At 38.5% G+C, this 70699-nt stretch overlaps 2 pseudogenes; one reads left to right on the top strand and one right to left on the bottom strand.

Annotated features, from left to right (window-relative positions):
- Positions 1 to 26058: 26058 nt before the first annotated feature.
- LOC118888905 lies at positions 26059 to 26710 on the bottom strand (annotated as a pseudogene).
- A 36153-nt stretch (positions 26711 to 62863) lies between these two features.
- On the top strand, positions 62864 to 63979 carry LOC118888273 (annotated as a pseudogene).
- The last annotated feature ends 6720 nt before the right edge of the window (positions 63980 to 70699 follow it).

Genomic DNA, 70699 nt, shown 5'->3' with positions numbered 1-70699 from the left:
TATTGCTATGCTTTATGTCAGAGTGTTCTGTCTATGTTTTCTTCTAGAAGTTTTACAGGTTTTATCTTACATTTAGGTCTTTAATCCATTTTGAGTTTATTTTTGTATATGGTGTAAGAAAATATTCTAATTTAATTCTTGTACGTGTAGCTGCTCAGTTTTCCCAGCACCACTTATTGAAGAGACTGTCTTTTCTCCATTGTATATTCTTGCCTCCTTTGTTGTAGATTAATTGACCATAAGTGTGTGTGTTTATTTCTGGGCTCTTTATTCTGTTTCATTGATCTATGTGCCTGTTTTTGTGCAAGTGATATACTGTTTTGATTACTGTAGCTTTGTGGTATAGTCTGAAGTCAGGGAGCATGATTCCTTCAGCTCTTTTCTTTCTCAAAATTGTTTTGGCTATTCTGGATCTTTTGTGTTTCCGTACAAATTTTAAAATTATTTGTTCTAGTTCTATGAAAAATGCCCTTGGTATTTTGATAAGGATTACATTGAATCTCTAGATTGCCTTGTGTAATATGGTCATTTTAACAATATTAATTTTTCCAATCCATGAACATGATATACCTTTCCATCTGTTTGCATCATCTTCAATTTATTTTATTAGTGTCTTATAGTTTTCTGAGTACAGGTCTTTTACCTCCTTAGGTAGTTTTATCCCAAGGTATTTTATTCTTTTTGATGTGATGGTAAATGGTATTGTTTTCTTAACTTCTCTTTCTGATGGTATGTTGTTACTGTATAGAAATGCAACAGATTTCTGTATATTAATTTTGTACCCTGTAACTTTACCAAATTCATTGATAAGCTCTAGTAGTTTTCTAGTGGCATTTTTAGGATTTTCTATGTATAGTATCATGTCATCTACAAACAGTGACAGTTTTACTCCTTCTTTTCCAATTTGGATTCCTTTTATTTCCTTCTCTTTTCTGATTGCTGTGGCTAGGACTTCCAATACTATGTTGAATAAAAGTGGCAAGAGTGGGCATCCTTGTCTTGTTCCTGATCTTAGAGCAAATGCTTTCAACTTTTTACCATTGAGTATAATGTTAGCTGTGGGCTTGTCACATATGGCCTTTGTTATGTTGAGGTGTGTTCCCTCTATGTCCACTTTCTGGAGAGTTTTTATCATAAATGGATGTTGAATTCTGTCAAAAGCTTTTTCTGCATCTATTAAGATAATCATACGATTTAAATTCTTCCTTTCATTAATGTGATGTATTATGTCGATCGATTTGCAGATGTTGAAACATTCTTGCACCCCTGGAATAAATCTCATTTGATCATGGTATATGATTCTTTTAATGTATTGTTGTATTCAGTTTGCTAATATATTGTTGAGGATTATTGCATCTATATTCATCAGAGATATTGGCCCATAATTCTCTTTTTTGTGTTGTCCTTATCTGGTTTTGGTATCAGGGTAATGTTAGCCTCATAAAATGATTTAGAAAACATTCCCTTCTCTTGAATATTTTGGAAGAGTTTGAGAAGGATAAGTATTAAATCTTCTTTTTATGTTTGGTAGAATTCACCTGTGAGACTGTCTGGTCCTGAACTTTTGTTTCTTGGGAGGTTTTTGGTTATTGTTTCAATCTCCTTAGTAATCCATCTATTTTGACTTTCTATTTCTTCATGAGTCAGTCCTGGAAGGTTGTATGAATTTACCCATTTCTTCTAGTTTGTCCATTTTTTCTGGCATATAGCTGTTCATGGTATTCTTTTATAATCTTTTTTTTTAAACATCTTTATTGGAGCATAATTGCTTTGCAATGGTGTGCTAGTTTCTGCTTTATAACAAAGTGAATCAGTTATACATATACATATATCCCCATATCTCTTCCCTCTTGCATCTCCCTCCCTCCCACCCTCCTTTATAATCTTTTGTGTGTCTGTGGCATTCACTGTACTTTCTCCTCTTTTGTCTCTGATTTTATTTATCTGAGCTTTCTCTCTTTTTTCTTTTGTGAATCTAGCTAAAGATTTGTCAATTTTGTTTATCTTTTCAAATAACCAGTTCTTTGATTGATCTTTTCTATTATCTTTTTAGTCCCTATTTCATTTATTTCCACTCTAATCTTTATTATTTCCTTCTTTTCACTAACTTTGTGCTTCATTTGTTCTTCTTCTTCTAGTTCCTTTAGGTGTAAGGTTAGATCATTTGGGGGGAGGGATTTTTCTTGTTTCTTGAGATAGGCCTATATTGCTATCCTTTTTAATACCACTTTTGTTGCATTGCATAGGTTTTGGTATGTTGTATATTCATCTTCATTTGTCTTTAGGTATTTTTTGACTTCTCTCTTGATTTCTTTGTTGACGCAATAGTTGTTCAGTAACATGTTGTTTAATTTCCACACATTTGTGATTTTTCCAGTTTTCCTCTTATAGTTGATTTATAGTTTCATACCACTGTAGTCAGAAACGATGCTTTATATGATTTCAATCTTGTTAAATTTGTTGAGACTTATTTTGTGGCCTAGCATGTGATCTATTCTGGAGAAGTTTCCATGTGCACTTGAGAAGAATGTGTATTCTGCTGCATTCAGAAGGAATGTTCTGTGTAAATATACTAACTAAATCTAGTATAATGTTTCATTTAAGGCCACTGTATCCTTGTTGAATTTCTATCTGGATGATCTATCCATTGATGTAAGTGGGGTGCTAAAGTCCCCTACTATTATTGAGTTGCTGTCAATTTCTCCCTATAGGTCTGTTAATAATTGTTTTATATATTTTGGTGTTCCTATCTTGGGTGCATATATATTAATAACTGCTATGTCTTCTTGGTGAATTGTCCCCTTTATCATTACATAATTTTTATCTTTGTCATTTGTTAACCTTTTTGGCTTGAAGTCTGTTTTGTCTGACATGAGTATGGTATACTTGCTTTCTTTTGGTTGCCATTTTCTTGGAGTATCATCTTCCATCCCTTCTCTTTGAGCCTATGATTGTTTTAGAGCTGAGATGAGTCTCCTGGAGGCAGCATAGAGTTGGGTTTTATTTTTTAATCCATCCAGTCACTCTGTGTCTTTGGACTGGTGAACTCAATCTATTTACATTTAGGGTGATTATTAATAAATGAGGACTTAGTATTGCCAATTTTTCTTTTGGTTTTTGGTTGCTCTCTATCTCCCTTGTTTCTTTTTCCTTGTTATTCTGTCTGTTATTTTAGTTTGGTGGTTTTCTATGATGTTTTTCTCAGTTTTTTTTTTAATGTTTCATGTCTCTTCTCTAGATTTATGTTTTGTGGTTATCATGAGGTTTGTATAAAATGTCTCATAGATAAAATTGTCCTTTTTCTGCTGATAGCATCTTATCTTCATTTGCCTATACAGGTCCTCTCCTTTTCCTCTTCCCCTTTTATGTTTTTATTGTCTCAAATTATTCCTTTTTATGTTGTGAGTTTGTTACAAAATTAAGATAGCTATAGTTATTTTTACTGCTTCTTTTTTCTTTAACTTTTATATTACAATTAAGTGTTTAACAACCAATTCTGATGTAGCGCTGCAATTTTCTGATTCTGTCACCTTACTCAAAGTTTTGTGTACTTTTGTCTTTTTGTTTCAGGTAGAAGAGCTCCTTTCAACATTTTCCTAAAGCAAGACTAGTGGTGATAAACTTCCTCAGCTTTTTTATCTTTGGGAAAGCCTTTATTTCTTCTTCAAATCTGAGGGATAACTTTGTTGGATAGAGTATTCTTGGCTGACAGCTTTTAATCTTTCCATATTTTGAGTATGTCATTCCACTCTCTTCTGGCCTATAGAGCTTCTGCTGAGAAATCTGTTGATACCCTAATGGGGGTTCCTTTGTAGGTTACTGTTTTTGTTCCATGGCTGCTTTTAGAATTCTTTCTTTGTCATTTACTTTTTTTCATTATTTAGTGTCCCAGAATTGTTTATTCTTTACACGAGAGAGAGAATATGTAATTGAGGAGCAAGAGTCTGGATTTGCTGTTGTTCCTGAATTATTTCTGGTTGGACATTCATCAGAAGAATAGCGTATTCTCTGAAAAATAAATAGGGATCAAAGCAACAAATAAAATAATCCTAGTTCAGGAAATTAGGAAGAAGTCAAATAGTGGCAGAGAAAGAAGCAGGGAGATAGAAGCAGAAACAAGAAAGAATTGCTTGTACACTCAAATGTACCAATGATGTTAAATGATCCATCCCAGTATTGAATCTTCATGTGACTTATTCCTGTGCAGGCTAGTTCATAGTTAGCATTATTAAGTATTACCTTTGTCATTTACTTTAGACAGTTTTAATATAGTGTATCTTGGAGAAGGTTTTTTGCACTGAAGTAAAGCTAAGGTGTTCTCTTAGCTTCATGGACTTATATATCCAGTTACTTCTGCAGGTTTGAGAAGTTCTCAACTATCATTTCTTTAAGTAAACTCTGCCTCCTTCTCCCTCTTTTCTCCTACTGGGATACCAATTATCTTTATGTTGCCTTTCATATGGAGTCAGATAGTTCTTTTAGAATTTCTTTATTTTTTTAGTCCTTAGTTCCCTCTCCTCTTCTATGTGTATCATTTCTAGATTTCTATTTTCAAGCTCACTATTTTTTTTTTCTTTTATATGGTCTATTCTATTTCCAGTGCTTTTCTAATACATTCTTCATCTCATTTATTCAGTCTTTCAGCTTCAGAATTTCTGTTTGGTTCTTTTTTAGAATTTCAGTCTCTTTGGTAAACTACTCCCGCTGTTCATTAATTTTACTCCTGAGCTCATTGAACTGCCTTTCTGAGTTTCTTCTAGTTCACTGAGTTTCTTCATGGTAGCTATTTTGAATTCTCTTTCAGATCACAATATTCCTTGACTTTAAGTTTGGTTTTTTGGAGAATTGACATTTTCTTTTTGTGACACCATGTTACCATGGCTTTTCATGATGTTCGACGAGTTGTTCTTCTTCTTATGAATTTGAAATAGCAAACTACTTTCTTCTTTAGGTGAAGCTTTTTTTTTTTTACCTAGTTCTAACAATTCAACAGGTTAGTAATTAGAAACCTTTCTTTAGTTTTTCAGTAGGTGGTGATATAACACAAGTTTTTGGTTTCCCTTACCTGAGCCTTTGGCTATATTTGAGAATCAGTATTTCCACCCTTCACAATGTCTGCTAGAGTTGTCTCCTGGTGCCTCCCTGTTGCTGTTTGTGCTTCTGGGGGCATTAGTGCCTTACTGCTTCCAGTGTTGTTGCTGTTGCCACCTGGAACACCAGGATGGTGGATGCCTCCACCACATCTAGAGTTGCCTGGGTCACAAGCATGATCACTGCCATGGGGGGAGGGGAATGGTGGGAGACATCCAGGGTCACAGGTGTATCTGCCACCTCTAGAGTTGTTGGGTTCATGGGTGCCACCCCTGTGGTCAAGGAGGCTGGAGTCAAGTTGGCCTCCATGGCTGGAGGGATGGGGTCACAGGACCCACTGCCGCTGCGACCTGGTTTCCTGCAGCTGTGTGTGCCACTGCAGCTGGGAGGCCAGACTCATGTGCACAGCCTCCTGTGCTACTACCAAGTGCTCTTGGGCTGCAGGTTCAGCTGTCACAGCCAGGGGCCCGGATCACAGGCACCACCTCCTCTGTTCCCCCAGTTCTGCCTCCTCCATGTGTTCCAGACCACCCACCTTTAGATGTACAGATGTGTGGAACTGTCCAGCATCCTGGTGTGTCAGGCAGAAGAATCTTTGCTGAGTTATGGGTGTTTTACTGGTTGTAGATTGAAGGGGCGGGACAACGGGAGCATCCGATGTCACTATGATCCTCACAAAATATTTTAATATGATTCTCCTTCTCTGAGTAAACCTACAAATATCACAATTTTTTTCTGACCCTGAAAGTCAATTAGTCAGGGAACCCAATCTGGTTACCATGTGTCTGGGAGGAGACTGGCAATAAGCCATCTCTCTGGCTTCCACATTTCTCATAGTGGTGACCTTTCAAGAAGTGTATCTCACCTGCTTGACTGATTTTTCACCTTTCCAGGATTGTGCTTTCGTCACAGGGAGGGAATGTAAAACTTGGGCACTACAGAGTTCCCTAAAGGGTTCTCACTGGTGTAGAAAGAACCTCAGGATTTTCAAAGACATCCTATGAATAAGCAAATACAGAGGTAACTGTGCATTTTCATCAGGGACTTCAGATTTGTAAGTTTCAAGGAAGCTGGTGGAAATGCGACAAGTGCTTTATTTCCTTGCTAATTTTCTGTTACCAAAGCCCCAATCCATTGAAAACATTAAGGTGAATATTAAGCAAAGTTTAGGGATCACTTGTGTGTTAGTGATTTGACTTAAAGTTATTTCATAACCAATACTCACAATTGGCCCAAAGTAACACTAGATACAGTACCAGGACTTTTCCCCATAACCATCATACAGTGGGGGCTCAAGATCCTTGTACATAGAGCCTGGCATTAAGCCCATGGCAGAGATGACATGATTGCAAGGAATAAATCTTTTTCAAGCTAACTTAAAGAAAATGGTCATCTCCAAGTCGTTGGTCAGAAAGCACACAGCCATGCTTTAGACAGGACTGGGGATAGGAGGTGAAAACCCTATAGGAGCTGAGAGAGCTGCTTTCTTTGCATCTGGCTAATTCTCTCTCCATGTCTGAACCTACTTTCTCTGTTGCACTTACATAGAAGCCAAATTTGTTTGTCCCAATCATGGCTTTTCACAGTTTCCCCCATTTGAGCACACAACAACGACTGAATTCAATCCCCATGTTCTAAATACAAATCCTCAGGAAAAGAAACCTGGTTTTGTCAGCTTGAATCATGTACCGACCTTTGGCCCAATCACTGGTGACAAGGGAGGGGACAGACTGCTATGGTCCATTACCCACTCAGCAGGAGCTGGGAGAGATTTCAGAGAAGAGGCATGGGCCACCATGAAAATTGATTGGCAGGCCATGATTGTGCCTTCTCCTTGACTACCAGTCTCAACTTTACCTGGTACCCCCACCACAACTATAGGTTCTAGCCAAAATGAACTACTAGCAGCTGCTTTAGGGCACAGGGTTCTTTCTCAGATGCCCTTTGCTTCTGCTTCTGCCTGGAACGCTTCCCACTTTTCACCACCACCTCCAGCACTCCCCACCCACTTCCCTTCCCTCACTAACTCCATCTTTCAGGTGAATACTCTAGATGTGTCAGGCATCCTATGTGGTCCCATCTCAAACTACATTCATCCTACTTGTAGGAATTAGAGGTGCCTGTTTACCTGTCTGGCCACACAATATGTATAAGCTCCAAGAAAGCAGAGATGGAATCTTGTTCATTACTATATGTTCAGTGCTTGACAGAGTATTGGCAAGAGTAGGAAAAAGTGATACTAATTAAATGGGTGACTGGTCCAAGCTGTAAGACTCAGAGCATGCTGTCATTGAGAAAACTCCCTGTCCAAGTATCTTATGACTAAATGCTATAATCTTTTATTTTCTGAGTCATACACAATACCACTTCCTTTTTTGAGATTGTTTTTATATCTGTCAGATAATTTTAAGTCTTGAAGTTTTATAGGATTGTCTTCAGATGAGTTGAGTGTTTCACTATCACCATTTTGGTTGAAGTTCAGTTGGATTTATATATTAAAGTTTTAAAAGAAAATTCCTCTTACCCATATTTCATTTGCTTCAAAGACATTTATGATAACTTCAAGTGGTGGTGACCCCAGAATTATGATCCTGAAATACCTTTGGATCATTGGTGCAGGATTTTGCAAGCAGGGTTGTGCATAGGTTGGGGTTCTCTGGGCAGGTCAGTGTGCTTAAAGTCTTTTGGCTTTGAAACCCTTTAACTATAAAAATAAATAAAATGAACGTCAGTTTTATCTGTTCCCACTGAGTACTCAGACATAAAACCTTTCATTTTCTGAGAACCCTAAAGAGACAACTTGGGATTCACCTCAATCATGTGTCATTGGCTCCTAAGAGAGATAAAAATTAGGCAACCACACACCACGTTGAGGGAAGGGGATTCAGATGTCTTTGCCACCCTTTCCCTTGAGGTCTGGGAGTAGGGAGGGCCCTGCTTTGTGTTCCGGGGTCAGAATCCAGAGCCCCAGCAAGAGCTGAAACATGTAGCAGCCCTCTGAGCTTTCTGTCATCTAGCATTCACATTGCCTTGGCTTTGAAGCTAACAATGGAAAGCTAGAGTTAGATTTTTCAAACTGTGCCTTGTATAAATTTGCCTGGTGTCTGAAGGCTATTTTGAAAGTATATTTAGGCTTCTGGTACTCTGTGAAAGTACAGTTTTTAAAAATGTTGAGCTCGTTTGGTGAGTATAACTTCTGAAATAATTCACTTCTTTTCTCTTTTTAAGTAACAGCGTAATTTTAAACCAGTATCAATGCGTTTGTTCTAAAGTATATACTGTCTATAAGGGAAAGTAAGCTTTGATCATGTAGTTTCCTAGAGGAAGAAAACATACTTGTTTGACTTGACCCGCATGAACAAAGACAGAGGAACATTTTGTAACTTCTATGCTTATTACTTCATTTCTCTAACATTTGTTTAATTATTCATATTTTCGATATCTCTTCCTACCTATAACATTAACTACGAGTTACAAACTGTATGCATGTTTCTTCTGTAACATTAGAACAAAATCATGGAAAATATTTTCTGCTAATCTTCAGGTTCTCATAAATAGTTGCTCTGTAAATAATCATAAGAGGTGAGCTCAGGGTCTTCCTACTCTGTCATCTTCTATTTATTTTAAATGATAGGATCATGATCAAATGTTAACATTCCAGTGATACAATTTCTATAGTGCTCAATATACATGAGTTACTGCTCTAAGTACTTCACAAACATATTAACTCTTTTAATAGTACCACACAGAAACCCTGTGTGGTAGGTACTATTATTATCCACTTTTTACAGATGAGGAAACCAAGGTTTAGATAGGCCCAAGGACTCATAACTAGTGAGCCAGGTGGAGTCCAGATTCAAATCTAGGCTGTCTGACTCCAGAGGCTGTGTGTGCTCTTAACCACTTTGTTTTATATAGAAAGATATAGATTAGCAGTTCTCAAATAGAGGTGATTCTGCTCCCCACCAAAGGACATTTGGCAAGGTCTGGAGACATTTTGCATTGTCACAACTGAGAAAGAGGTCACAATGCACTGGCATCTAGTAGGTAGAGACCAAGGATGCTGCTGCTAAGCATCCTACAAAACGCAGGGCAGACTGCCACAGCCAGGAATTATCTGGAACAAACTTCAATAGTGCCAAGGTTGAGAAACCCTGATATGGATAGCTAGATGACAGATAGATAGGTGATGATAGATCAATGATAAATGAATGGATAGATAGATAGATGATAGGATTGAGGGCTATTGAAATTGATATAAAAGCTGGCCTCTTAAGATTCAATTTTTTAAAGTTAAAAAATAATTTAAATTAACACTAAAAATTCCCATTGCTTCTCGCAAGGGGAGGATAGGGTCCCAGTCAAGGTGATTAAGCGTGATTAAGAATGACTGCCCTTTGTGGAGTCACATGAATCATCTGGCTGTCACCATCCTGCTTGTTCCCTTTCTGGCTCTAAACTGCAGAGCCACGCAGTGGTGGAATTCTGCTCTTGGACCCTCACACTCTTGACTCTCTTCAGTCCTGATTCCAACCCACAGGTTCCTCAAACAGTAGCACAGAAAAAGATAGATCCATCTCTACTCCCCAAACCTTCCAGCAGTTTCAGACTCAAAACAGGAGCACACAATTGGACAAGTCATCTGTCCTGTTCCTGAAGAACTGTCACTGAGAGATGGGTCTCTTGTCAGGGGGAGGGGGAGGGAACAGCTTCAGTGAGCATGTTAATGCACCAGTGTGGGAGGCAGGCAGGGTACATGACTGAAATGCTCTGAAAGACACAGGATAAGAATCAGGAAAGGGTGATGGTAGTTAGAAAGCCATAGAGACCCAAGCTTTTGATAGACATCTAATTCTGGGGAACCCTGACTTTGGCATGTTAAGGCCTGAGGAGCATGCACGTCATCCTCCTGACTACTTCCAGACCTGGCCAGTGAAAAAGTGTCTGCTGATGGAAAAAGCTGGAGACCCTCTGACCAAGAATTGCAGAGAAAGGGATGGAGGTCCCCCTAACTCCTCATGCAAACTTTCTTACTACCTCCCAGAACTCTGCCTGGGCTAGGGCATCTGGAGTAGAAGATGGCTTTGCAAAGTTAAATGAGAGCTCATGATATCATTCTCCTGGGCTTCCCTTCCACTGGCTTAATTAAAAGGAAACCCTCAAATATCTCCTCCACAGGGATCAAACTCTGCATGTGTGGCAAGTATCTATTTGCTTCTTCTACTGGAGAAGAAAAAATATCTAATCTCTAATAGGGCACACTCTAGTAAAAATAATAGTTTTTCTCAAATTTAAGTAAATTTAACATTTAAGAAAGAAGGTCATCATTTTTCTGAGCTTTACATCCTCACCAACACATCACTGCCACTCCACCCTCAGGAAAAAAAATTATTCCTGTTTGATGGGGCCTTTGACTCACTAAAGGAGTTTCCTAAATTCATGTCAGAATTTGACATGAATTTCTACTAGTCAGTTGGGCAAATAAAAATGATTGGAATCTTCAACATACTTTTCTTTATTTATGCTGTTCCTTCAGACCTGGGAGGTCCTTGTTGCCTGCGTGTGTCAGATGCTGTGTGACCCCATAAGATTTGTTTGCTTCATCACCATCATTATATCACACAACTGACCCTTTCAGAATAACTCTCTACCATCAAGAATATTCTTACCTACAAAAGACCTGTATGCAGAAAACTATAAGACACTGATGAAAGAAATTTAAGATGATACAAACAGATGGAGAGATATACCATGTTCTTGGACTGGAAGAATCAACACTGTGAAAATGACTCTACTACCCAAAGTAATCTACAGATTCAATGCAATCCCTATCAAACTACCAATGGAATTTTTCACAGAACTAGAACAAAAAATTGCACAATTTGTATGGAAACACAAAAGACTCCGAATAGCCAAAGCAGTCTTGAGAAGGGAAACCGGAGCTGGAGGAATCAGGCTCCTTGACTTCAGACTATACTACAAAGCTACAGTAATCAAGACAATACGGTACTGGCACAAAAACAGAAATATAGATCAATGGAACAGGATAGAAACCCAGAGATAAACCCACACACCTATGGTCACCTTATCTTTGATAAAGGAGGCAAGAATATACCATGGAGAAAAGACAGCCTCTTCAATAAGTGGTGCTGGGAAAACTGGACAGCTACATGTGAAAGAATGAAATTAGAATACTCCCTAACACTGTATACAAAAATAAACTCAAAATGGATTAAAGACCTAAATGTAAGGCCAGACACTGTAAAACTCTTAGAGGAAAACATAGACAGAACACTCTATGACATACATCACAGCAAGACCCTTTTTGACCCACCTCCTAGAGAAATGGAAATAAAAACAAAAATAAACAAATGGGACCTAATGAAACTTAAAAGCTTTTGCACAGCAAAGGAAACCATAAACAAGACAAAAAGACAACCCTCAGAATGGGAGAAAATATTTGCAAATGAAGCAACTGACAAAGGATTACTTTCCAAAATATACAAGCAGCTCATGCAGCTCAATATCAAAAAAACAAACAACCCAATCCAAAAATGGGCAGAAGACCTAAATAGACATTCTCCAAAGAAGATATACAGATTGCCAACAAACACATGAAAGGATGCTCAACATCACTAATCATTAGAGAAATGAAATCAAAACTACAATGAGGTATCACCTCACACTGGTCAGAATGGCCATCATCGAAAAATCTACAAACAATAAATGCTGGAGAGGGTGTGGAGAAAAGGGAACCCTCTTGCACTGTTGGTGGGGATGTAAATGGACACAGCCACTATGGAGAACAGTATGGAGGGTCCTTAAAAAACTAAAAATAGAACTACCATACGACCCAGCAATCCCACTACTGGTATATACCCTGAGAAAACCATAATTCAAAAAGAGTCATGTACCACAATGTTCATTGCAGCACTATTTATAATGACCAGGACATGGAAGCAATCTAAGTGTCCATTGACAGATGAATGGATAAAGAAGATGTGGCACATATATACAATGGAATATTACTCAGCCATAAAAAAGAAACAAAATTGAGTTATTTGTAGTGAGCTGGATGGACCTAGAGACTGTCATACAGAGTGAAGTAAGTCAGAAAGAGAAAAACAAATACCATATGCTAACACATATATATGGTATATGGAATCTAAAAAAAAAAAAAAAAAAGGTCCTGAAGAACCTAGGGGCAGGACAGGAATAAAGATGCAGACCTACTAGAGAATGGACTTGAGGACACGGTGAAGGGAAAGGGTAAGCTGGGACGAAGTGAGAGAGTGACATGGACTTATATATACTACCAAATGTAAAATAGATAGCTAGTGAGAAGCAGCCGCATAGCACAGGGAGATCAGCTCAATGCTTTGTGACCACCTAGAGGGGTGGGATAGGGAGGGTGGGAGGGAGGCACAAGAGGGAGGAGATATGGCGATTTATGTATATGTATAGCTGATTCACTTTGTTATAAGGCAGAAACTAACACACCATTGACAGCAATTATACTCCAATAAAGATGTTAAAAGAAAGAAAAAGAATATTCTTACCTTTGACACTGGGTATGTTGTATACACAGTATTTTCTAGAGCCAATCCCCAGCCGAATTCCAATCATGCCACATTTTACAACCAGCACATGGTGGCTTGCAGTTCAAAGATTGCCTCTCTACTGGGTCTGCTCTTGAATCAGGGATCTTCTCCATCACTAACTAGACCATATGACAAGCTGTAGAGATTGTTCAATCACAGCATTGGTTCTTGCTCCCATACTAGGCTTTACCCATGGGGGCTCTTGCCACATGAAGTGCTTCACTGTCAAGGGAACATTTTGTTCCTTAAAGTTCTCAAAGAGAAGGATACTGGGGCACAAGCTCACATTTTCTAAGATATGATTACACTGATAAGGTTTTATATGCCCATGTTTATCCAAGCAATTTAACTGATATGCACTAGCACATTTTTTCCAGCAACATTTAAGTAATTAGCTAGTATTCTAGAAACAGTTCTTCGGCTAGTCTTTCAGAAAAGAACTGATTGCTAATTCTCTCTCTGACTTCTAACCACTGATCCATTTGTTCAAGGTCGTCAGCTGAATGAATGTGGAAAATGTTCCATTTGGAGAGGTCAAGGTTAAAACAGAATTCAGTCTCAGATTTACTTGGCTCTAGTGTAGAATTATGTGCTCCCATTTTTCTTAACTCCTGCCAGAAGAAGCAAAAAAAAATGATATTCTGCTTCATCTTAGCTATATTCAGAGGATTGGTGAATTAAGAATTTATCCCATGTAGCTGACACTAAGCAGAGAATCAGCCAGAACAATGCCTAGCACACAGTAGGTGCTTAATAAGTATATGATATTGAAACGACTTACTCAGTGACACCAAATTTGATGGCAGACATAACATCAGGATGCCCAGCCCCAGAGCGTGCCGTCTGCTGCTTAGGCACTCTGTTCTCACACATTGGTTTATTTTTACATGCACACATTTTACAAAAAAAAAAAATGTTTTCATCTATAATTTAAATATCCAGCCAACTGTGCATAATGTTTAATGACATCCTATTAACAAAGAAACACTTTTAGAAGAACCACAGGGAAGTAACAATTGCTGCTTTTCTCCCCAGCACCTGATACAAGGTTTCTTGACAAGGGACAAATTGCATGACAGCTCTTGCTCACTTCCGGGGCCCACAGACTGAGTTTCAGGAGGCAAGTATCTTTTGCTATAGCCTGATCCTCAAAACAATGGCTGGAATGGCTTTAAGTGTGGTGGAAACAAGGCATCAGCACGGGTGACATGAACTGACAGACCCTGCTCAGCCTAAAAGCATCTCTACCTCTGATTGGCTGCTCATCGCCTGAAGACTGCCTATCAGAAGCTTTTCCTTTGTGTTAAGCACTGTCCTCTCCTCTAGAACCGCTTTAAATTTGCCTTGAGATGGAAGAAGTGAGGATCAGTAATACCAAGCCATGAGGTGAATCAATCATCTCTACTAGCAACATGAAGCAGGAACAGCTTAAGAGCAATGGAAGTCTCTTGGAATAGGGAAAGACCTCTGAAGAAAGGGTTGGGGGAGTGAGAAGTGTGGAGGCTTTAGTGCTGTTTAAACCTGTTATGAATATTTTAGAAAGTTAAGATTGCAAATACAAGCTTTGTAGTGGATAGTCTTGGGTTTAGTTCCCACCTCCACCGCTTACTAGCTGTGTGGATATATGCAAGTCATTTAACATTTCCAACCATGTTTCCTCATCTATAAAATGGAGATATATAATAATACACCTGTATTCGTTTCCTGAGGCTGTCATAACAGATGACCACAAACTTGGTGGCTTAAAACAACGGAAATGTATTATCTCACAGTTCTGGAAGCCAGAAGTCCAAAATCAAAATGTCGGCAGAGTTGGTTACTTCTGGAGGCTCTGAGAGAGAATCCATTCCTTGCCTCACTCCTAGCTTCAGGTAGCTGCAGGCAAACCTTGATGTTCCCTGGCTTGGGGCTATATAACTCCAATCTCTGCTTCTGAACCAGACCTTCTGTCTGAAGGTCTCACACAGACCTTCTCTGTGTCTCAAAAACTCCCTCTCCTTCCTCTTATATGGAGACTAGTCATTGGATTTACGGCCCACCCTAATCCAGGATGATTTCATTTTGGGATCCTTAATTTAATTACATCTGCAAAGATCCTTTTTCCAAATAACATCACATTCGCCAGTATAGGGGGTTAGGACTTGGGCTGTCAATTTGGCAGGACACTATTCAACCATTACATTATCATATATGGTTATTGTCAAGAGTTAGTGAGTTAATATACTAAAGACCTTAGCATACTACCCAGGGACAGTAAGGACTCAATAAATGATCACTACGATTTCAAACACGTAAGTCCTCTTTACTTACAAGCTTACATAAGAACAAAGAAAGTCCTGCTCTATAGAAAAAGCATGATTACTATATTTTTAGTGTTTATGTGCCAACGCTTTGGTGTCTTTTCTCACAGTATTTGTTAGATGGACGCATATTTGCTGACTTTGTAGTTGGTTCTAAGATGCTTTACAAATATTAATTCTTTAACATCTGATAAGTGCAAAAACAGTGATAAAGTCAAAAGTGATAGTGAAGAGACTTGTAAAATTACTAGGAATGCTAAAATAGAGATTATATATAAAAAAGAAAGGTGAGACATCCAGACAAGATGATGTAGACATATCTCTCTCTGCTCCCTGCTAAACATGACTATGACCCCTAAAAACTCAAGAGACAATCAAAGAAAAACTCTGAAAGGTGGAAGATGGACCACAAGACTGGAGAAACACAACAGTGGCAGGGCATCTTTTGAACCACCACCCAACAGAAGAAAGCCAGGAAGGCCACCCAGACCTGGCATTATCTTAACCCCCAACCTATTAAGAGAAAGGGCAGCCCAGATAGGCTCACTCCTCCCCCAGATGGAACAGGAGTTCCACTGACATTATTATGTGCACCTGGCAGAACCAGCAAGGGGAATCAATTGGAAACCCTACTGACAATAAATTACTAGGGTAAGCACTCTCTATCCTTACCCTGTTGGAGACTCACCTCCCCCACCTAGAGACACCACACAAATATAGGGCTCTGGCAAAAGGGGTCAACAGCACGAGTGCCAGCTGGGGAAGCATTTTGCTTCCCCATTGGACCTGAGGCTCCCCTCCTACACCCAGAGACACTGTGTATGTGTGCGTGTGTGTCTGTGTGCAGATTGGTCGAAGAGAGGAGATTAACAAGTGGATCATGTCACAGTAATTGTGCATGTAGCCTGGGATGTGCTCTCCATCTTCCACAGGCAGGGGGGGAAACTGTGACAGGATGCACCCAGCCCAGGAAGCCTATTTGTCCTTGCAGGCCTAAGACTCTCCCTGCCCCCCACTCACAGACACTCAGAGGAACCCTCACGACAAGCACCCAACTAGGGAGGCACTCGTCATCCCCCACAGACAGGAGGAACCTGCTAAAACAAGCACCAGGAAACACCATTCAACCCTGAAGAAGGGAGACTCCCTTCCCCCACCTACAAGATCCAGACAGCCAGGCCTGAGCAAACTTCTTCAGCCCCCTCAAACAATACTGGCAAGGATCAGTGAGAGCCCCAGTGACATGATATAAACCAAGTGGACAAAAATAGGACCACAAAGGCTCTGAAAATTATATTGTCGTTGGAACCACAGTCCCCAAATTAGGCCAGGACCTGCATGCTAAACCTCAATAAAGTGAATGACTGTTAAAATTAAAAAGTTAGTGGGGACTAACTTTTTAGTCTCCTAGTGTAATAGCCAAAATTTCCAATATACAATTGACAATCACTCCTCATCAGGAACCAAGAAAATCACAACCTGAAGGGAAAAAAACATTTAATTGATGTCAATGCTGAGATGAGTCAGGTGTTGGAATTATCTGAGAAAGATTCAGTAAACAATTACAAATTATATTGAAACAAGTGAAAAATGATTTTTAAAAATCTCAGCAAAGAAACAGAAGTTATAAAAAACTAAATGGAAATTAAGAAGTGAAAATTATGAGAAATAAAAACTCACTGGATGGGCTCAATAGTACAGTAGAGATGAGAGAAGATATTGTAGAATCAGTGGACTTGAGGGCAGATCAATAGAATTTATTCAAATATTTTCAAAACATATATCTGACAAAGGACTTGTATCCAGAATAAATAAGGAACTCTCAAATGCAACAGTAAAGAAATAATCAATCCAATTAGAAAATGGGCAAAAGACATAAACAAGCATTTCGCCAAAGAAGATACCTAGATAAAAATAAACACATGAAAAGATATTCAATATCATTAGCCATTAGAGAAATGCAAATTAAAACCACAATGAGATATCACTACATACTTATCAGAAGAGCTAAAGTAAAAAATATTGGGTTTCCCTGGTGGCACAGTGGTTAAGAATCTGCCTGCCAATGCAGGGGACACGGGTTTCAGCCCTGGTCCGGGAAGATCCCCACGTGCCGCGGAACAGCTAAGCCCGTGTGCCACAATTACTGAAGCCTGCGTGCCTAGAGCCCGTGCTCCGCAACAAGAGAAGCCACTGCAATGATAAGCCTGCACACCAGAACGAAGAGTAACCCCCGCTCGCTGCAACAAAGACCCAATGCAGCCAAAAATAAATAAATAAATAAATAAATAAATAAATAAATAAATAAATAAATAAATTTTAAAAATAATAAAATAAAATAAAAATATTGATAACACCAAAATGCTGACAAGCATATGGAAAAACTGGATCACTCATACATTGTTGGTAGGAATGTAGAATGGTACAGTCATTCTGTAAGTTGATCTGGCAGTCTCTTAAACAAACTAAACATGAAATTACCATATGAACCAGTAATTGCACTCATAACATGAAAACTTAAAATTCACACAAAAACCTTACACAAATGTGATAGTCCAAAACTGGAAGATAACCCAAATGTCCTTCAACAGGTAAATGGTTAACCAAGTGGTAATATATTCATATCATTGAATACTACTCAGCAATAAAAAGAAACAGACTATTGATAAACATAACAACTTTGATGAATCTCTAGAGAATTATGCTAAGTGAAAAAAATAAGCCAATTCCAAATGGTTACATGTTGTATTATTCTATTTACGTAACATTTTGAAGAGATAAAATTTTAGAAATGGAGAACAAATTAGTGGTTGCCAGGGGGTCAGGTGAAGGGAGGTAAGGTGATGGATATAACTATAAAGGGACAACAGGATGGACTCCTGTGGTGATGAAAATGTTCTGTTCCTGGACTGTTTCAATGTCAGTATCCTGGCTTTGCTATTTTGCTACAGTTTTCAAGATACTACCATTGGGAGAAACTAGGTAAAGGGTACACAATTTCTTTCTGACTTGTTTCTTACAACTGCATGTAAATCTACGACTATCTCAAAATTAAAAGTTTAAATAAAAGGAGATGCAAGATGGTGACCATTGCACATGCAAATAGAATGAATCGTAGGAACATTTCTCCAAGGCAAAGAGCAAATCCTGTGACATAGTATGAAAAGTGCTTTGCTTGTGCACTCCACTGTAAACTACAGGAGAGGAGGAGACAAAATTGACCAAATATAGAAAGGTTTGCTCACAGGGAGCTGACCTGAATCACTGTGGGCACATGATGGCCTTGATGGTAATTAAAGCCAGGGTTCAGTTTTAGAACTTGGAGACTCACCTGAGGGAACTTTTGCCTCCGGCCTTAGGTGGTTCCGTAGAGTCAGGGCCTGTTCCAATCTGCACAATATAGAAGGGACTAGTGGCGGTAGTGTGAGTGTGGACATATGGATGCTAAGGATATCCATACATCTCTCGTGGAGCCCACCAAGAATGAGGTTACCAACCTCAGTGGGTGTTCCATATCAATGGAACATGGGGAAAAGCTGCCTGAGAGAATACATTCCAGCAGGTTAAGAAACAGGTGACCAGGGACTTCCCTGGTGGCGCAGTGGTTAAGAATCTGCCTGCCAATGCAGCGGACACGGGTTCGAGCCCTGGTCCAGGAGGATCCCACATGCCACAGAGCAACTAAGCCCATGTGCCACAACTACTGAGCCTGCACTCTAGAGCCCGCAAGCCACAACTACTGAGCCCGCGTGCCACAACTACTGAAGCCCACGTGCCCAGAGCCCGTGCTCCGCAACAAGAGAAGCCACCACAGTAAGAAGTCCACGCACTGCAATGAAGAGTAGCCCCCGTGCGCCACAACTAGAGAAAGCCGCGTGCAGCAACGAAGACCCAATGCAGCCAAAAATAAATAAATAAATAAATTGATTAATTTAAAAAAAATCAGGTGACCAAATTTATAGGTCGGAAGGACCATATCACAATCCAATTTGTGTAAATGCTTCCAGGAACTTCAAACATAAACGTATGTGGTTTACTCACTTTAGACCAACACACGATTGACCATAGGAACAGTCTTCCAAGTCCTTGCTCACTCATAAGGAGAGTAGTTTCTCTGCTTCATAAATTTAGAGACATGATCCCCTACAAGATTTGCTTCTAAATTGAAGCAAACCACAAACTGTCAATCTTTACAATCCTCAAATTCTCCAACTTTAGTTTAGCACTCAAGGGAGTCAGTTGGCTGTGGAGAGAGAAAGTGAGAGCCTTTCTGGGGGAAAAAAGGTCCCAAATTACAACAGAACTTTCCAGAATGAGAAACCATAGTTGGAACATGGTTTGGGCTCAATCCAGGCCTCTACTGATGTGGGGCTACAGAAACAGAACCCTGAATTCCTGACATAGTAACTACCTTTGCTCTCAAACCACCGGTGAGTGTTCTCCAACTCTGTGGCATAGTTATCCTAGACATCACTGAAAAAGGAGAAATCTACAAACATTTTTTTGGGCTGAAAAGAAAGGTTTTTGGCAATGGGAGATTTGGATCTGGGGAAAAAAAATGCATTGAACTTTTCTCTGTCATCTCACAGGAACTCTGAGGGGAACTTTGGAGTCCTGCTTGGTATTAGGAGATAAAAAGGGGACAAAAGTTTCTCCACCCTGAATCTGGTGGCGGAGGCCTCCTCAGTGCCAAATGACACAAAAGTTCTCTTCCTTGACTTTAAAAATATGCTCTCCCACTGAGATGAGATTCAATATGTGCAGTTAGGTAACATATTTCTTTTAGAAATTGTGGAAATGGCTGTGATGTCACTGATAATAACTGTGTAGGGCAATGTTTTCTAAAGACACTTTGAGGAAAAAGTGTCCAGTGTCAAATAAGTTTGTGAAATGCTGCATCATCTACTTTTTAAATAGCAAATTAAAGTCTGGGAGAGGTGCATTGTTAAGAATCCTGTGTAAATTTGTTTAACTTGGCTTGTCAAAAACTTATTTGATCACACAACCCTGTCAAGGTATACATTTCCAAAAGTTAAAAATCATGACTATCATACAAACATAGTATGCATGTCCAAAGTTTATTTTAACACGAAGATTTATTTAACTTGTTAAGGAGGGTATGTATTAATGCTAGCTCAAAGAAGGATCTGAGAGACTAGTATATACAGTCACTGAAAGAAAGAATGCTGAAATAAGATTGCTAAATTGCTGAAACATAAAACAGCTAAATGTCTTACAGGGGAACAAAACTATTGGAATTATATTTTTCACTGGACAGAAATTATTTGTATTTCTACTGGACAAAAATCACTGGCAACTTCTATAATTTAGCCTGTAACTTCACAGAATCTTTGCCTTAATCAATGGTAAATAGTAAGTCAAACAATGGTATGTTTCTCTAGAGCAATAATTCTCAAAGCGTGCTCCCCAGACCAGCAGCACCAGCATCACCTGGGATCCTGTTAGACATGCAATTTCTTGATACCCACTCAAGACCTACTGAATCAGAAACTCTGGGCTAGGACACAGCATTATGTGTTTTAACAAGCCTTCCAGGGCATTCTGATGCTTATGAAAGTTTGAGAACCACTGACCGAGGGAATCGATCTTCACGCAATATGAGTATATTGCCAATATTCCAGTATGACCTTGCAAAGATATGTAGTCATACTTTTGCCTATTTCTAAATTTTGGATAAATCTTCTTAGCTTATTTTTCAGCATCAGACTGGAAATGTGACTGTACAATGAATAAAAACCATCCAGAAGTTTAGAAAGAGGAAGACATTTGTTATTTTCTATTTCATCCTCCTTCAAATAACAGTTCAGGTCACACCTTCTCCAAGAAAACACTCTAACCGTTTTTAACCCTCTCCAATCTCTCTCCTCCTTTATCTTCTATAGACTCCTAATTTACACAGTTTAACCATTCGTTTAGCACAATGCTAATAGTTTTGTATGTGTTAATTTTATTCCCACATTGAAAACTGCATGAAGGCAGAAATTGTGACTTAGGCCCTCTTCTCAATCTGAACTTTGATGTAGTCACAGCATCATAGATTCTCAAGATTGGAATGTACTTTGAACATCAACTTGTCCAGCTAAGTATGCAATATTAGAATTCTCTTCTCATCTGTAGTAGGCAGAATTCTAAGATGCACCCCCCAGGTTCCCCCCACCCCAGTGTACACACTTTGCATATTCCCCAGGCAGTGAATATGATGAAGTTTACTCCCATAATTAGGTTATGTTATATGGCACAATTGACCTTAAGACAGGGGGATTATTCAGGTGGACTGACTTAATCACGTGAGCCCTTTAAAAGTGTAATAGTTTCCTCCGACTGGTCACAAGAGAGGAAGTCAGATACTCAACCACCAGAAAGATTCAACACGCTATTGTTGACTTGAAGATGGAAGGAGACACATGACAAGGAATGTGTGCAACCTCTAGAAGCTGAGAGCCAGCACTGGCTAACAGCCAACAAGGAAATGGAGACCTCAGTCCTACAACTACAAGGAACTGAATTCTAATAAGAATGAACTTTGGAGTGGCTTTTTCCCTAAGACCTCTAGATGAGAATTCAGCTTGACCAACACCTTGATATCAGTCTTGTGACACACTGAGCAGAGAGCCAGTCATGCTCTGCTAGACTTCTGACCTACGGAACTGTGAGCAAATAAATACATGTTATTTTAAGTTTCTAGCAATTTGTTATGCAGCTATAGAAAACTAATATATCATTTTTCCAAGAGTTAAGTTGGCTTCTTCTTGTATACTTGGGGCAAAAAGAAGCTTATGCTCCATACCCCAGGGTCACTTGCACCCTCTATTCTTGCAAGGCAACTCATTCTGATTTTAGACAGCTCTGACTTTTAGAGAGTGCTTGATCTTACTGAACATTCACTCATCAATATTCCCTTTACTCCTGTCTTAATCTGTTCAGGCTACTATAACAGAACACCATAGATAGAGTGGCTTATGAACAACACACATTTGTTTCTCATAGTTCTGGAGGCTGGGAAGTCCAAGATCAAGGTGCAGACAGATCCTGTGTCTGGTGAGAGCCCACTTCCTGGTTCATAGATGGTACCTTCTCCCTATGTTCTCACATTGTGGAAGGGATAAGGGAGCTCTGTGGAATCTCTTTTGTAAGGGCACTAATCCCACCCATGAGGGTGCTGCCCTCATGACCGAATCACCTACAAAAGGCTGCATCTCCTAATACCATTACACTGGGGGTTAGGATTTCAATATATGAATTTGAAGCAGACACAAACTTGCAGTCTATAGAAACCCCTTAGAGCCATACAATGCAAGTCTGAGATTGTTTCCATTTGCTTTCATTCTTCCTTGTGGCTGGTGCTGTCAGACAGTGATTTGAGCCACACAAAGGCCTGAGTAGAGGGTTCCATAGCACCCAGGGCTAACATGTAGACTCAGAGACCCCATCTAGCTTCTGAGCCAGTGTTCATTCAAATACACCACACTTTACATCAGAGAAATTTTTATCACTACACTGCCTCAGTATGGAGCATCAGGGTAAGCTAGGTTGTTTTAGAGAAAGTGTCAGCAAACTTTTTCTGTATAGTAAATAATTTTAGGCTTTGAGGGCCATGCAGTCTTTGTCACAACTACTCTGCCATTAGAGTAAAAAGAAGCCATAGACAATAAATGGGCACATTTGTGTTCCAATAAAACTTTATTTGTAAAACGTGCTTCCTGCTGGATTTGGCCTACAGGCTGTACTTAGCCACTCTACTGTAGTTTGGCTCTAGAGGGTTTCACACCAGCAATTAAATTTAAATGCCCAGGTTAGAAGTAGCATATGTCCCTTTAACTCGCAACTCATTGGCCAGAATTAAACACGTGGCCCCACTCAGCTACAGGGAGCAAGGATGTATAATCCTACTGTGTTCCCAGAATGAGGAAAGCAGGAAATACCCGGAGAATAATATGAATGACTACCACAGAGTGCATGTATTAAAGTTGCATGTTTGCATGCCTGTCTTTTCTACTACAGAGTAAACCCTTCAAGGTCAAGAACCTATCTTATACACAGAGCCAAACAAATGTAGTAGATGTGCATAAAAAGAGAGAAGCTGAGGGAAGGGAAAAGGAATTACAAAAAAGCCAGTGGACAGGACAGTGATTGTACTGGTAATGAGGGAAATAATTATCGTTATTTGGTAGTGGCGATAGTTATGGTGATTATATTGTTAAAGCTAGTAGTGGTGATGTTCTTAAACGAGCAATCTATACTCCTATATTCATCTTCCACTATATCCTCAACCCATTTCAACCTGACTTCTTCCCCCAACTCCCAATTCCCTGAAACTATGCTTGCTAAAGTCACAAGTAACCTCCTATTTGCTAAATGTAATAGGCAAATTTTTTAATCCTTTTCTTGCTGAACTTCTCTGCTATATGTAAAACCACCAAACATTACTTTCTTGAAATTTTCGACTCCATGCACCTCTGTAACACAGCAATTTCATGGTTCTCCTCTGTCTCCCCAACCATTCTCTGAACTTCCCCTACTCTTCCAATTCCTTAAATATTAATATTTCTTAGGACTTTATCCTCCTCCTGCTCCTTTTCTCACTCTGCTCTCATCACCTGGATGGTCTCACCTACTCGCATAGTTTTCACCACCTCCTATAATGCTGTTGACTACCATACCCATATTGCCTGTCCATACTTTCTCCCGACTTTCAGAATCATGTATTCAACTTTTAGTCTCATACTCTCGCCAGGAAGTCCCATGGATATTTCAAACAAAACATGGCAGAAAATACACTCCTGTCATATCTCAGTGGTTGCAATGCCATCCACACCAGTCATCCAAGCTAGAAACCTGCGAGATGTTATGCACTCTTCCTCCGCGGTCCCATCTCCCTGTCTAGCCCAAATATTTCTTTTTCTTTCTTCCTTTCTAGAATACTGTCTTGGACTGTATTCCTATCAACTTTCATCTAGATTACCAAACAGCTTTCTAACTTATTTCCCTAATTCCTTTGGTTTTATTGTTAAATGTTTTGTACAGAAAACTATAGCAATAAATATAAGATATATCCATGCATCCACCACCCTGCTTTATCAAATCTTAATTTGTTATAATATTTGTAACTGATTTTTAAAGGAAAATAATAATAGATCTAGGTGAATTTCCATGTGTCACCACCCCTAATCTCATTTTCTCCCTTTTCTCCCCAGAGACAATCAGTATCATGAATTTAGAATTTGTCATTATCATGCAAGCTTTAGTTAAATGATTACATTTGTATACATCCCTAGAACATATATAGTATTATTTTTCAGGTTTTAAACTTTATATGTGAGACCAAACCACATGAATATTTCTGAAATTTGCTTTTCACTAGGTATTATGTGTTATAAACTACAATTTGAAGGCACCCTGAGGACTTCAATTGGATTTATAGGTTGATATTTTATCCAGCAAACCTCTTATTTGTTTTAATAATTTATGTGTAGGTTCTCTTGAATTTTCCTGAATTTTCTATGTGGACTATCACACAGTCTGCAAATAAAGACAGCTTGTCTCTTCCTAATCCAGTTTGGATACACTTTGTTTTTCTTGACTTTTTGCATTGGTTAATAACTTCAATATAATGTAGGACTGAAGCATTTATTAATGTTTATTGAAATCCTGACTTTATGGGAATATGTCAAAAGTGTCACAATTAAATATATGTTTGCCCTAGGTTTTGGATGGATACATTTGATTGAATTTTATCGAGTGCTTTTTCTGCTCAAGTGATATGATTATAGGACTGTGTTTTTCTTAGTGTGGTATATCACTTTAATAGATTTTCTGATAATTAATTATCATTTTGTTTCTGGGATAAACTCTACTTGGTTGATGTCTTGAAATCTTCCTGGGATTTGTTTTAATCAGGTATGGTAAAGTGACAGATATGGAGTCAACTGCCTTTGAAATAAGAGCTTATTACTCACAGTTTCCAAGAGAAGAGGACATGTCACACAATGCAGGTCAACATGGGGAAGTACTAGGGTCGGTTAGGAGGCAGAAGGAACAAGGGAAAAATATGAGCACAAGCCTTCATTGTTGTTTTGGTGGGAAGAAAAAGGCAAGAGAAGTTAAGCATTTTAGGATTGGTTAGTTTGAATAATTTCAGTGGGCTCTGGGCTATGAGGGTGGTCCTCAGTTGTCCTGTACCTGCCCCTGGAGTGATTTAGGGCAGGGGGAATATTGGCTTGGTGTGTGAGAGTTCAATAAAGGAGGTAGTTGGGAGTATGGACTATGGATTGGTTGGTTTGCATATCAAAGACATCCTGGCAGGCAAGTTTAATATCTCTAGGAATTAGCTAGCTCTGAAAGGGGTAGTCTCTTCAGGATTAGCAAGGTCCTGAGATGTCAAAGCCTCATATAAAATACAGAAAATAAAAAATATGATTAGTACAGTTGAGATGCTTTTATTTATTTATTTAGTTTTAGTGCTGTTGGGTTTGATATGGTAACATTTGCTTCATGAGATAGGTCTAGGATTTTCTTCTCTTGTACATTACTTCATAAACTGTGTGTGTGTATGTGTGTGTGTGTGAGAGGGAGAGAGAGAGAGAGAGAGAGAGAGAGAGAGAGAAGGCTTTACTGGGGATCAGGCAGGGCTGGGGCAGGGACCATGCTGGGGGAGCAGGGTCTCCACATCAGGCCAATACTGGCCTTCAGAGCAGTGTTGGGGAGCTCAGGGCTGAGCTCTACTGGAGAAGGGTCCAATCTGGTACCTCAAAGCAGAGGCAACCACTGAAGGGAAGGATGGTCTGGTTGGCTTATGCAGGAAGGATAAGATTGGGGGGGTGGGGAATTGCTAAAGAAAAGTAAGGTGCAGTAAACCTTTAAAGGGCCAAGATGAACAGGGATTAGAGGAGGGGAAGGGGTCTAATAAAGCCTGAGGGATGGGGGAGGGGAAAGAGAAGAAGGAGAAAAGAACAAGAGGGATGATTCTGGGGGTACAGGGAGGTCCAGCTTTTCTTCAGGGCCCCAGTGAAGCAGGGACAGCTCTTATCTTCTGGTCTTACAGGACTCTACTTGTTGCTCAACACAGCAATCTTTATGTACACAGGGCCTGGGCAAAGGCAGCTGAACTTTATGTAGGCAGAAATCGTCTTCAGGCCTTCTAAGTGGGCAATGAAGTCTTTCATGTTTGGAAATGCATCCAGGCACTAGGGCTCAAATATATGGTGCAGGTCAAGACTGTCATAAGCAAGAAAATACACAGAGGTGACCTTGTCTCCTGCAAACCATGGACTCTTCCCCAGAAAGTGAGAAGAGCTTCATCTTTTCACAGAGCTCCTCCAAGTACTTAGGCTTCAGTTTCTCAAAGTCAGGGCTGTAGCAGACACTGACCAGCTAATTGGAGGTGTCTATAACCTAGTTCTCAAAAATGTCCACATGAATCTTCTCTTCTGTCTCCACTCATAGGTTGTACTTGTAAGCAATGTAGCAAAAGATGGCATCGCTCTGGGTGATCTCAAGAGCATCATCAATTAAACAGGGCAGATTGGGAAAGTCCAGGCCTGGCTTCAATTTCTCATTCAGCCACTGGCTTCTGTCATGGTCAGGCGCATCCCCCACCATGTACTTCTTTTCCTCATAGTTTAAGTCTTTGTATTCCAGAAGAAGGCAGATGGTATGAGCCAGCCTGTGAATGTTCCAGTTACCCAAGTTCATGGCCATGGTTTAGATTTCTGTGGACTCAGGGGATGGCCTCAGTGGAGCTAGGCTGAAACTTCATCCTTGTAATTTTTCTTTAAGTTAGAAATTATATCAAAATAAAAAGTTATAGGGAAGAAGGAAGGAAGGAAGGAAGGAAGGAACCAGAGGACTGTGAGCCGCTCTAGCAAATTAATAAAACCCAAGGAGGGGGTCGTGGGAACCTCTGATTTATAGTCAGTTGGTCAGAAGTACAGGTGACAACCTGGGCTTGCAATTGGTATCTGAAGTGTGTTGCTGAGGGGGGGGACAGTCTTGTGGGAGTGAACCCTTAACCTATGGAATCTGATGCTATCTCCGGGTAGATAGTGTCAGAACTGAGTTGAATCATAGGACTCCCAGCTGGTATCTGGAGAATTGTTTGGTGCCATGGGGAAACCCCACACACTCACACATTGGAAATCTGGAGAATCAGATCCCATTGAGTGATATACCATACTTATGAATAAGATATTCTCTGGATATATTGTATAACACAAGGAATATAGCCAGTATATTATAATAACTATAAATGGAGTATAACTTTTAAAAATTGTGAATCACTATATTGTACACCTGTAACATATAATATTGTACATCTACCATAACTCAATTTTTAAAAAAGAATTGAAAACAGGGACTCAAAAAATAATAAACAAAAAATAAATAAAGATATTCTCTCTTATCCTAACACATTGAATGATCCAAGAAACTCCTTAGAAATCAGTATAAAATTGGAAAAGTAGTCTCAGTTTGATTACACTCCAAGAGGCCTAGAAGAGAAAATGTAAGATTTCTGTGAAGGGACTCATTCTCAAAATGGGCCACAAAGGATTTCCACACATAAATATTTTCTCCCCTTCCACCAAGCATGAGCTCATAATAAAAAATTACAACCAATACAAGAAAACAGGCCACCATGAATAAGAATCGGCATAAAAAAAACATGAAGAGTACTATTCGTTTGAACTTCATATAATGGAATTATACATATACTTCCTAAGCACATTAAATTGGCTAAAAAAAATAAGAAATTAAAAATCATGGAGGGAAATACTGCTACCAACAAAACAAACAGAAAGATTTGAAAACCAGCAAAATGAAATTTTCAGAAATAAAAAAATATAGTTTTTGAAATTACCAACTCAATGGATATGTTAAACAACACACTATACATAGCTGAAGAGAGTAATGCTGAACTAGAAAAATAGTATGAAAAAAATTACCTAAATGGGGTACAACTGAAAAGGAAATAAAAGATGTAAAAGCACAATTAAGAGACTTAGAGACTAGAAGAAGAATGTTCACCATATCTCTAATAGAAGTTCCAAAAGAAGAGAACACAGAGCATGAAAGAAAGGATAATGACATTGAGAATCATACTAAATATCAAGCTGGATAAGTAAAAATAAATCCCCAAAACACACTCAGGCACATCATAGTGAAACTGCAGTATTCCAAAGACCAAGAGAATATCTTAAAAACTATCTGGGAAAAAAACTGGCAGATTAAATATAGACTGACTTCATACTCCTTATCCAAAAGATAAGGAGGACAATGGGGAGCTGAGAGAAAATAGCAATCTTTTAAGATCAGTTGAAAGAAAGAGATTTGTAGACAACACTGAACTTACTACCAACATATCATCAACGAAGAAATTTATACTTCACAGTCACCAAAATCCTGGATGCTTTTTTCTGCTTCTCAACCTGGAACTCAGCAAGTCCAGTGCTACTGCTTTGCTTTCTGTTCCATTTTCTTGTTTTTAGAGCTGGCTGTATCTTTTTTGGTTTTCTATTTTTACATTTTATCTCTCTCTGCTATATGTTTGGACCAGAGGGGTATATAAAACATGAAATCACTGTGTCATCCTGACTGGAAATCTCCCTATTTCTTTAACTTCATTTCAATGTCCATATAACCTCCAGAATAATCTAGCTCAGTGCTTCTTAAACCACCTATGGTGAAAGATTACTGTGATAATTTGTTCCAATAGATGACAGACCCATACTTTGTCAAAGTCAACTGATCACTCCTTTGAATGTGGCAGCAATGTCAAATTGCAATAAAACTTTAAAAATACTTAATGTCAATTTCTGTACTAACTGCAGACAAGTAACAAACTGTTCTTGGACTAACATTGATACGCGGACCACACTTTGAGTAGCACTGATCTAGCTAAAATTCAAATCTGCTATTTCCTCTACATCAGGAAGCTTCTAGCTCCAGAAACTTATAGCCACTGCCATAATCAAAAAGCTGCTGTAATCAGGACACCATTATTACCAGCGCTAATGCAGAACCACACCATACCTGCTATGATCCACGCCAGGAAAACTGAAACCCCACACCCTGCCCCTCAATACCCATGAAGTTAGTTACTTGACATTGGGAGCTCTGTTAATGCTGTTTCAAAAAAACTCTGCCTTCCATCTTACATGAGTTATATACATGCAGAACCCAGTTGCCAGGGAGTCTGTGGAACATACATTTCAATAATCCAGCCTCTACAGCACAGGACAGGACATGAGATCAGTGTTTTTCATACTGCATGCAGGTCATAATCCATTAATGGACTGTAAAATTCATTCATTTTAAGGGTCATGATTCATGTTTTTTTTAATGAAATGGAATGAGATGGTAAAGACTAGAAAACATCATGGTGCACATTCAGGGCTACTATTGTTTCATGGAAATTTGGTTTCAGTTGTATAAATAGAGAGAATGTAATATAGATGTGTACTGGGATACCATTTAAAATGCATTTATTCAGCTTCCCTGGTGGCACAGTGGTTAAGAATCCGCCTGCCAATGCAGGGGACACGGGTTCAATCCCTGGTCCGGGAAGATCCCACATGCCATGGAGCAACTAAGTCCATGAGCCACAACTACTGAAGCCCACGCGCCTAGAGCCCGTGCTCCGCAACAAGAGAAGCCACTGCAATGAGAAGCCTGCGCACCACAATGAAGAGTAGCCCCTGCTTGCTGCAACTGGAGAAAACCTGCGCACAGCAATGAAGACCCAACGCAGCCAAAATAAATAAAAATAAATAAATAAATAAATAAGAATAAAATAAAATGCATTTATTACTGTAGGTTGCAATCCAAAAATTTTTAAATGCATTATAGTAGCACAATGCTTCTCAAACTTTAGCCTGCATCAGAATCCATATATATATATGTATATGGAGCAAGAGAACGAGGGGGGAAGAGAGAGAGAGAGAGAGGGAGAGAGAGAGTGTTATCTCACTATTTGGTTAGACCTTCAAATAAAGTAGTGAATATTTTGATATTATTTTAGATTTATTATAGATTAATAAAAGTAATTCATACTTCCAATCTGGTCAGAATTTGATTAATTGCCCAATACAATTTCACTTCTTTTGGGAAAATAAAGTGATACTACTCTTTACTTAGGATGAAGAAAACATACTGGTAACTTGATGCTAGCAAGACATTACAAACACACAAAAAGCCAAATGTGGTATTTTTACCATAAGTCTGGCTACTGTGAGGCACACAGACTGATCACAAAATAAGGCTAACAAACCTCTTCCTAGAACCAGAGCTTGGAGAATACTGCATACTGTGTCCCTCTTGGAGAGTCATCATACATATTGGCACCATAAAGGCTCCAAGAGGTCATGTAGCAAAGAAACATGTTCAGTTCTGCTTAATGCAGCATTTCCTATCCTTGTAAGACTATGAGAACCTTCATATTATTTATATTTATTCATAATATCAGTTAGCATTCTGTGAAAACAGTGCAAGTTACAGTACACTTTGGATTATGCAAGTTTAGAAAAATGGTCTCCAAACTTTTAAATAATACATCTGCAAGCACTATTATATACTACTTATATTTTACATACATTATACAACCACTGTGTGCTTAAGTATTACATACACTGTATAACATACATGAAACAGAAATTTAAGATGATACAGTATAAAATAATATTATCAAAAATCTATTTTTATTTACTCATGGTATAAAAATTCTATATTAATATCAGGCAAAGTAGATTTAAAAGCAAAGAAAATTACCAGAGATTAAAAAGTGACATTACATAATGTAAAAGGATCAACTCACTAAAAGACATAAGAGTTCTAAATGTGTATGTATGCACCAAACAGAGCTTCAAAATACATGAAGCAAAATCTGATAGAACTGAAAGGAGAAATGGATAAATTCACAATTACAGGTGAAAAAATTTCACTCCTCTCTTAGTACTTGACAGAACAAGTATACAGAAATTCAGCAAGGATATAAGAGAACTGAACAAACTTATCAATCACCTGAACCTAATGACATTTATTTATAGAAAAATTCACTTAACAACAGCAAAGTGCTCACTTTTTTCAAGTGCACATAGAATGTTCAATAATATAGACTATACCCAGGGTACTAAAACAAAACTTAACAAATTTAGAAGAATTAAAATGATGCAAAGTATGTTCTTTAACAATAATGGAATTAAACTAGAAATTAATTACAGAAAGACATCCTGAAAATCCCCAAACCCTTAGAAATTAACACACTCCAAAATAATCCATGGATCAAAAAGGATGTCCCAAGGGAGATTAGAAAATATTTTGAACTGAGCAAAAAATGAAAATACAACATAACAAAATTTGTGAGATGCAGCTAAAATGGTCCATACACCAATTAAAAGACAATTGGCAGATTGGATTAAAAAAACAAGATCTACCCATGTGTTGTCCACAATTATCTATAATTAGGGAGAAATGTATAGCATAAATGCTTGTATTATTAAAGAAGAGGGGTTTCAAATGAATAATCTAAACTGTAAAAAGAAGAGCAAAAATAAGTTCAACAGCTCTTTTTTCCCATTTTGCTTTGGCATAGCCAGTGAATTTGTGTGTGGTAGAAAAGATTTTCAAGGTCACTCATTTCATTTCAATATACAGTTTCAATATGTAGTTTCTACTTTGCAAGAAAATATAGCCGTCAAATCCACTTAACCAGTCTCATGGGAACTTCAATACCCTGGAATAGAACCAACAAATGGTGAGGGGACCTCAGTCAACCTGTCTGCATTATGAGATCTCACTTTTCTCTCAGGAAACCACGGACACTGGGCATGACACACAATAGCCTTCTATGCAGAGAAACTGAGTGAGACCATCAGTGTCAGTATGAATATCAACTGTTGATAAAGCTTAATTTCTTTCCTATTTTTTTAAAGGAAAAATTCTAATATTTTCTTCCTATACCCCAGTGTATCATCTTACGTACCCCTACTCAAAAATGTCTAGGCTAGAGAATAAAGGCACAAAAAGACCCAGTTATGAAGCAATTTTATCTCTGAGATGATTCTGTGGAATTCACCCACAACAGACAGAATATGCTGAGCATAAAGTGAAGCTATGTGAAAGGTAGCTATTTCTGAGGCTGAAATAATCCTTTGGAGAACACACTGCATTTTGTTAAGTTGTCAACCAATAGATTTCTGTGTCTCCTTGTATGTTGTGCTGTGACTATCTTCTAAATACCACATTCCACTGTCAGTTTGATATTTAAAACCAGCTGGCCTCACTCCACCGCCATCCATTATGTTGCATTGTTTTACAAGAAATGTGACTTCTCTGGCAGTAGACATGTTGATTCCAAGGAAACTGTTTTTTGCATTTTACTGTATGGATTTTTAAAATATATTTATCCTAGACACAGAAGATGTAACCTTGAAACAACTGAACTTATTCAAACAGCTAATAGATTTATACATGCCGCTCCATTTTCTCAAGATGAATTCATTTTAAATATTTTTAAAAATAAAGTTTAAAATCCCATCTTTTTTGGCTCAGATGCTTGCAGGGGAGTTGGCTCATGATGCTTTCTCATTCGGGATCATCTTCTGTTGCTAAGAGACTTGCATAAGCTTAGGGATGACTTAAGATCATTGGTAGAAAATATACTCAGAAGCTAATCTACGAATGGCCATTTTTATACAAAGAATCTTGATCAGATAGACTTTCAAATAGAAGGTATCTTCCTTTTCTTTTGAGAACAGTGGGAGCTCAAGCCTGAAATTTAAGCATAATCCATCACTACCATGGTCAATTTGATTCAGTATTCAGGGTGACATTGACACTGTTAGAGCCTGAATTTTCCTTCTACATCCCAAATATTTGCCCTAATACAGAATGAATAAGAAAGTTCAGATTCTTAACTATTGCACATATTTACACGTGCTGAGTAGTTATCTATTGCTGCATAATAAATTACCACATATATTTGTAGCTTAAAACAATACACATTTATGATCTCATAGTTTCTGTGGATTAGGAATCTGAGCATAGCTTAGCTGGGTCCTCTGTCTCAGATGTCCTATGAGGTGGCAATCAAGATGTCAGCCAGGGCTAGAGTCTCATCTCAAAACTCAACTAGGGAAGGATCCACTTCCAAGCTCACTTCATGATTGTGGACAGAATTCAGCTCCTTTTGGCTTGTTGGACTGTGAATCCCAGTTCCTTGTTGGCTGTTAGCCAGAGGTCATCCTCAGTTCCTTGCTACATGGGCCTCCTATACAAGGCAGCTTGCTTCAACAAAGCAAGCAAAGGGAAGTGTCTGGATAGCAAGATGGAGTTTACAATCTCTTATAACCTAATCATAGAAGTGACATCTCCTCATAGTTAAAGTTCACTGAAGCAAGTTACTCAAGGGAAGGGGATTACACAAAGCCATGGGTACAAAGAGGTGGAAGTATTTAGGGGCTATCTTAAAAGCTACCTACCACACTGAAACACAAGATGCCTCTCCCTTTCATTATGACCACTTGTGGCCTTCTCATCTGTAGATAACACATGTAGGATATGCACATAATAATAAAAAAAACCTTTTCTGCTTACAAGTAATAACGTACCAGTGAATTCAGCCAGATTCAGGTCAAAAGAAGATTGACAGAAAAGGCTTTAGACCAAGTGTTTTGATTTTGCAACTCCTGATATCAGTACATGTTTATCTTTCGTGATTTATAATGTCTACCACTAGTAGAGTCAGAATATATTTTTCTTCAATTTTAAAGTAACAAACTAAAAATGGACTATAACATTTTTCAAACAATTAGTGCCAAATGATAGTCACAGGTAAAGAAGGTCTCTCTAGCCTCCATTAGCAAACTTCAAGATTAAATATATTAGAATCACTGACTCGTTCGGGGTTTCTCCAATAAGGAGGCTTTATACACGTATCTAAGTGTAGGCATTTTTAACAAGGAGGCAATGTCAGGAAACACCAGTGGGGAAGTGGGGAAATGAAAATGGAAGCGAATGCAGCCAATAAAGAATGTGTTTTTAAGCTAGTTACCATCGTGGCAACTGGAGGTCAGTTTCAGTGGGGAACCATGGGAAACAATAAAGAATACACCTCAGAGCTATTCCAACTAAGGATGAGAAAGCTGGGGTATTTGCGGTAAGTCCCCTACATACGAACCTTCAAGTTTCGAACTTTCAAAGATGCAAATGTGCGTCCGCTTGTCCAATCATGTAAGTTAGTTCACGTGTCTGATGTACACTGTCACGTGGGTGCATCCCCTACAAGTGGTTGTGCTTTTTTGTACTTTACTGTCCAGAACTGTTTCTGTGCAACACGAGGAGCTTACTAATGAAGACCTAATGGAATTGGAAGCCCAGAGAAAGGACGAAGAGAGACAAGAGGAAGAAGAAGTAACTAAAGAACTGAAGAGATTCACGACGCAGGAAATGGCAAGGGGATTTTCTTTATTTGAGGAGGCACTGTTAGTTTTTGAGGCACAGGACCCGAACGTAGAATGGTACACGAAGGTTGCAGCAGCCGTTCAGAATGCAATCCAGTGCTACCATGTCATCTATGACGAGAAAAGAGGCTAGATAGAACTGAATCCAGCAAGGAACCAGAACCTGTGCCATCAATGTCAGGCGTGAGTGAAATTGCAGCTTGCCCTCCGTCTCCTATTGCTGATGATCCTTCAGCTCTACCATCTCCCACCTCCTCTCCCTCCTCCAGTCAGTAACTCTTCTTGCCTGTTCACTCGATGCCAGCCCCTGTATGCCAGCTGTTATACTGTACTACTGTACTTTTCAAGGTACTGTAAGATTAAAAATGTTTTCTTTATTTTTTGTGTTTGTTCATTCATTATGTATTATTTGTGTGAAAAGTATAATAAACCTATTACAGCATAGTACTCTATAGCCGATTGTGTTAGTTGGGTACCTAGGCTAACTTTGTCCGACTTACGAACAAATTGGACTTACGAACGTGCTCTCAGAACGGAACTCATTCGTATGTAGGGGACTTACTGTATTCACTAACTTTCCATTGTCATTGGTTGAAGCCTGCTTCCGGAAGCATTAACTCTCTGGCACTTTATGCTTACTATGTGTGAGAGCTGAGCATGTTCCCCTAACCAAAGGGGTAAAAAAGCCCTCTTGCAGAATCACAGGTGTTCACAGTGAGCAGCCTTCAACATGTAGAGGTGAGTGTGGAAGAAATACAGATGGAGCACCAATAACATTGCTACAATCGCGGTAACTAAAGAGCTGCTGAGAGACCACCCAGGACTTTCCCTGCTTTCATTAAAGGTTGTACCTAAAATCACCCCTAAGGAGACAAGAAGTTCTTATTTCATCTCAGGTTACATCACACATTCCTGACTATGGGAGGCAAGTGGTGAGATAAAACAAAGATTTGAAATGTACAGGAAGCACTGAAACTCTCCCAAAAGAGCCGCCTGTGTGCGCCCCCGCAAAAAAACAATGGTTCTAAGTAGCAACAACTCTAATGCTTTATTGATTCTTGGATTGGGCAGGCTCCTGGAAGGTCACTGATCATTTGACAGCCTACAAAGTACCCTTGGAAGTAGTGATAGGCCACAGAAGCCTCAAGGTACCATGGGAGGCTGAGACAGATCACATCAGTTCCTAAGTCACCTAAGAGGTAGTAATGGGCCACTTTAGCACCCCAACAAATCCTAGGAGGTAGTGGTGGGTCACATCAACCCCAAAGTACCCCGAGGTTTGGGGATGGCCCACATAAGATCCAAGATAAAAGGATATCTGATTTTTCTAATTTTAAGACCCCTTTCACAGACAGAACACACTGAAAAATGTAATCAGCAGCAGACACACTCAGAGTCATGCATTTTTTTTCCAGCCATTTAAATGGAAACTGACCTCAAGTTATGACTGAACTAAGATTCCTAAACAAAACTGAGCTTTCTCCAAATTTAAATTGAATCACATTTGAAGTCACTGGTAAAATGATTACTAGCTCCCCAAAGGCAGAGTCTTATTTTAGTTTCCCTTTGTAGCTCTAGTCTAGTCTTTGGGATAATAAATAGGTATCAAATAAATAGAAAAAATGCCTTAGTTTAATTTTCCTTTAGGGCAGAAACTATCAATAAACACCTCTTTGGAATCAAAGGAGTGGGCTGTCTATTTTCAAATACATAGGGAACCAAAGAGTTAAATAAAGTGAAACAGATTTGCTTACTGCGGGAATTCTCAGAGCCTTTAATATGCCGAGATGAATTGTTAAGTCACCAGGTTAGGGAGAGGGCATATGCAGCATTCCCTGAACCTATTTAACCACTAAACTCTCTTTCTCTTCCATAAAGCATTTCAAACTCCCAAAGAATTTTGAGACACTCTAACTCTTAAAGGTGGCTTAATGATTGAAAATCATAAATATAGGAAAACTGAATTGTTATTGGGGGGAGGATTTCAGGGGAAGGGTGTGGCTGAGATAAGAGAAGAGAGATGGGAGCATAATGACTTAGGGTCCCACATTAATTGATTGTGGCCACTGATAAAAATTAGATGTCATAACACAAGACAAAGAGTACCATAAGGGTCCTAAGGTAGTTTCCCCAATGATGACACATCCTTGCTGACAATTAGATCTTCTTCATCTTTGAACCCCATAACCAGTACTACCCTTAGACCTGGGCAACCAGGGCTCCTTATCTAGGCCCCTCACCTACAGGGAGGCCCACAGGCTAGACTTTAATGTTTAGAAGACCCTGCTCTAGATTTCCTCCAGCTGAGTCCTCCACATGAGGCAAGTAAAGCATAGAGCCAAGAGGATGTATCCACTCAAAGCCCACAGCCCCTCTTCTAGGTCAAGCTCTGGGTCTCAGGACCCTGAAATTCCCTGCTCAGAGGGACTCAGGCCATTTCCAGGACCCATGCAAGCCTGTCCCTGGATCCATCCTCCTGAAAGCAGACTGTGCTAAGGGGTGGCTGGTGATTGGAGTGCAGGAGTAGATGGAGCTTAGTCACTTGGGCTAGAATAATGGTTCAGGACAAAGCCAGGGGTGGAAAGAAAAGGGGGAGACACTGCACTGCTAGGGTCTTCTCTGATACTCTTGCCTCAAACCCTGCAAATGTTAGAGGCATGCCTACCCTTGTGAGTGCAGTTTTCCCGTTCATGAGCCCATGTGGGGAGACAATGGCAATGCTGCAAAAATTGATATTTATTCCAGTAAAATTACTTGTGACTTCCTCATCATTTGCAGTTATAAATTATCAGATAACAGTGGCATTTCCAAGATTTATCTCTAACATCTTACTGTACTTCCTGTCCTCACATTTTGCAAGCATGTATAATAGATACACTCTGATATGTGGCCATTTCAATTATATGTGTCACAACCAAGAAGACATTTTAAAAGGCCTCTGAAGAAACAATGTGTGTCACAAAAGTGCACTTACATCAATTCACAAGGAATCATTGAAAAATCAAACAGACTGCCTCAGCCAATAGACTCTATTGTGATGACAGGAAATGTCATGGCTCTGCCCAGTGGGTGACCTTCTTCTAGCCCATATTCAATCTGAAGGCTGAAAACTGGGGTGTCAAGAGGATAAAAACCTCTGCTGGGTCTGCAACATTGGGAACTGAGAAACAGTAGGCAGAGATTCTTCAGGGAGGAAGACAGCCACTGAGCCAGGCAAACAGAGAAGCCATTCCTAAATAACAAGTGACTCAGACTAGCAGAGAACATTAGAAGAAATATTTTCCATATTTCCTTAATTTTATTTTACCTTTTTGTTTTATTTTATTTTATTTTATTTTATTTTGTTGTGGTAAGACCACTTAACATGAGATCTACCCTTTTAACAATTTTTAAAGTATACAATACATTGTTGACTATAGGTACAATGTACAGCAAATCTCTAGAATGTATTCTTCTTGCTTGATTGAAATTTTATGCCCATTGATTAGTAACTCCCATTTCTTCCTCCCCCCAGCCCCTGACAACCACCATCCCACTCTTTGATTCTATGGATTTGAGTATTTTAGATATTCATATAAGTGGCATCATGTAGTAGCTGTCTTTCTATGACTGGTTTATTTCACTTAGCATAATGTCCTCAAGGTTGTCTCATATTGCAGAATTTCCTTCCTTTTTAAGGCTGAATAGTATTCCATTGTATGTATATACCACATTTTCTTTATCCACTTATCTGTCAATGAGCATTTAGGTTGTTTCCACCTCTTAACTATTGTGAATAGTGCTGCAATGAACATAGGAGTGCGAATATCTCTGAAATCTTGATTTCAATTCTTTTGGGTAAATACCCAGAAGTGGGGTAGCTGGATCATATGGAAGTTTTATTTTTAATTTTTGGAGGAACCTCCACACTATTATCCATAGCAGCTACACCATTTTGCATCCCCACTAACAGTGCGCAAGTGTTTCAATTTATCCACATCCTTGCCAACTCTTGTTATCTGCTGTTTTTTTGATAGTAGCCATCTTGACAGGTATGATATCTCTTTGGGGTTGTGATTTATACTTCCTTGATGATTAGTGACATTGAGCATCTTTTCATATATCTGTTGGCCATTTGTATGTTTTCTTCAGATAAATGTCTATTCAAGTCCTTAGCCCATTTTTCAATCAGGCTATTAGTTTTTGTTTTGTTTTGTTTTGTTTTTTTGGTTTTTTACTATGGAATTGAAGAAGTTCCTTATATATTTTGGAGATTAACCCCTTATCAGATAGATGGTTTGCAAATATTTTCTCCCATTCCAAATATTGCCTTTTCACTCTGCTGATGTTTTCCTTTGCTGTGTAGAAGCTGTTTAGTTTGATATAGCCTCACTTGTCTATTTTTCCTTTTGTGGCCTGTAAAGAAATATCTTAAGATAAGTAAAGCTGATCCTGCTTTTTCATGAACCACCCTGTAAGAAGCACTGTGTTAAAAATTCCAGATCCCTCAAATCCTACCTCAGATACAGGGGAGCAGAATCCCAGGGAAGAGGCCCAGGATCTGATTTTTTAACAAACATCCCTGGTGATTGTTCTGGTCTAAATACACTACACCTTTTATGTGTACTAAAAGTCATGCTCTTTCTCTATTGAGGAGCTCCTCAGACACTGACTGGAGCAGTATTCTCAAAATCCTGATTATCTGGTTCCCCAACACAGAGTAGATTAGAAGCTATCTACTGTGTGGTGTAGAAGCAGGTTTATTTGTTCATTTGATTTTGTTTTTAAGCTATAATGTGAGATTTTGTTTTGTTTGCAGAAAATGATTTGCTATCAAATGAAGGGGTGTAATATAAATATTTTATTTATTAAGGTTACAAACTCCAAGCCTAGTTTTTCCTCAAGCTTTTGAGTTCAACCTACAAATCTTATTATTCTATTTATAATCTAGTCAAGTTTAATGATCTCTCATATAAATGCCTTTGACTGATAATTGGTCCCATTTAACTAAGATCTTCATAAATTGAATAATTCAATTTACTTTTTAAGCCCCTTAAATATCTGACTAACAAAACTTTCTCAGCATTTAATTAATTCCAATAAACATAATAAATTAAACTTAAGAGTGTAGTGAATCTTAAAGTTCTCTTAAATGTCCAAACATGTCAGTATAATGTCCTTAAAACTAGGGACAAAGCCTTAAGAAATTATTACAGATGTCTTGTTTTTTGTTTTTTTTTTTAAAGAGAGGATATGGGACGATATGACCCATGTTATTCAGATCTTATTGGCCAGGGTAAAGGAAATTACACTTTATTTACCAGTATTCTTTTTTTTAGCAAGGATTTTTTTTTTTCTTGGCTGTGTTGGGTCTTCGTTTCTGTGCTAGGGCTCTCTCTAGCTGCGGCAAGCGGGGGCCACTCTTCATCGCGGTGCGCGGGCCTCTCACTATCGCGGCCTCTCGTTGCGGAGCACGGGCTCCAGACGCGCAGGCTCAGTAATTGTGGCTCACGGGCCCAGTTGCTCCGCGGCATGTGGGATCTTCCCAGACCAGGGCTCGAACCCGTGTCCCCTGCGTTGGCAGGCAGACTCTCAACCACTGCGCCACCAGGGAAGCCCCAGATGTCTTTTTTAAATCTGTAAGAGTTAAGTTAAAAAAGATGGAAAATGCAAGATTCAGTCAAGTTCAAAGTATTTAAAACTAAACATAAAGACTTTTAAGTATCTTGAGATATTAAAATTTAAAATCCCATTCTGTGAAGGAGCAGCCTGAGGTTACAGGATTCTGTGAGTGGATGGAAGAATTTGGCAATAATTAGGCACAAACCAGGAACATGGGCTATGAGACTGTGATGATTAATTTTATGTGTCAACTTGACTGGATCATGGGGTGCCCAAATATTTAGCTAAACATTATTTCTGGGTATTTTTATGAGAGTGTTTCTGGATGAGATTAGCATTTGAATCAGTGAAGCAGATTTTCCTCCCAATGTGGGTGGGCATTATCCAATCGTTTAAGGACCTGAATAAAAGAAAAGACAAAAGCAGGGAAAATTCACCCCTTCTCTGCCTGATTGCTGCTGACCTGGGGCATTGGATTTCTCCTACATTCAGACTGAGACTTACACCATTGGTTCCCCTAATTCTCAGACCTTCAGATTCAGACTGAACTATACCACCAGATTTCCTGGGCCTTTAGCTTGCAAATGGCAGATTGTGGGATTTCTCAGCTTCCATAATTGCATGAGCCAATTCCTCATTATCTATCTGTCTATCCATCTATCTCCTGTTAGTTCTATTTCTCTGGAGAATCCTGACTAATACAGTGATCATCTTTTTTTAATCTTTAGTCTGTATATAGTACAAGACACTATGAGTATAAAAAGGGACCTCAGGCTGGCAGTTGGCATTAGGAAAAAATTGCTGTCTGGCTGATGCTTCAGACCTTGCAGCCCAGCTGATATCTGGGGACACTGCGTATTATCAACTGTCAAAGAATATTTGGGATGGTGTAATAGCGCAATAAACAAACACCCAAATCTCAGTTGCTTAGCACAACGTAAGTTTATTTCTCTCTCATGGAAAGTCCAATGCAGATGTTCTTGGCCTAGGGCTTTCCTCCAAGCAGAGACTCAAAGATCCAGGCTCATTTAATCTTGTGGGCCTTCCAGCTTCGACACATGGCCTCCAAGGTCACCATGGAAGAAGAAAAGATACAGCTTGGACAAAGCACACCAGCTTTAATTCAATGACCTAAAGTGTCTCAACACCTCTGCTCACAATCCATCAGCAAGAACTAAGCACATAGCACCTCCAGGTGAGGGACAGCTGGGAAATGCGGTCTAGCCATGTGCTAGAAGAAATGGGTTTGGTGAGCATCTGGCCAGTCTCTGCCAGAGATAGCATAAGTGTTTCTTTAGGGAGTATATTAGTTTTCTAGGGCTGCCATAACAAATTACCACAAACCAGGGGCTTATAACAACAGAAATTTATTTCTTCACAGTTCTGGAGGCTGGAAGTCTAAAATCAAGATAGCAAGGCTATGCTCTTTCTGAAGGTTCTAGGGAAGAATGCTTCTTTGCTTCTCCCAACTTTTGGTGGTTGCCAGCAATCCTTGCCATCCCTTGGCTTTTAGCTACATTACTCCAATTTCTGCCTCATCTTCACTTGACCATCTTCCCTGCGTGTCTCCAAATCTCCCTCTCCTTATAAGGGCACCAGTCATCAGATTTAGGGACCACCCTAATCCAATATGACCTCCTCTTAACTTGATTACATCTGCTAAGAACTTATTTCCAGATAAGGTCACATTCACAGGTACCAGGGGTTAGGGCCTCAATGCATTCAACATATTGCAGGGAACACAATTCAATCCACTACAGAGGGAACGTTAGTTTTTCATTACACCATTTCTGTGGATCAGGAGGTCAGGCACAGGCTAGCTCAGGGTCTTACCAGGCTGAAATCTAGGGCACTGGTTCTCATCTAAAGCTCAGGGTCCTCTTCCAAATTTACTGGTTTCTGGCATAATTGAATTGCTTGTGGTTTTAGGACTGAGGTCCCAGGTTTTTTGCTGTCCATTGGCCAGAGCTGATCTACATCTTCAAAGTCAGCAGGAGCGCATTTCTCTGATGCTTCTCCTTCTTTTAAAGGCTCACTGGTTAAGGCAGGTCCACCCAGGAATCTGTTTTGATTAGCTCAAAGTCAATTGATTAGTAGCCTAATTACAGGAATGATATCATATTTGCAAGTTCCAGCCACACTCAAGGGGAGGAGAGTATACAAGTGTGTGGGTCATTGGGGGATCACCTTAGAATTCTGCCTACCACAGAGATAGAGTTCTTTTAAGCCCAGGAAGGTTTAGAATTAAAACATAAATCTTTAAGGGTTATGTGTTTTGATTTTTTGCATTAAAGAATCTGTACTTATTTGGCATTTGTGTACTTGCAATGTTTAAAGAAATGTGTCTAACTGGTCTAACAAGTCAGCCTTATAATTCCCATCTAAAATTGTAATTGTACAATGGATTTAGGCAGATGTATTAAGTTGAAACATTCTAGTATCTTCAAATTTAAGAGAATTTTAGATTGAATCTTCTCACAGTTACTATTCCAGGATTCCATGTCTGTGCTCTTTATATGGCTGAGGTTTTGTGAGTTCAAGGGGTACCATTTCTGACTTCTATCTGCTCAGAGAAATTTGTAATCTTCACTGATGTTGTAGCTAACTTCCTCAGCCTTGATTAGATTCTTAATTTTTAAAACTGTCTTTATCTTAATGTCTGGCATCTATTTCCTCACCATGTAAGATAAATGAGTTACTCTAGGAGTAATTTAATAAGACCATAGCAAATAGCCAACATGTATCACTGTAAAGTATTTTACTGTATCATTTCCTGCCCAACATCACAAACTCCCAAAAAATACCCATGCCAATTACAAAAACAAACGATAGTCAGTTTCATACTATTAGTAACACATCTTAGATTGACAGGCAGTAGAGAAAGAGGGACCCACCTCCCACAGACTCATCCACCTGTTGAGCATGGTGACACATTTCCTTCACTCCAGCTCCAACCCAGCTAATAACATTTCTGTAGGAGCAATCAGTTAGGAGTTACTTGTTGACACCAGGACAGAGACTAGGGTGAGGCAACTGAGGCACCCAGGGTGCAGAATATAAGGCAACACTTACTCAGGCACGTGCTAAAGAAGGTGCTGGAACGTCTTTGCCGTGCAAGCACAGGGTCAGCACCTGAGAGTGTGTGCCGCCTTACATCTTGTACCCTGGGTTCCCTGCTTGCCTCACCCTAGTCCTGGCCCTTTTGGACACCTCAAAAGCCCTCTGGCGTGACCCTGCTTATGAAGGCTTTTCAAATGATCGAGAAAAGAGCACCCTCTTTCTTCCAGTGAAGGCTCCTCCTGGAGCTGGCTTTCTTTCCAGGTGAGGCCACACCTGGAAGATTCCACTTATTTTGACCTTGTTGCCTTACCTCCTCTTTCAGAGCGTCACCACCTGGCCAAATTCTCTCTGACCAGTCTCATATCTGCCATAGCAAACCCATTACAAAACTGCTTAAAAATTACCTTTGTGACATATTCATTTTTTTTTAAATCAGAAAATTCAGATGTATAAAAAATATCAACAATAACATCAAATATCACCCTTAACCTCACCACCCAGAAATAACTATCCTTTATATTTTGGAGAATGACCTTTCAGTCTTTATGCATATAGTTTTAATACAATCACAAGCTCACACTGTACATATTTATTTCAGTCCCTTTTTTTAACTTCTCATTATATCACCATTTTCCACTAAAAAAGTCTTCTGCAACATTGTTGTAAAGGGTTGCTTAATACTCCATTGTGTGACCTATATCTTAATTTATTAATTCAATTTCATATTGTCGAACATTTAGATTGTTTCCAATTTTTTGTATTATAAAGATCACTGCTATGAGCATCCCCAAAACTAGATTTTATTCTCATCCTGAGTTATATCCTTTGGATACAGTTCTAATTATGGAAGCACACTTCGAACAACAAATCATTGAAGGTTTTTTGTACATATTGCCAAGTTTCCCTCCAGGAAGTTTATATCAATTTTGATCTTGTTTTTTTGGCTACTAACAGCTCAGTCAGGAAAATAGCAGCCACCATTTGTGGAAAGGTCAACTTCTTTTGACTTTACATACATTATCTCATTAAGTCTTCAAACAGTCCTAAAGTTAAGTGGAATTATCCCCATGTGATGGCTAATTTTATGTCAACTTGACTGGACCACTGTGCCCAGATATTTAGTCAAACATTATACTAGATGTTTCTGTGAAGGTGTTTTTTGGATGACATTGACATTTAAATTGGTCAACTTTGAGTAGGGGGAATTGCCTTCCACAGTGTGGGTGGGCCTCATCCAAACAGGAGAAGGCCTGAATAGAACAAAGACTGGCCTTCTCTGAGCAAGAAGGAATTCTACCAGTAGACACTTTTTGGACTTGAACTGCAAGTCTTCCCTGGGTCTCCAGCCTGCTGGCCTACTCCATGGATTTTTGAACTTACCAAGTATCCATAATCACGTAAGCCAATTCCCTAGAATACATCTCTCTCTCTCTCTTTCTCTCTGTGTGTGTATACATATACACACAGTGTTGGTCCTGTTTCTTTAGAGAACCCTGACTAATACACCCTATTTGGCAAATAAGAAATCCAAGGCTCAGAGAGGTTAAAGCTCCCAGGTTCACACAGATGGAAAACAGTAACACCAGTATTCAAATACAGTTTACATCAGACCATGGGCCCATCATATGTCATACTCGGACATTCCCCATCACTGTGGAGAAGTTTGGCTAACTTCCCAGTACCTGCCAATAGCAGTAAGTAGTCCAGGAGCCCCTTCACAGTAGAACATCCTAAAGAGGCAAACTCACTCACACCAGAGCAGCTACCTAACCCAGAGTCTCTCCCACCACCATTAAAAGGAGAAGACCTGGGGCTTCCCTGGTGGCACAGTGGTTGAGAATCTGCCTGCCAATGCAGGGGACACGGGTTTGAGCCCTGATCTGGGAAGATCCCACATGCCGCGGAGCGACTAGGCCCGTGAGCCACAACTACTGAGCCTGCGCGTCTGGAGCCTGTGCTCCGCAACAAGAGAGGCCGCGATAGTGAGAGGCCCGCGCACCGCGATGAAAAGTGGCCCCCGCTCGCCGCAACTAGAGAAAGCCCTCGCACAGAAACAAAGACCCAACACAACCAAAAATAAATAAATAAAAAATAAATTAATTAATTATTTTTTTTAAAAAAAGGAGAAGACCTTCCAGTCAACTTATATTGCAGTTCTTTGATGAAGACACCAGAGTCTTCTGTCAGTAGTACCTACTAAAAAATCAGTGGCCATATCATTGCTGTCTGTTTTACAGCCCTCAAATGCAATGCATTAGGCTCAGACATTCTCCCAATTTCTACGATTTCAGGGTCACCTACATGATGGAGCTGAAGAGCACAACCTCTTTTGACAGCCTTCTTTTGAATCAAAACGTGAAACCAGATTTGAACAAAGATGAGTAAATGAAGAAAACTAGCAGATTTTTTTCTTGTCCCTTCCTATTCCAGCAACTAGGGAGCCACCCTGTCTGAAATGAAAACATATGAAAAAGAAAAAACCCTGAAAGGAACATTCTCTTGCCCCAATACTCTAACTTCTTGCAGTTCAATTATGTGCTAACATTAAATAAAGATGACGGACCTGAGCAAGCTGCTCACAGACTGTCACTTTTTCTCACTGATTTTAGGAGAGTCCCAGAGACCCTTAGGCACAGTTGCTGAGAAATTCAAATCTTAACTACAAATTGTGTGTTACAATTGGCAGATGGGAAAGCTAGAATGTTATTCTATTTCAGGAAATGAGGCTCCAGCTTTGGGTTTCATGCAAAGGGTGCTGGCTGTTGTTTTTGGCATTCAGACTAAAGCTCAGCTCTACATCCAGAACCATGATGTTGGTGCTCAGTTGGCAGGATGGCCCAGAAGTCATACACAAGGATGAATGTGTATGACTCCATATAAAAAAGAAAATCATGGAAACTACCTCAATTTAAGCCTTCCCTATGTGAAGGTGATGCAACTAACTGTATGCTACCTAAAAATTGAAATGTCCCACCCAGCCCAAGACCTAAAAAGATGACCCCTTCACACCCAGGGAGTCCTTAATAGCTTTGGTGAATGGAGTTCCAACAACTTTTAGCTGTCTCCAATTCTGCCTCAGTCAAATAGACGCAACTTTAGTTTGCTTAAAGGGAAAACAAACACAGAATGGAAAATTTCAACAGTAGGAATAATAACCTCAACAAACCGGGTATAGAAGGAACATAATAAAGGGCATATATGACAAGTCCACAGCTAACATCATACTCAGTGATGAAAGATTGAAAGCTTCTCCTCTAAGGTGAGGAACAATACAAGGGTAGGTGCCCATTCTCACCACTCTTATTCAACATAGTACTGGAAGAGTACTCCCAGCTAGAGTAATTAGGCAAGAGAAAAAGGCATCCAAATTAGAATGGAAGAAGTAAAATTATCATTATTTGCAGACGATATGATCTTATATATAGAAAATCCTAAAAACTCAACCCCAAAACTGTTGGAACTAACCAACAGATTCAATAAATTTGCAGGATATAAAATCAACATACAGAATTGAGTTGTTTGGGCTTCCCTGGTGGCACAGTGGTTAAGAATCTGCCTGCCAATGCAGGGGACACGGGTTCGAGCCCTGGTCCGGGAAGATCTCACATGCCACGGAGCAACTAAGTCTGCGCTCCACAACTGCTGAGCCTGTGCCCTAGAGCCCGCGAGCCACAACTACTGAGCCCACGTGCCACAACTACTGAAGCCCACGTGCCTAGAGTCCATGCTCCGCAACAAGAGAAGCCACTGCAACGAGAAGACTGCACTCTGCAACGAAGAGTAGCTCCCTCTCATCGCAACTAGAGAAAGCCCGCATGCAGCAATGAAGACCCAACGCAGCCAAAAATAAATAAATTAATTTAAAAAAAAGAGAATTGAGTTGTTTTTCTATACACTAACAATGAAACATTTGAAAAAGAAATAAAGAAATCTATCCCATTCACAACACCCTCTGAAACAATAAAATACTTTGGAATAAATTTAACCAAGCAAGTGAAAGAGCTGTACAATGAAGACTACAAGACTCTGATGAAAGTTAGGTCTGTGTTCATGGATCAGAAGAATTAATATTGTTAAAATGTCCATACTGCTCAAAGCCATCTATAGAATCAATGCAATCTCTATAAGAATTCCAATGACATTTTTCACATAAATAGAAAAACAACCTGAAAATTTGTATGGAACCACAAAAGACCCTAAATAGCCAAAAGAAAGAAGAGCAAAGCTGGAGGTATCACACTTCTGATTTCAAAGTATACTATAAAGCTGTAATAAAACAGTATGTTATGGGCATGAAAACAGACACAGATATCAATGGAATAAAATAGAGAGCCCAAAAATAAACTCCCACATATCAGGTCAACTAATATATGACAAGGGAGCCAAGAAAGGGGAAAGAATAGTTTCCATAGTAAATGGTGTCAGAAAACTATAACCACATGCAGAAAAATGAAACTGGGCCTCTTTTTCACACCACTCACAAAAATTATCTTGAAACGGATTAAAGACTTAATCATAAAGTTTAAACATACCATAAAACTCCTAGAAGAAAACATAGGAAAGAATCTCCCTGACATTGGTCTTAGCAATGATTTTTTGGATATGACACCAAAAGCACAAGCAATAAAAGCAAATAATCAACAACTGGGACTACGTCAACATCAAAAGCTTCTGCACAGCAAAAGAAACAACCAGCAAAATGAAAAGGAAACCTACAGAATGAAAGAAGTATTTGCAAAACCATATGTGGGATAATGGGTTAATATCCAAAATATATATAAAAAACTCATACAACTCAATAACAGAAAAACCCCAAACAATCCATTTTTTAAATGGGCAGAGGTACTAAGTAGACATTTTTCCAAAGAAGACATCCAAATGGCCAACAGGTACATGAGAAGATGCTCAACATCACTAATTATCAGGGAAATGGCAAATCAAAACACAGTGAGATACCACCTCACACCTGTTAGAATGGTTATCGTCAAGATGACAAGAGATAACAAATGTTGGTGAGGATGTGGATAAAAGGGAACACTTGTGCACTGTTGGTGGGAATGTAAATTGGTACAGCCCCTATGGAAAGTGGTACAGAGGTTCCTCAAAAAATTTTTAAAAAGAACTACCATATGATCCAACAATTCCATTTCTGAGTATAAATCCAAAGGTAATGAAAACAGGATATTGAAAAGATATCTGTACTCTCATGTTTATTGCAGCATTTTTCACAATAGCTAAGATACAGAAACAACCTAAGTGTCTGGTGATGGATGAATGGATGAAAGAAGTTGTGAATGGATGAATGGATAAAGAAGATGTGAAATACATACATATACATATGTATGTATATATAATATATATTTGCAAAATGGGATCTTGAGAAAGAAGGAAATCCTGCTATTTGCAACAACATGGCTGGACCTTGAGGGCACTATGCTAAATGAGATCAGTGAAACAGAGAAAGACAAATACTGTATTATATCACTTATATGTGGAATCCAAAAAGCCAAACTCATAAAAACAGAGAGTAGAATGGTGGTTACCAGGGGCTCCGGGGGTGGGGGAATTGGGGAGATGTTTAAGAGTACAAACTTACAACTAGTAGATAAATAAGTTCTGGAGAGCTAACACACAGCATAATGATTATAGTCAACAATCTGTATTGTAAACTATAACGTTGCTTAAAGACTTGATCCTAATTGTTTTCACCGCAAAAAAAGAAATAAATGATAACTATGTGATGGGATAGAGGTGTTCGCTAATGCGTTGGTGGTAATCACAGTGCAATATGTAAATTATTAAATCAACACATTGTACACCTTAAACTTACACAATGTCTTATGTCAATTATATCTCAATTAAAAAAAAACAATAGGAGTAATAGCAGCCTACATATACTAAGAGCTTAATGTGAACAGGACACTCTAAATGCTTTCATGTATAATTAACTTTTATAACAATAACTCAATGAAATAGCTAAGATTCTTCTCACTATTTTACATATGAGGGAATAGATTTAGAAAGGTCAGTGACTTGCCCAGGTCCTCATAACTGGTAAGTGAAGGATAAAGGCCTTCTGTCTTAAACCCTGCACTAAACTGCTAAATACAGAAAGATAAATACTGTATGATCTCATTCACATGTGGAATCTACAAAAAACTGAGCTCATAGATTCAGAGAACAGATTGGTGGTCGCCAGAGGTGCAGGGTGGGGCTGCGGGGAAAGTGGGTGAACATGGTCAAAAGGTACAAATTTCCAATTATAAGATGAATAAGTTCTGGGAATGTAATTCACGGCCTGGTGACTACAGTTAACAATACTGTATTGTGTATTTGAAAGTTGCTGAGAGAGTATATTTTAAAAGTTCTCACCCCCCCAAAAAAATGTAAACATGTAAGGTGATGGATGTGCTAACTGTCCTTATTGTGGTGATCATGTAACAATATATATGTACACCAAATCATTACATTGTACACCTTAAACTCACACAGTGTTATATGTTAATTATATTTCAACAAAGCCGTAAATAAATAAATAAATAAATGTCTTCTGAAATAAAAAAAGTAACATGTAGCAGTACATGTAACGAGAATATATAAAATACAGCAATTATTCATAATAAGCGTAAAATGTAATGCTGAATCTCGTAAAGTCAAATTGCATGTAGAAACTACTAGAAGTTCTGAAACTGAAAAAGTATGTGAAAGACAAATGGGAAGTTTCTAAGAACTCAGAGGGAAAATTCAAATTTTCGATTCACATCTGCCGAAGTGAGGTTTTTGCTTCCTTCGGTTGCCCATTGAGAAAACTGCATACTTCTTGTTTAGGCAAGGCTTATGGGTTAAGGGAGAGAGAAGGTAACAAGTACTTTCTGAGAGCTTCTTGCCTCCCTGGAAGGTTGCACATGCTCCCTCTGGTAGACCTCGCAAATATGAGTCAAAGTATTATTGTTTCTGGTTTACGGAGGAAGTCACTGAGGCTGAGAGAGGCTCAGTGCTGGGTCCCGGTACCCATGATAGATAGGAAGACATATACCCTGAGAAAACCATAATTCAAAAAGTGTCATGTACCACAATGTCCATTGCAGCTCTATTTACAATAGCCAGGACATGGAAGCAACTTCCATCTAGTTCCAAAGCCCATGTATTCTACTCGCTTGGCCAAGTCTGTACAATAGTTTCTTTCCTCCAAGAAAACTTCACTTATAGACATATTCGCTACCAACTTTCTACCCTTCCTCCTGTCTTTCAAGGGTTCTCACAGTCTCCTTCTCATCCCCTCTCATTTTCTGTGCCCCATGTGTCCATATTCTTTTCCTGAGGTAGCAACCACACATCAGTTTCCTCTGAGGGAAGTTTTAGTCTTAAATGTGGGAGCATGATATGGAGGCAAAGCAGAAAATCTCAGCGATCAAGATTTGGGGAGTGAGGGGGGAAAATGGAAATCCAGTGGTTTCTGACAAGTACTCCTCACAACCACATGTGCAGATGACAAAAGCTGTTGCAGCAACTGAGACTTTGCTCAGTGAAAATAAGAAAGGGATTTAGAAAACTCTATCCTCAACCAACCCTTTTCCCCTAGAAACTTTCTTAAATGAATCCCTTGATATGACAGTGGGGGAAACACACCATTCCTGTTTATCTAAATGCCACTGAAACACTAAGGCGCTCATAGCCAGGCCTTTAAGTCCCCAAAACACACACTACCCACCCCAGGAGGGCTTCTCGGTGTGTTTTCTTACCAGCTGATGCCAATTATCCTGAGGGCACCTGACCAGGGAATTCTTTTCAGAAATGCACCTGATGTCTTTGACACCTAAACTAAAGAGGGGCAAAATATGCTTGTCTTTCACTGAGTTCTGTGCAAGGCCATGCTGAGACTTGAATGACTCTCTATAGAGATGGGATAGGGCCAAATCAAGAGTCCTTGAGCCAGAGGTGGGGGGTGGGTTTGAACCAGGAAAATCTTGCCTCCTATTTCTACTCCAGCTATGTATGGAAGACATCTAAGTCAGTATGATAGAGCAGTGACTAATTCATCAAACACACCTCTGTAGGCTCAAGGACTGACCATTTTAAAGATCTCCTGTGCAAAATCTGTAATAGCAAGGGAGGCTGGCACCTAAGAACAATCCAGCAAAGCTATCCACCAAGCAATGGAGGAGTTCTGCCTCTTGGTGGACAGGTAAGGGGGCCTGCTGGAATATGCTTTGGAGAAGTGTTGCCACAGGCCCAGCACCAAGGCATCACACTGAGTGAGCAGGTGGCAGGCCTTCTCCACCTCCACCTGGGAGTCCAATAACCAAAGCATGAGATGCACCATGGAACTAGAGTGACATCTGCCCAGTATAGGGGCTTACCCTGCATTTATGGCCAAGTAGTGGCTCTTTGGCAATTTGCAACACCTTGATATAGTCTAGGTCAGCTGAAGTCAGAGAGAGCAAAGAATTATGAGTTGGAAACTCTTAAGAACACACACTTAGGGTTTCAGCTGTATCAGGGTAACCATAGCCCCCTCTCCAGCTGCTCATTCCATAAGAGATATCCAGAGTGTCTTGCAAGGTTCTGACATAGATGAGGCACTGCTCCTTTGAAACCACTCGGGCAAATGGCTAATAAGTCACATTACATCTGAGTGAGAGTCTGGGTGCGCTGGAACTGGAATATTTCCCCACAATATTTCTGACCATGTCCCTCCACTTGCCATCAGTGATTGCTAGCTTTGGAGGCTGAGCCACAGGAAAAGGAGAAGATGATGTTATGGCAGGATGGGAGAAGCTCCGAGAAAGAAGGCTACAGTGGCAATAGCCACAAAAAGGAGAAATGGCAGGGATAGACAGAGGCAGACAACCCAAAGAGGAAAAGAAGAATGTCCACAACTTCTTGGTCTGGGGGAAATCAGCCACCTCTAACCTCTAGCCTTTAAAATCAGAGGCAATGGACCCCTCCACTCTGTGTGTGCGTGATGGTGAAGGGAACAACTAACAACCAGTAGTAACTCAAAGAATTCTAAAGGAATAAACATTCAATTTGAAGATATGTTAACGACTCCCAATCTATATGTAAATTAATTTACTTAAATATCTTAAAATTCCCATTTTGAGAAGCAGAGCCTGAAATAGGAGTTCTTGTGTAAATGATTTTTTGGCAGACCGCTGTTACGAGAAGGGGGCTGAGAGAAGCAGAATAAAGTGGGAGATGGGGGAGTTAAGCGAGGATGTGGTCTCAGCTGGAGACTAGCTTCAGCGTGGTTGCACAGGGAAGCTCTGGAACAATATTTTCCAGAAGTAGATCATTTCAGAATAATAGGCTTAAGTGAGGTAGCAAAGCTGCTTTGTTATGGGGTGACAAGCTGACTCACTGAGCTGACAAAACATGGGAGACTCAGAGCAACTCTACAGGAAGATGCTAGCAGAACTCTGAAATTTTAAGTAATGAAATTAACACATCATACTTTAAAGAATAGATCATAAATCAGAAAGAGAATCTTGGTTGTAACAGGGTTGGCAATAGCTGAAGGAAATGTGATATCCACAGAAAGAGGTAGTCATCTTGGAAACACAGAACCAAAAAAAGAGTCAGGGTCAAAGTTGGCAATGTCCATTCAGCACTGTTGGGGGAGAAAAGGTGCCCTGGCCTATGAACATAGCCAACTAGACCCCACAGCAGGTATGTCTCTGGTGGAGATGGCTGCATCTAACTATCAAATCTGATGCTAGCACTTATTATAATCATCTAGCCACCTCCTCTCTCTCTGTTGCCTTGCCCAGGAGCAGCCTTCTTTTCACATAAGGGTTTCCTCTGGACCTTCCCATCCAGACAGAATTTATTTACCAGTGGAAAAAAACAGTCCTCAAAATCTCATTATAAATTACATAACAGCATTCTAATTTGTCAGTCTCCTGTGACTTGGGTTAATGGCAGTCAGTCTCACAGGGTTTGTTCAACTCTAAATCCAGTCATACATCCTATGCTCTGAGGGCCTTTAGAGGCATGCTAAACAGTGACTTTTGGAAATATGAGCTAATTTGTATGTCTCTGGATTTGTAGGCACAAGGTTTTGACTTTGAATAGGTTGACTCAATTGAGGCCCTACTCCCATCAGGCCCCATCTAAATTTTACCACAATAGCAAGAGTAAAGAAAAGTCTCTTAAAGGGAACCCTTGTACACTGTTGGTGGGAATGTAAGTTGCTGCAGGCACTGTGGAAAATAGTATGGAGGTTCCTCAGAAAACTAAAAGTAGAATTACCATATGATCCAGCAATCCAACTCCTGGGGATATATCTAGACAAAACTATAATTCAAATAGATATATGCACCCTTATGTCCATAGCAGCACTATTCACAATAGCCAAGACATGGAAACAACCTAAATGTCCATCAACAGATGACTGGATACAGAAGGTGTGGTACATATATACAATGGAATACTACTCAGCCATAAAAAAAGAATGAAACAATGCCATTTGCAGCAACATGGATGCAACTAGATATTATCATACTAGTGAAGTAAGTCAGGCAGAGAAAGACAAATACCATGTGATATAATATTTATGTGGAATATAAAATATGACACAAATGAACCTATCTATGAAACAGAAACAGAATCAGGGACATAGAGAATAGACTTGTGGTTGCTAAGGGAGTGGGGGAGTGAAGGATGGACTGGGAGTTTGGGATTAGCAGATGCGAACTGGTATATATAGAATGGATAAACAGCAAGGTCCTACTGTATAGCACAGGGAACTCTATTCAGTACCCTATGCTAAACCATAAGGGAAAAGAATATGAAAAAGAATGTGTATATATGTATAACTGAGTCACTTTGCTGTACAGCAGTAATTAACACAACATTGTAAATCAACTATACTTCTACAAAAAATTTTTAAAAATTAAAAAAAAAAGAGAAGTCTCTTTACCTTTGTGATAATACCTTGGGGAAAGCGGCTTCAGTTTTTGGTATATTTCTTTAATTTGCAGACAAACGATCGTATCATACTGCCTAGATGGGCATATATTACTCAGTCTTCATGAGAAGGGGGCAAATGACCAAAATAAAACCTGACTTCATTGACTTTCTCATGCAAGAGCCATTGTGAGCCATGCTGGAGTCAGCTCCCCCTTAGCCTCACTCAACAGCATGTTCATTTACAGCCACATCTACTGCACTGCAGGTGCAGGCCCCTAGAAAGCAGGGTCCATGTCTTCTGCACATTTATATCTGCAGGGCTAAGCACAGTGCTTCGCACAGAGTAGATGTTCAATTAATATTTGCTGGATGGGTGAACAAATGAATGAATGAATGGGTTTCATGAGTAAGAGGAAGTTAAGGAACCAATATCAATGGCCCAGGAAAGCAGAGACAATCATAGCATATTTTGTAAAAATTTCCATCCCTCAAATGATTCAAATACCAAAGTCCATGAGTTAAAAATTTAAATCTTTAGTTATCCACCTTCTCCACCCAAAATGATGGATGAATCATCTGTCTCTCTCACACGCTGCTTTTCTCTCCATCTTCCTTTCCCCAAAGGCCAAAATTTGCAGTTATAATTCAGTCATGCAGCAAGTTGACTATTCATGTATTAGCTTGTTTGGAAGAGAGCTAGTGTTACAGAAGCCAGAGAGAAATGAGAATCAAGAAGCCATAATTTCTTAGAAGTAGAAAATTCTCACCCTTTTTACCCCAGAGTGGTAATAGCATACCTGGCCCAATTCAATATCAGCATCTCTGTCATCTTTTCATAAAGAGATAAAGGGTTGCCCCCTCCTTCTCTTCCATTTATGTATTCAGCTCCCTATAGGGTAATAGAGAGATACGACATAAAGAGTAAATTCCACCCTTACTCTAGATGAATTTATGGTTAAACACAAGCTAGAAAAGATTAAGGAAGGGACAAATTTTTATTCAGTCTTTCTAGAACACCATGGATAAAGCTCTAATCGTGCGTTCAAACATAATTCAAGATTTATATGGAAATAGATATCCTTCCTTCCTCCCTCTATTGCCTTTTGTCTTTTCTTTAATGGTTTATAATACAGGTTTATAAGTTTCGTTAATAACATGCTCATTTATTTAAAGTTATAAGCTCCCTGAAGGAGTTTTTCTGTGCTTAGCAGACTTTGAAAGATTTTAAATGATTAAATGAAACCAATGGACCTCTGAAGACTCTGGAAATCCCAAGATTCAAATGGTTTTCCAGGAGACTGAAAATATTTCCATTACTAAAAATTCAGCAAGGCAAAGAATAGCTTATCCCTCTCTCCTGATGCTTCTTTGTGCAGTGAAATCCATGCAGATGAATGACTTCAGACTGTCTAAACCTCTAAAAATGGCCTCCAATATGACTAGTCTTAGGAAAGAAGTGAGTCTAACCTGCCAGCTTCAGGTAACCCATCTTAGTCAACAGATTCTTCTAGGCCAGTAGCTTTCAGTCTTGGCTGCACAATAGAATCACTCAGAGTTCTGCTGGGTGTGGCTCACCCAACCAATAAGAACCTCAGAGAATGAAACCAAGGCATCAGTACATTTTAATATTCTTTGAGGCATTGTAATGTGCAGCCAAGGGTGAGAACCACTGCTCCAAGCCAATGTTTCTCAACTTGTTCTCCATGGACCACCAATATAAAAATACCCTGAAGAACCAGAGCTATACTCAACATTTTATAACCTATAAGGGAAAAGAATCTGAAAAGGAATATATATATATATATATATATATATATATATATATATATATATATATATATATATATATGAATATATACAGGTATATATTCATTCGCTATGCTGTACACCTGAAACTTACACAATATTGTAAATCAACTACACTTCAATTTTTTAAAAGTGCATATCTCTGGCCTCCACTATAGACCCAGTATTTTGGAAAACCTGCTAGTGTAACAAACCCTACGCAGATGATTCTTATGCACATTGTAACATATATTGCAGATTAGCTTTCTCAAATCTATTCCAATTGCCCTAGAGCAGTGGTTCTCAAAATATGGTCTCTGACTAGCAACATCATCACTACCCAGGAACTTGTTAGAAATGCAAATTCTCTGGGGCCCCCACCCCAGACCTACTGAATCAGAAACTCCAAACCTGGGCCCAAATAATTTATGTTTTAATATACTCTCAGTTGATTCTACTGCATGCTCAAGTTTGAGGACCAATGCTTTATAAGATGCCTTACTGAGGGCTGGAGTTTAGAAAGCTAAAGATGATCTTTCCTATACTGTCTTAGAGCTCAGGTTCTTCTTCTTGGGACCTGGCTTCTGCCAATAGATGCACCTTAGTAGGGACTGGAAAGTAGAAATAAGAAGGAGACCACACTCCTCTTGGCAAGCATAGCAGTAGAGGCATTTGGTTTCTCCGTGGTAGTGGTAGCAGGGGTCCCAGTGCCTGGTCCCTACTCTGGTGGGTACTTAGAGGCAGAACACAGAGTCTCTTTTTGGTTGGCATGAATCATATCTGAGGAAGTGTGCCCTCGAGCCAAGAGTGGTGGCAGTGGCTTCCTCACCCCTAGGACACAGTTGAGGTGGTGTGGTCTTGGACTCAAAAGAGGGCAGTAGTATCCTGAAGAAGTAAGCAGTCATGTGAGAAGTCCACATGGGAACTAGGAGGGAGGTGTGTCTCTAGGACCTGAGCGCAGTTTCCAGCTAACAGCAAAATGTTGGGAAGGAAATGCTGCTATAGCAGCAAGGAAATGAATTCTTCCAACAATCTGAGGGAGCTTGGAAATAAATCTTTTCCCAATGGAGCTTCTGATGAGAACTCAGCCCTGACCAAGACCTTGAAGGCAGACAGTGGGTGACCTGCAGCATCATACCCAGTTAAGTTGTGGCTGGACTCCCAATGCATGGAAACTGTGAGATAATAAATGTGTATCATTTATGTTGCCAAGTTTGTGGTAACTTGTTATGCAGTGATAACGAATACAGGTAGCAATAATTTTTATTATAATTTCTTAAAGAAACAATTGTGAAAATTTGCCCCAGTAACAATGGTATACTTGACTAAAAATAGGTGCCACCTTCCCAGGCACCCAGTACAAAATCTTGAAATAAGTCAAAGAATATGAACTGATATCTTCCAAAGGGACAGTCAAGACATTAACCTAAGGATGAAATTTCTTTAGAGTCTTATTTTAAATTTTTTTTAGAAATAAATGGGACTTGGTATAACTACTATGGAAGGTCGTTTCACAGTGACTACTGAAGTTGAACATATGCCCACTGTATGATCTTACAATTACAATCTTGATTATATACCCAGCTCATTTGGTGCTTACTTCCACCAAAAGATATATACAAGAATATTCATAGCAGCACTATTCATAATAACTTCAAAATACAAACTGCTTAAATGACCATTAACAGCAGAATAGATAAATTGTGGTATATCCACACAATGGGATACTATACAGCAATGAGAATGAATGACCTTCAAGTACATGCAACAATATGGATGGATCTCACAAACTATGTTGCGCAAAAGAAACCAAACACTACACACATAGTATGATTCCATGTACATAAAGTTAAATGTAGGGATAGTGGTTATCCTTGTAGTGTAGCATCTGGAAGAAGCACAGAGAGGCTTCTGAGCTGTTGGAAATATTCTGTTTCTTGATCTGGGTGCTGGTGCCATGGACATATTCAGTTTTTGAAACGTCATCGAACTGTACCCTTATGATATATTCATTTATCTGTATGCATATTATACCTCAACAGAAATTTTAAAATGAGTGTGAAGGTTGAGTTCCACTCTGAAATATATGCATATCCGTTTAAATGTTCAGAGAATGTGTTTCTCCCCACATCTTCAAGCAAAATGGATTCTCAAGAAAGATGTACTACTTTTATTCTATAGTTTTGCATCATCTGTGGCTTACTTTTAGGGCTCCATATATCCTGACTGGGATCTAGCAAAACCTTGATTATAAGGATGAAGCTTCAATGTGAGAATTAGGAATGCTGCAGACAGGGCCAGAGAGGAGGTGTTTCTGGTCTCCTCCCTTAAACTATACCATAGAGATGACTGCCTCTGCTACCCGGATCAGATACACCCTGTGTATGGGATGCAAAATGGTCTCTGATAGATGTAATTGGTCTGCTTTATCAATATTAACTCTCTTCCAGTTTAAGTCATGCTAGTCCTTCATCCAGCGATGAGTGGTGACAGAATCACTATCACTTTTACATGCAAACTGTAAGAAAGGGGTGTGGGAAGCTTTTAATCTCCTACTACACTCTTATATAACATAATCACAGGAACGATATCCCATCACCTTTGTCATATTCTATTGATTAGAAGCAAGTCACAGGTTCCTACCCACACTCAACAGGAGAAGATTGCACAAAGGCATGGACACCAGGAGGCTGGAAAGCATTGGAGGTCACCATGGGGTCTGTCTACTACATTTCTTATCAAGCTCCTGTTGGGTTCTAAGACCCATATAATAAGCACTTTATTCCCATTAACTCACATAATCCTTTCAAAAATCTCACAGGTAAGCACGTGTGCGTCTCAGGGTTCGTGACTACAAACTACCAACAACAGTTGTGGGTAATTTTAGTTCAGATATTTTTTATTAAAAGGATGTTGGGTAGTTCACAGAATCCACAAGAAAGGCTGAGCCCAACTTGGAGAATGGACAGAATCAAATGGAGGAGGAGAGTGGAACAGCAGCGAAAAATTAGCCAAGTCATATCATAGGAAGAATTTGGTTAAGATGCTTCCACTACTGTCCCTGTTGCTGAACATCATGTTCCCTGCCCCTGCCTCCCTCCAAGAATAAAGTCTAAGCCACTGCCATGCACGGAAGGTCTCCAAAATATTTGTCACCAATCTGCAACAAGTACAGAAATTGAAAATAAGCATTTAGAAATTTCATAATACTTTGATGGAGTAATTTTCTCTCTTGAGAACCTAATAATATATCATTGAGTTGTAGTTGTTATGACTTTTTTCATTTTTATGAAATGACTTACTTTTTTTTCTAGTGACTTATTTTTATGGTCTATTATAAAACTATCAGTGCCCAACAAGTTGGAAATTTTAAAAACCTGGCTCTTCAGCACAGGTAGTTTGTGACGCCCTGGTCTAAGTTGTCATGGCTTAGTCATTAGCTACTGACTTCAGAGGTGAAGTCCCAAGTGGGAGCACCTGAGTCGTGGGTTTGTGTGGTGGTTGTCACCATAGAGTTCAAGAACCTGTTGTTTTCTATGTCTGTGTGTCAGTGCTGGAGTCGATGTCTGCCTCTCTCAGGAGCCTCTCAAAGCTTGGATCCTCAGATGTAGGAAGGGGTGCAGATGTCAACCAGCCAAAAATATGAAAGAATGATAGAGAGGTGGAGGGAGAGAAAGGAAAAGGGAAAGAGGAAGAGGGAAATATTTATTTTAAGGAATCGGCTCACACAACTGTGGGAGTTGGCAAGTCTGAAATCTATAGAGCGGGCCAGCAGCCTGGAAACTCTGGCAGGATTTCTATGTTCCAGTCTTGAGGCAGAACTCCTTCTTCTCTAGGAAACCTCAGTTTTGCTCTTAAGGCCTTCAGTTTATTGGATGAGGCCCACCCACATTATCAAGGGCAACTTCCTTTACTTAAGGTCAACTGATTAGAAATGTTCATCACAGCTACAAAATACCTTCACAGCAACATCTAGACTAGTGTTTGACCAAACAACTGGGCACCATAGCCTAGCCAGATTGACACAAAGTTAACCTTCACAGTGACATATTCATTAACAGTCTGTAAAACAGTCAATAAAATTTAATGAATATGTCACTGTGAAGGTTATAGGCAGGGGCTGTGAGGTAGGTTTGTAGAAAGGGGCAGAGGGGCACGTTGACTCTAGACAAAGGAAAGAAGCTCGAGACAGGAAGACTTGCCCTTCCAAGACACTTCGCTACTTCATCACATTGAAAGGGCCAGTCTTGGAAAATAACCTGAAAGGTGTTAGTCAATCAGTACACATTTTGAATTCCTGAACTCTGTTTTTCATGTGGTAATACAAAAGAAGAAATTCATGTTCATCAGAAGGGAAACTAGCCAAAGGATTTTGTCCCTGGAAATTTAAGGTTATTTTTTGACTGGGTTGTATTTTTATTTGAAGTTGGGTTTTTTTGGTGGAGTGTTTCTGGTGTCAATATGGGTGTAGGTGGATTTAATCGCTTCAGCATTAAATATCCCCATGTTAAATAAGGAGCCCAGCCTTCCAGAAAGCTTAGCACGGTCGGGTCTACAGCTCCACTTGCTTCCCATTTCACTTTGAGCCAACACTGGACTGTGGAGTCCGACCTCTTTCACGATGAATTCCATATTTAGATACTTAACCATAACTTGACTACAAGGGTAAGGGAGCCCACCAGGCCTATTTTGAAGTCTTCCAGGCAGGAGGTTCTGGGCTCACTTGCTCCCCACATCTCATAAGCTCATGCAATCACAGTTCCCTGGGTCAACTGCCCCTGGGAGAAGGAAAGAGATGGGACTTAAATTGAGTTTGAAGTTGATGCTTTAAATTGAGAATAAATGGGGGTTTGGGGGGAAGGGTGGAGGAAAGGGGCCTTTTTCCCCAACATTTTATTATGAATATTTTTAAACAAACAGAAAAATTGAAAGAATGCTGCATTAAACACCGAGGTACTCACCACCTTGATGCTATGTTTGCTTTATCTCATATCTCTCCTTCTATTTATCCCTCTATCATTTATCAATTCATCTTATTTTTTGGATGTATTTCAAAGCTACAGACATCAGTATACGTTACTCCTGAACACTTCAGCATGCATAGCATTAACTAGATTGAACTGAGTTTTAGTAGCCAGAAGCAACGAGAAAGCTTTGGAATCTACCCAAGGTGTCATTAAGGGATGCAAAAGATATTCAATACAGCATGGTTGAAGGCAATGATTGTAGAAAAATAAAATCCCTGGGAGGAAAAACTTAAATATAAGTGTAGTTCATGATGCTACTTGCTCCTTCCTTTGAAGGACATTCCTTTAATGTTTATCTGTATTCATTATATGCATATATCTCAATTAGCACTGCACTGGTGTTCCACTGGTATAATGTAGATATTCATCAATATTTTTAATTATTTGTTTGTACATGAAGTTTTCGTTATTAAGGAGTTTATTTCTACTATGATTATTTATTCAGGAACCATATATGTAGACACATTTTCCAGGCAAGCACTTATATAATACCTGTATGCATGTACATTTAAGTATTAATTTAAGAAAAGAATGTAGTAGCTAATCTAGTGCCAATCATAATAGAAAGGCACTAAATATCTTAGATTAAAGCAATTTCCTCCCTATGACTCCCAAATAAGATATTTCTTTTCTTCTTTGCACTCTTTTACTTTAAACCTATCTAAAATATTTCCCTTCCTCCTGCTGTTCATTCCAAATTACATACTTTATGGAAGATATCCACTAACCACTTTTAACTATAAAATTTCCTTTGAGCTAAAATATCTTTTGAGTTTGATGAACGGCAAATAAAAACCAATTTTAACTTATTGACCTTAGGTGAATAGCATACCTCTTTTTAATTTTCAGTAGCCTTGGATTCATATTCTTTTAAAAGCTGTCACTAAGCCATTTGTCTCAGGAGGTAACTTTAATCAAGGTAGAAGTAGTCCTTATACTCCAGTAATAATAATTAGTACTATCTACTTAGTGTCTACCAAATAGCAGGTATTACACTGGGCTGCTTACCATGTGCCAGGTACTGTGCCAGGTGCTGGAGTGAATAAGATGGACTCATAAATCTGAAAATCCAGTATGGGACTATTTGAATTACTGTTAATTATTTAGTAACAATTTAAATTGCAATTGAGACAAGTATTAACAAAAAGGGGGAGGGGTATTTGGAGTGAATAAAACAGGGAACACCCTTACCTAGTTTGGGAGAATGGGGCAGGGTGGGGAATGATCAAGGCTTTCTTAAGGAAATGATGTTTGAGACTTGATAGATGAGTAGGAGTGGGACAGGCAGAAAAAGAGAGAAAGAGCATTCTAAGCAAAGAAAACAGGATATTTAAGAAACACTTTGATTAGGAAAGACCTAACTGAAATTAAGCCAGCATGCTTGGAGGCTTGGAGCCTTAAGGTGCAAAAGGAAGCTAAAGAAACGAGCAGGGGCTGGATTGCACAGAGTCTTGTGGGCAATATTAAGAATTTTTGTATTCACCCATTCATTGATGGGCAGCTACAGAAGGGTTTTAAATAAAATTAGGAATTGATCTGACAAGATTTGTGTTTTTAGATGATCACTCTAGCTATTATGTGGAAGATGGTGCTTTCATTAGATTATAGTTTTGGCTAAGTGTAACACAGACTCAAAATAACAATGGCGTAAGTAAGATAAAGTCTGAGCGGAATTCGATATTGCCCCTAAAAGTCATTAGGAACCCAGGCTCCATCTATCTTCTTCTTCTGCCATCCCAACATTATTGCCCTTACCAGCATTGTCCAAGATTGTGCAGCACCAAAGCCACATCTCAACCAACAAGAAGGGCACCTGGAAATTCTATATGTCAATACCATTTTATTTTGTTAACAAGAACTTAGCCCAATGGCCACATCTAGCTGCAAAGGAGTTTGGGAAAGTGAGTGTTTTTTCCCTAGATGGCTCTGTGCCCAGCTAGGAAGTCTATTACTTTGGAAGAAAGGGAGTGGATGTTGGAAGACAACTGGTAGTTTCTGCCACCGATGAATTAGAGATGGTCAAGAGAGGAAACAGGATGACTAGTATAAAGACAATTGCAGAAGTCCAGGTAGGAGGAGGGTGAGTTGGTCTAGCATGGTGAAGTAGAGATGGAAAGAAATGAAGAAATTTAGAAAATGTGTAAGAGTATAGAATCAACAGGACTTAGGTGTAAGAATTAAAGGAGAAGAAAGTGTAAAGGATATTGTTCAAGTTTCTAAAATGAACAACCAAGAAAATGATGGCATCTTTAACTGAGATGGGAAAGACTAGAAATCTACAGATTTATGCAGGACAATTATAAATTCAGTTTTAAGATTCCTGTCAGATATCCAAGTACAAATGTTATCTAGGCCAGGCGTTGGCAGACTATGACCTATAGGAAAAATTTGGCTCACTGTGTGTTTTTATTTATTTATTTATTTATCTATTTATTTATTTATTTATTTATTGGCATATGGGATCTTAGTTCCCTGACCAGGGATCGAACCCGTGCCCCCTGTATTGGAAGCACCACAGGTATCAAAACCTAAAATACCCTGAACTCTTCATTTCGATTAAAGAAATATGGATTCAGTATTCCTCCCCAATATTCTGGCTTAGGCCAAATTATCAAGCCATTACAAATAGATGTGATTCTAGATCTTGAAGCAGCACATCCTGGGCTTATAGTCTCTGAGGACAGAAAAAGTATGCAATATAGAAAGAAAAAAACCAAACCTTTGTTATAACCCAAGGAGATTTCATCTCTGCCTTGCTATCCTAGGTTCTATGAGATTTAATTCTGGCAGGCATTACTGGGAAGTAGAATTGGAAAACAAAACTAAATGGATATTGGGCATGTGTCAAGATAGTCTTCCTAGGAAATGGTGGAATCAGCCAGTAGGTCAGGGTATATTCTGGGCAACTGGGTGATATGTTGACAGCAGTTATGTTGCATTGCGTCCTAAGACAGTCAACTTCTGCCAGTAGTAAAACCCAGTAAGACTGGCATTTTTCTGGACTGAGTTGAGTGTGGTTTCCTTTTTATAATGTGAATGATAGATCTCTTCTCTATACTTTTAATGATTCTTTTGTAGAAGCCGTTAGTCCCTATTTCTATACTGGAACAGATTCTGAATCTCTTCAGTAACAGATTATGAAAGATGAAGTACCTGGGGAATGATTCTATTTCAGCTCTTAGGGCTACCTTAGTCAGTAAATTTTGTCTCAGTAATTCTGGATTTTTAAAATTTTCCACCGCTGAAAACCAGAATAAATTTTTCTTCCTCATTTTCAGAAACTATATAAACATGGTAGCAATGCCAATTGCATAGATGTTACCAGCATCAGTTGTCAAGTGCTTTGAATTTCTTAGATAAAATATTTGAAAATAAATAATATTTTAAGTAATAAAATATTGCTTAACACAACTAATAAACTATTTTATTTTAAAATTGAAAAAAAGAACTTAATTCCTTTCTAAGGCTGAATAATATTCCATTGTATGTATATACCACATTTTATTTACCCATTCACTGTTAATAAACACTTAGGTTGTTTCCACTTTTGGGTTATTCTGAATAATGCTGTAATAACTTTGACATACAAGTATCTGTTTGAGTTTCTGTTTCCAATTCCTTTGGCTATATACCTAAGAGTGGAATTGCTGGGTCATACAGTAATTCTATGTTTAACTTTCTGAGGAACCACCAAACTGTTTTCATAGTGACTGCACCATTTTACATTCCCATCAGGAGAGTACAAGAGTTCCAATTTCTCTACATTCTCTCCAACATTTTTTATTTTCCATTATTTTTTTAAATTATTATATCCATTCTCCATAAAAAAGAATGAAATATTGCCATTTACAACAACATGGATGGACTTGGAGGGTATTAAGTGAAATAAGTCAGACAGGACAAATATTGTATGATATCACTTATATGTGGAATCTAAAAAGTAAAACAAACTAGTGAATATAACAAAAAAGAAGCAGACTCACAGATGTAGAGAACAAACTAGTAGTTACCAGTGGGGAGGGGGAAGGGGGGACAAGATAGGGGTAGGGGATTAAGAGGTACAAACTATTATGCAATAAACAAGTAAGCCATAAGGATGTATTGTACAACACAGGGAATATAGCCAGTATTTTGTAGTAACTGTAAGTAGAATGTAACTTTTAAAAATTGTGAATCATTATGTTGTACACCTGTAACTTATGTAATATTGTACACCAACTATACTTAAATTTTCAAAATGAAAAATAAATTATTATAGCCATTCTAGTAGGTGTAAAGTCATATCTCATTTCTGGCTTTGATTTGCACTTCCTTTATTGACTAATGATGTTGAGTATCTTTTCATGTACTTATCGGCAATTTGTATATCTTCTTTGCAGAGTTTTTTTTTCCAAATCCTTTATGCATGTTTAATTGGGTTGTTTGTCTTTTTGTTGAGGAGTTTTAGGAGTTTTTAACATATTCAGGATATTACACTCTTATTAGATATGATTTTCAAATATTTTCTGCCATTCTGTGGATTGTCTTCACCCTCTCTTAAGAGTAGCATTTAATGAACAAAAGTTTTCAATTTTGATGAAGTCCAATTGATCTGTTTTTTCTTCTGTTGCTTGTCCTTTTGGTGTCATATCTAAGAATCCATTGCCAAATCCAAGGTCATAAACCTTTTCCCCTATGCATTCTTCTAAGTGTTTTAGGGTTTTAGCTCTTATATTTAGATCATTGAGCATACTTAATTTTTGTAAATGGGACTTCCCTGGTGGTGCAGTGGTTAAGAATCCACCTGTCAATGCAAGGCACATGGGTTCGATCCCTGGTCCAGGAAGATCCCACATGCCATGGAGCAACTAAGCCCATGCGCCACAATTACTGAGCCTGCATGCCACAACTACTGAACCCCATATGCCTAGAGCCCACGCTCCTCAACAAGAGAAGCCACCGCACTGAGAAGCCCGTGCACCACAACGAAGAGTAGCCCCTGCTCGCCACAACTAGAGAAAGCCCACACGCAGCAACGAAGACCCAATGCAGCCAAAATAAATAAATAAACAAATTTATTTAAAAAATTTTTGTAAATGGTGTGAAGAAGGGATCCAACTTCATTCTTTTGTACAGGGGAAATCCAATTTTCCTAGCACCATTTATTGACGAGACAATTCTTCCCCCATTCAATGGAATTGACATCTTTGTCAAGAATCCATTGGCCATACATGTAAGGATTTATTTCTGGGGTCTCAATTCTATTCCGTTGGTCTATATGTCTATCTTTATGCCAGTACCACTTTGTTTTGAATGCTGTAGCTTTGTAGTAAGTTTTGAAATCTGGAAGTGTGAGTCCTCCAACTTGATTCTTTTTCAAGATTGTTTTGGGTATTCTGGGACCCTTAGAATGCCATATGAATCTGAGAATCAGCTTTTCCATTTCTGCACACACACACAAAAATAAGCTGCTGGAATTTTGATAGGAATTGTGTTGAATCTGTAAATCACTTTGGATAGTATTGACATCTTAAAATATTAAGTGTTCCAATCCATGAACACAAAATATCTTTCCATTTATTTAAGTTTTCCTTAATTTCTTTCAGCAATGCTTTATAAGTTTCAATGTACAAGTCTTTCCCCTCCTTGGTTAAATTTATTCCTAGGTATTTTATACTTTTGGATGCTATTACAAATGAAATTGTTTTCTTAATTTCCATACTGGATTGTTCATTGCTAATGTTTAGAAACACAACTTTTGTGTGTGTGTTGATTTTGTAACCTGTAACTTTCCTGAATTCATTTATTAGCTCTAATAGCTTTCTTATGGATTCTTTGGGATTTTCTACATGTAGAATAATGTCATCTGCAAATAAAGATAGTTTTACTTCTTCCTTACAAATTTGGATGCTTTTTATTTCTTTTTCTTGTCTAAGTAGCTCTGACTAGAACTTCCAGGACAATGTTGAATAGCTCAATGCCTTTGTTTTAATAAATAAAGTTTTACTGGAACACAGCCATGCTCATTTATTTACATATTTTCTATGGCTGCTTTTGCACTACAATGGCAGAGTTGATTAATTTGACATAGATCAATTGGATCAAAAATTTTTAAATATTTACTATCTAGCCCTTTACAGAGATAGTTTGACAACCTTTGCCTCTAGGCGACTGTATAATTAAGTCTGAAGCTCAAAAGAGTGATCTGATTTGAGATATATAGTTGAGAATGGAAGATTTTTATGTTACTTGAAGCCATGGTAGTTCAAGGACCACCTAGAATGAAAGATGTATTTCAGCATTTAATGATGAGAAAGATGAAGAAAGCCCGTCACAAAAGACTGAGTGTGTGTACCAGAGAGTTATGGTGTACCTCAGAGAAACCAAGCAAAAAGAGCATTTTGAGAAGAGGGAAATAGTCGACAATGTGAAAAGCTGACAAAAAATGTCAAGTAAGATGAGGACTTTAAAATGTCCTTTGTTTTTAGCAACATGATGGTTACTGGTAACTGTAACAGCAGAAGCTTCAGTGGAGTCGTTTTAAATGTTTTAATTTCCAAAGTAAAATATTTTGAAGAATTAAACATTTGAAGAAATACAGTTGCATGCTTTTCTAAGATATGTATTTATTGACAAACAAATTGGACTAATTTCATTGGTATAATTGGTATAAAATTTTTATATTTAAAATATTTTCAAATATGAAATTCTTTTAAAAAGTAAAATTATTTCCATGTAAAAGACTTTTCAAAATGATTTTCCAAAATTAAAAAATACATAAATAAAATAATTATACTTGGTATATACTCATGCACTTTAATTAGTTTATTAGTGATATCTGTTTCTAATACGTTACTGATATTTTCTGAAAATGTGTTTTTTAAATAGGAATTGGTAAAATTGCATGCAATATTCTTCAAAGCTGTAGTTTATAGCCAATAAATTTGAAATTTTGAATAACTTCAATTTTTCTTTTCTGAAGACTATAATATTTTTAATTGAAAAAATAGTCTCCTTACAGATGTTAAGGTATCTAAGTGTAGAGCAAATTCTGTTAATTAGAGAGTATTCTCAATTCTAATTCTTTTACTGAAAAATGTATAAATATTTTGAAAAGTAATGTCTTTTTGCTTCCATTTAGGGTCCTTCAACAAATATTTTTACAAAATAAAACTCATTAAATAAGTTCGCTGTATTTATGATTCTTTTGAATGGTTCACCAAATTTAAACACTGCAAAATCAAGGCCTTCTCAAGTTTATTCTACTGCAGTACAGATTATAAGGTCTAGTTAAAAATAAGAGATGTATCAAGTCAAGATATTACAAAGTGCAGTTGTAGAATGTCAAAATTAAATCCCGTGCACAGTTTGGGCTCTCATCATATAATCTGCTAAATCATGAATTTTGATTTCTTCCTATATACAAGCTTTGTTTTCATAATTGCAATTTGCTAAAAGCTTCAAAAGGTGAATTTTTGATACTCCATTTCTTGAGTACTTTGATTAAAGATTTCCAAATGATTTTGAACAAAAAGCAACCTAAATTTAAAGGACTTATTTACAATAATAGTCAATACTCTGTAGGACCTTGAGTTAATTAACAACATACTACTATAAAGGCTCAAACATTTAAAAAATATGAGTCATGACTGGAAACAAGAAGAGAATCATATACTGCCATTCCAAATTCTTTTTCATGTTCCACATCATGTCACAAAAGTTTACAATTCAATTATTCTAAATGTGTATATATATATGTAAATACATTTGCAAATATTGACAACTATAGCTTCTATTTCAATTGGTAGAGTATCACAGTTTAGATGCAGTGATGAATTACATATGCTCCACAACCAATTCCAAGTGCATTTCTGCTCCATAGGTTTCTTAATTTAGTAAGAACATTGTTTTTGCCAAGATAATTATATTCCACCTGAATTTGTATTTGTATTATCATCACAACAAAATAACTTTATCTTCAATGTTGGATTTTTAAACTGAATGTATAAGTAAGCATTATTAGAGTCAGATGTTTTAACTGTAACAAAATGATCTTCCAAAAGCTATACTTTGATTGCATAACATTGATGAAAAAATTAAGCCATTACTGAAATTAACCAATTTTCTATTTGAAGCATCTAGTGTCACTGATATAAAACTGGCATCATTTAACTGCAAAGATCTTTTTCTGCTAATGGAGCCAACCCATTAACAGCTATCACTTCGCTCTTTGTACATGCATGGGAAAACATGGAATTGAAAATGAATGAAATTAATTCAGAGAAATCATCATTTGATCTAACTGCAAAGCCATGCTTCACAGAATGCTATGCAAATTCAACTTCTGCAGCTAACTTTTGAAATAAATGGTGATGTTTTTTAAACAGATTTGGGTCTTCTGGTTTTCACAGTCAGTAATATCACTATGACTTCTGATTGGAAGGTAAATGCAGACAAACATTTTTGTGCAGGTTACATTCACCAGCATTTTTTTTTTTTTTTGAGAAATAGAAATTCACTAATTATTTCCAAAACATCAAGTTTCTTTTTTTTTTTATTTACTTATTTTTTACTGAAGTATAGTTGACTTACAATGTTACATTAGTTTCAGGTGTACACCATAGTAATTCAATATTTGTATAGCTTATACTCCAAGCAAAGTTATTATAAAATGTTGACTATATTCCCTGTGTTGTACATTACATCCTTGTAACTTACTTATTTTATACCTAGTAGTTTGTACCTTTTTTTTTTCATTTTCACATACCTTTTAATGCCAATGCTACGTACATCTACATTTCAGTATTATGTATTTTATTTTATTTTAATTTTTTTTTACATCTTTATTGGAGTATAATTGCTCATTGAAAATTCGTTGCTGTAGAGAGGGTCTCTTTGCAAAATAAAAAAGGCCTTAACAAACAGAAAAACAAGCAAATAGTTGTAGATTTACATCTTAACATAAATAACAAAACTACTGTAGCAGGAGCTTTCTGACTGTTTTCTCTATGCTCTACAGAAGGACTGCTCAGACTCCATTTCTCACATGTGTTTCACTTATAGTTAACCCATACTTTCTCACATTTCCTATTGACCCTTTGAGCTGGTGACCTGTCAACTTTAACAACACAAGTAACTGATACACTAACTAATCTGCAGATGCAACAGCATCAAATACACCACCTGAGACCAGGGTTAGCAATTTCTAGTTGATGGAGTCAAAAAGAACTTTGTTTTAGAGCAAGCTGAAGGCTGTCCTTGAAAGGGATGTGTCTGTTACATTGCATCTGGAAAGAGTTGCTATCTTTCACATTTAACCACATGGTAAAGTGAGAACTCTGTACACTGCCCATGCATCTCACACATGACTACATGAGACAATTTTTTGCTTTGAAATCTATTTTACCTGATATTTAATATATCTACTCCTGCTCTTTTGCTGTTGTTAATATTTGCATGCCACACCTTTTTCTGTCTTCTTACTTTCAACCTACCTATGTCACTGTATTTGAAGTGAGTTTCTTGTAGACAGCATACAGTTGAATCACAGGTTTGTTAATCCACTCTGCCAGTCTCTGTTTTTTAATTGATGAATTTAGACTATTTACATTTAAGGTAATTATTGACATGTTATGGCTTATACAGCCATTTTATTCTTTGGTTTTTGTTTATTTCCTGTGTTTCTCATTCCTCTGTTTCTCATCTCCAGCTTTCTAGTAGGTTACTTGAATATTTTTAAGGTTTTTAGTTTGACTTATTTGTACTCTTTTTTAATATTTCACTTTGTATAGTTTAGGAACAAGGCAAGGATGTCCACTCTTACCACTCTTATTCAACATGGTTCTGGAAGTTTTAGCCAATACAATAAGGCA

Source organism: Balaenoptera musculus, chromosome X, assembly GCF_009873245.2.
Source record: "Balaenoptera musculus isolate JJ_BM4_2016_0621 chromosome X, mBalMus1.pri.v3, whole genome shotgun sequence".
In the NCBI taxonomy this organism is placed as follows: domain Eukaryota; kingdom Metazoa; phylum Chordata; class Mammalia; order Artiodactyla; family Balaenopteridae; genus Balaenoptera; species Balaenoptera musculus.
Note: the sequence above shows the minus strand (reverse complement) of the source record. Positions and strands in the feature narration are given on the sequence as shown.